Source organism: Dromiciops gliroides, chromosome 3 (genome assembly GCF_019393635.1).
Source record: "Dromiciops gliroides isolate mDroGli1 chromosome 3, mDroGli1.pri, whole genome shotgun sequence".
NCBI lineage: Eukaryota > Metazoa > Chordata > Mammalia > Microbiotheria > Microbiotheriidae > Dromiciops > Dromiciops gliroides.
In genome coordinates this window covers 594,546,382-594,618,026 of record NC_057863.1, presented here as the reverse complement: position 1 = coordinate 594,618,026, position 71,645 = coordinate 594,546,382, and the positions used below count along the sequence as shown (strand labels likewise).

The 71,645-nt window shown below is 45.5% G+C and overlaps 1 protein-coding gene across 2 annotated transcripts; it reads right to left on the bottom strand.

The window, feature by feature from the left end:
* Window positions 1–38,069: 38,069 nt before the first annotated feature.
* Window positions 38,070–62,741, bottom strand: MFSD2A (major facilitator superfamily domain containing 2A). 2 transcript variants are annotated; one of them, XM_043992570.1, is made up of 14 exons: window positions 62,424–62,735; window positions 59,099–59,224; window positions 52,335–52,459; window positions 48,067–48,190; window positions 46,346–46,424; window positions 45,947–46,095; window positions 44,418–44,508; window positions 43,435–43,553; window positions 43,183–43,266; window positions 41,979–42,062; window positions 41,643–41,755; window positions 40,759–40,902; window positions 40,430–40,606; window positions 38,070–38,624 (listed from the first exon to the last, which is right to left on the bottom strand). In XM_043992570.1, the coding sequence occupies exons 1-14, from the start codon at window positions 62,511–62,513 to the stop codon at window positions 38,561–38,563; spliced, it is 1,569 nt and encodes a 522-aa protein (XP_043848505.1). In that variant the 5' UTR covers window positions 62,514–62,735; the 3' UTR covers window positions 38,070–38,560. The 2 variants fall into 2 exon arrangements, with proteins under 2 accessions (XP_043848505.1, XP_043848506.1); XM_043992571.1 differs by lacking the exon at window positions 38,070–38,624 and having other exon boundaries at window positions 40,470–40,606; window positions 40,755–40,902; window positions 62,424–62,741.
* Between the last annotated feature and the right edge of the window lie 8,904 nt (window positions 62,742–71,645).

The window sequence follows — 71,645 nt, the reverse complement described above, 5'->3', positions numbered from 1 at the left end:
AAGATGAATTTGAGAAGGGAGAGACAGGAGGCTGGGAGATTCATTTGGAAACTATGGCAATAATCAAGGTGAGTGGGCCTGACCTAGGGAGGTGGCCATGTAAATAGAGATATGAGAACAGATACAAGAAATGTTGTGTAGCCAGAAATGACAATATTTGGCAGCTGATTAAATATAAAGGATGAGGAAGAAAAAAGGAAGAGTCAAAAATGGCAAACGTGGCTGACTGGAAGGATAACAGTGCCAATGACAGAAATAGAGAAGTCTGGAGGAAGGGGTGGGCATTAGGCAGAAGGATAAAGATAAGCAATTTTTGGTTATACTGAGTATGAAATGCCTACTAGCTGCCCAAGTGAAGATATCCAGCAAACAATTGATGTGGGACTGGAGAACAGGAGAGGGAGAGAAAGGCTAGATATATAGATTTGGTATTCAGAACCTTTGGGGACTGATGAGAACACCAAGAGAGATGATGTAGAGAAAGAAGAGGCAAGGGGTCCAGAATGTCACCTAGGGGTATTCTTTTTTTTTAATTAATAAAGTATTTTATTTTTTTCCCGTTACATGTAAAGATAGTTCTCAACTTTTGTTTATACAGGCTTTCCAATTTCAGATTTTTCTCCCTCCCTCCCCTCTCTCCCCCCTCCCCTAGACAGCAGGTAATCTGATATAGGATATATATATATATATATATATATATATATATATATATATATATATATATATGTGTGTGTGTGTGTGTGTGTGTGTGTGTATGCACATAATAACATTAATCCTATTTTTGCATTAGTCATGTTATAAGAGAGAAATCAGAGCAATGATGAAAAACCTCAAAATAGAAAAAACAACAGCACCAAAACCAAAAGAAATAGTATGGTTCATTCAGCATCTATACTCCACGGTTCTTTTTTTTTTCTTGGATTTGGAGACCCTCTTCTATCATGAGTTCCCTGGAACTCTTCTGTACCATTGCATTGGTGAGAAGAATATAGTCCATCACAGTAGATCAACACTCAATGTTGATGATACTGTGTACAATGTTCTTCTGGTTCTGCTCATCTCACTCATCATCATCCCACGCAAGATCCTCCAGGTTCCTCTGAACTCCTCCTGCTCATCATTTCTTACAGCACAATAGTATTCCATTGTATTCATATACCACAACTTGTCCAGCCATTCCCCAATTGATGGGCATCCCCTCAACTTCCAATTCCTTGCCACCACGTAAAGAGCAGCTATAAATATTTTTGTACATGTGGTTCCCTTTCCCCTTTCCATGATTTTTTTGGGGAAAAGACCCAAAAGTGGTATTGCTGGGTCAAAGGGTATGGATAGCTTTATCGCCCTTTGGGCATAATTCCAAATTGCTCTCCAGAATGGTTGGATCAGTTCACAGCTCCACCAACAATGAATTAGTGTTCCAATTTTCCCACAGCTTCTCCAACATTTATTATTTTCCTTTTTTGTCATTTTAGCCAATCTGATAGGTGTCAGGTGGTACCTCAGAGTTGTTTTAATTTGCATCTCTCTAATCATTAGAGATTTAGAGCATTTTTTCATATGGGAATAGATAGCTTTGGTTTCTTCATCAGAAAACTGCCTGTTCATATCCTTTGACCATTTCTCAATTGGGGAATGACTTGGATTCTTATAAATTTGATTTAGTTCCCTATCTATTTTAGAGATGAGGCCTTTATCAGAATTACTGGCCTCAAAAATTGTTTCCCAGCTTTCTGCCTCACCTAGGGGTATTCTTACAGGAAGAGGGAAGGGCAAGGATGATGTTCCTGTAAAGAAGACTAGGAAATAATGGTCAGACTGGAAGGAGGAGAATTAGTAGAGCTCTCTCCCTCCCCTAGTAACCCAAGAGCTCTTTGCCTGAATCCTTCCTTTGCCCCCATTACCTCCTACCTTGTGTCATACTTATGTTTGGAAATGTTCTAGTAGAATCTTTTGGTAAAATGTAAACTCATTGGAGGCAAAGATTATGTTCTTTTTCACCTCATTTCTTCAGCACCCAGAATAGTGCTCCACACATTATGGGTGGTACATAATTACTTTGTTCATTGACAATTTATAAAAAAAGAGACAAAGGGACTTTAGGCAGTCAGAGGAAAACCCAGCTCAAACACTATTTTTGTCTGTCTGTTAATTATTTTGATTCTACTTTCCTATAATGAGTTTAATGTTTTATATGTGGTTGTATGACTCATTTAAAATTATTTGATGGTTACTGTTTATAATAAAAACTTTTATTAAAAAATCAACATTCGTTTGCCTGGAATAATGTCAAGCCTTCATAAGTACTTGTTGGCTGATCGAATGACTGATCGAATGGTTTTTGTAGAAGTCACATCTTCAATGGGAAGGAATTTGCAGTAGGTGATCTCCAAGGTGGATGTGAAGTCAGATGGCCCAGTCACAGACTCAAAGACTCTCTGAATGAGAGGGGAGCTAAGGCATCACCTAGTTCTAGCCACATCATGTAGGAATTTTCTCTACAGTCTACCTGTCTATACTTGAAACCTTTATGGATAATTGATGGGATCACAGACTCTCAGTGGGAGCTGACCCAAGTATAACAGGACTATTACCTACAAACTCCTGGAAGCTCCCTCTAAATGTCCAAGTTTATTACACCATTGACTCACATTGAGCTTGCAGTCCACTAAAACCCATAGATCTTTCTCAGATAAAGTGCTGTCTAGTGACATGTTCCCCATCATGTGGTTGGGAAGCTAATTTGGAGGGGTCAAAGTGTTTTATTTTATATGCATCCCTTATTAGGCTTGGCCCAATGTTCTAAGCTGTTGAAATCCTCTTGAATCCCAATGTTGTTGCCCAGTGTGTTAGCTAGTGCGGGAGGTGAACCTCTAAGATCAATATTCTCTTGGTTGAGGTTGGATCTGGGGATAAAATGAGGCACTCTCAAGTCATTGAGCATTTAACAGAGAAAGTTTACTTTATCCTGACACAACAAAATTATTCAACAAGATTGCAGCCAGCAGCACTTAGATTCTTTGCACATGGGCCCTTTGTCTTCATCTGGAAATGTGTCTGGTCAGTAAGTCATCAGTGAATGGAGAGGCATTTGGCTTTAGGTACCCACCAAGTCTGAGACACAGGCTCTGTGTTTGGGACTTTTTATGCCCCTAGATGATCAGAAAGTTGCAATAGGGAAGTCAGGGCCAATCAGGGTCCTGAGGGCAGTTTTGTCTTTCATGGAGCCCATCTTGACTGCATGGAGAATTGGCAAGGGGGAGGTGGGGGGAGAAGAAACCTGAATCAGGGAAGCTGAGGCCAGTTAGGTCCTGGGACTTCTTCTTCTTCTTCTTCTTCTTCTTCTTCTTCTTCTTCTTCTTCTTCTGGGGCAATGGGGGTTAAGTGACTTGCTCAGGGTCACACAACTAGTAAGTGTCAAGTGTCTAAGGCCAGATTTGAACTCAGGTCATCCTGAATCCAGGGCTGGTGCTCTATCCACTGCACCACCTAGCCGCCCCTCCCAATAAACTTTTATAAGCACCCTACTATGTGCCAGGCACTGTGCTAAGTCCTGGGATACAAAAAGAGGCAAAAAACCCAAACACCCAGTCCCGGTCCTCAAGGAGCTTACAATCTAATGCGGGGCAGCTAGGTGGTGCAGCAGATAGAGTACCGGCCCTGGATTCAGGAGTACCTGAGTTCAAATCTGGCTTCAGACACTTGACACTTACTAGCTGTGTGACCTTGGGCAAGTCACTTAACCCCAATTGCCTCACCAAAAAAAAAAAAGTACAATCTAATGGGGAAGACAACAAACAAATATATATGAAGCAAGTTATGCAACAGATAAATAGGAAGTGATTAATAGAGGGGAAGGTACTAGGATTCAGAGGGGTTGGGAAAGGTGTCCTGTGGAAGGTGGGAGTTTAGTTGGGACTTGAAGGAAGCCAGGAAGATCAGTAGTCAGAGCAGAGGAGGAAATGCATTCAGGGTGTGGGGTACAGTCAAAGAAAATGACCAGAGTCAAGAGATGGAATGTCCTATTTGTGGGACAGCCCACAGTGTCACCGGCTGGAAGAGTATGTGTTGGGGAGTAAGATGTAAGAAGACTGAAGAGGTAGGAAGGGCTGGGTCATCTACTCTTATTTTGGTTTGTTTTTGTTTTTGTTTTTTGGTGAGGCAATTGGGGTTAAGTGACTTGCCCAGGGTCATACAGCTAGTAAGTGTCAAGAGACTGAGGCCGGATTTGAACTCAGGTCCTCCTAAATCCAGGGCTGGTGCTCTATCCACTACACCACCTAGCTGCCCCTGGTCATCTACTCTTACCTGACCTTGCTTCCAACTTCTTTATTCACCTTTCTAAAAATCCAAGTTGAGTTCCCTGTAAATTCACATCAGCCTCTAAATATTTCCTTCTTTTCCTCCTCATTGGAATTGTGATGGGGAGCTCACTACCTGCCAAGGCTGGGTGTTTCCATTGGATAGCACCACCTAGAAGGGAGCTTTTCTTTATCTTGAGTCTCTTTATGACTTCCATCTGTTCCTCTTAGCTCTGTCTTCTGGGGTCAAGCCCATAAAGGCAAATTCCTGGTCCACAGGAAGGCCCTTCAAATGTGTGGAGATAGTGATAATGCTCCTCTCAACCCTCAAGTCTTCTTTTCTCCAGGTAAAACATTCTATTGCTTAGCCCGGTGCCTGCCACTTATTAAATATTTTTGGGGCCATCTAGGTGGGGCTATCTAGATAGACACCCAGCTTGGACTCCAGTCTCAGATACTTACTGGCTTAATCCTGTTTGCCCTCAGCGTCCCTTTATGTAAAATTAGCCAAGAAGAAAATGGCAAACCACTCCAGTGTCTCTGCCAAGACGACCCCAAATGGGGTCACAGAGAGTTGGACATGACTGAAATGACGAAACAACAACAAAAATGTTTATTGATTGATTGGATTCTTTAAAACTGGGATTTGGATACTGAGATCTGTGATTTCATTCTCATGATATCCATGCCTGCCCATCCTGTCTGGGTTCCTGGCCACATGCTTCTGCAAAAATACACTATGGGAAGGGGGGCAGCTAGGTGGCGCAGTGGATAGAGCACCGGCCCTGGAGTCAGGAGGACCTGAGTTCAAATCTGGCCTTAGACACTTAACACTTACTAGCTGTGTGACCCTCGACAAATCACTTAACCCCAATTGCCTCGCAAAACAAAAACGAAACAAAACAAAAAATACACCGGGCGGGGGCAGCTAGGTGGCACAGTGGATAAAGCACTGGCCCTGGATTCAGGAGGACCTGAGTTCAAATCTGGCCTCAGACACTTGACACTTATTAGCTGTGTGACCCTGGGCAAGTCACTTAACCCTCATTGCCCCATAAAAAAACATTTAAAAAAATACACTATGGTGGGGCCTACCCATTGTGCTGAGGTCCTTTTAGCCATCAGTCAGTCAGTCAGCATTTATTAAGCACCTAGTATGTGCTAAGCACTTGTACTAGGTGTTAGCAGTGTAAATACAAAGAAAGAAATAATCTCTACTCTCAAGTAGGTTTTATTCTATCAGGAGAGATAAGCACCTGCATCTGCAAAATTAATATGAAGAGAATTTTGTTGTTGTTCAGTTATTTCAGTGGCGTCTGATCCTTCATGACCCCATTTGGGGTTTTCTTGGCAGATACTGGAGTGGTTTGCAATTTCCTTCTCCAGCTCATTTTACAGATGAGAAAACTGAGGCAGAGAGGGTGAAGTGACTTGCCCAGGCTCACACAGCTAGTAAGTATCTGAGGTCAGATTTGAACTCAGGTCTTCCTGACTCCAGGACCTGCCCTTTATCCATTATGCTACCTAGTTGCCCTCATGAAGAGAATAAATAAGGCAGTGGCTGTATTGGAATAGACAAGATTTGGATGCAAAAGATGTTGTAAAAGTAGAAACACCTGGCTTTGTAAACTGCTTCGGTACACGAGGTGTTCATTACTCAGTTTATGAACCAGGAGAGTAGAAGAAAGCAGTAACTTCAATAGAAATAGGAAAGTCTGAAGGAGAGGTGGCTTGAAGGGAAATGATCATTAGTTCTGTTTTGGGCACTGAGCTTGAGATGTTTCTGGGACAACCAGTTTAAAATGTCTGATGTCTGCTAAGAAATTTGTGATGGTGATGATGACTGGATGAAGAACTGAAGCTTGAGGGAGACTGACTGGGAGATCGAAGACTCATATAAATATAAACACATATACATACATGTGTGTATATAGAAGTCTGTGCCAGTAAATTTGCAGCATTTTGCATTATTTGGGGGTTGTCCTTTCCACTGACATTCTTGTGGTCATTGTGAATATTGTTCTCCTGGTTCTTCTTCTTTTTTTTTTTTTTGGTGAGGTAATTGGGGTTAAGTGACTTGCCCAGGGTCACACAGCTAGTAAGTGTCAAGTGTCTGAGGCTGGATTTGAACTCAGGTCCTCCTGACTCCGGGGCTGGTGCTCTATTCACTGTGCCATCTAGCTGCCCCTCTCCTGGTTCTTCTAACGTTGCTTTTGCCTCAGTTCAAGTAACTCATTCCTGACTTCTCTCTATTTATCATATCCATCATTTCTTTACAACACAATAATATTTCATTATACCTACCTGGTGGTGGTGAGATCCAGGGTATGCTCATGCCTGTGTGTGGCTAAGGCAGTCTTAGAGGAGCAGGTCATGGGATTTCAGGAATCTGAGGGACTGGGAAATTAGAGAGTTTGAGGGAACGATCCACAAGGCTATCTTGAGATTACACGGATACCAACTGGGCAGTTGGAAAGCTTTCCATTGGTTATCCTTTAATGTGGCTACAGGCCTGGCCCATTTCCACACTGCCCCGCCCCCCCCACACACGTCAGACATTTCTCTGATGCCAACCTCAATAGCAGTTCACATTGAAATAGTTGGCTAACACTTATTAAACACCTACTATGGGTGGCAACTAGATGGTGCAGTGGATAAAGCACCGGCCCTGGATTCAGGAGTACCCGAGTTCAAATCTGGCCTCAGACACTTGACATTTACTAGCTGTGTGACCTTGGGCAAGTCCCTTAGCCCCCATTGCCCCACAAATTAAAAAAAACACCTACTATGTGCTGAGCACTGTGCTAAGCAATGGAGATACAAGAAATAACAACAGCAGCAACAAAAGCCAGTCCTCCCACTCTCTAAGGTCACTGTCTAATGGGGGACACCACATAAACAATTCTATACAAACAAGATAAAGGCAGGGTTGACTGGAGATAATCTCAGAGGGAAGGCCAGGACTTCAGCTGAGACTACCCTGGAGTCCTTGGAACCTTAGGAGGCAGAGATGAAGGAGACCTTTCCAGACATGGGGGACAGACAGTGAAATCACTTGTAGTCAGGAGATAGAGTGTCAGTGGATGGAGATGGGGGTAAAGTGTAATGTAGGAATTGTGGGAACTGGGGGAATCACACCGACTCCATCTTGTGACTCAAGTCTGGAGTTAGCTCAGTTTCCTTTCTATTCAGTTACAGGTCTTATCCAATTTCTGTCTTGTGAGAAAACTTTATTCAATTATGGGAATTGTGAGAAAATTCTATTTTATCGTTTGAACCTGGCGCTACATGGCTGGGGAATTTTGGCCCACCTCTAGCTGCCGCTTAGGGACCCTTAAGTAAGGACCTAGCTTATGCTGACCAGAAACTCAGTTACATCTGAAGACAGATGCAAGGAGTTTACTCACAATTTTACATCTCAAGCAGCCTATATGTCTTCTCTGAAAGCTGGTCCAGTACTGGTCAATCAGTTCTGTTTCCTTTTTCCTTATTGAATGCAGACATTTGTCTGGGAGGGCAATGGGACACCTCTTTTTCCAATTTCAGGGAATTACAGGGAAATTTAGGGAATTTCAGGGAACCTCTTCACTCTCCCCCTCCCAACTCGGAAAGTCCTTAATCTTTCCTCTAATGAGAAAGCAGATTGCCTAATTGTATATCCTGGCTTATAGCCTGTGAATTATTATTATTATTTATTTATTATTATTTATTTTTGGTGAGGCAATTGGGGTTAAGTGACTTGCCCAGGGTCACACAGCTAGTAAGTGTCAAGTGTCTGAGACTGGATTTGAACTCAGGTCCTCCTGACTCCAGGGCCGGTGCTCTATCCACTGCACCACCTAGCTGCCCCTCTGTTAATTATTTTTTAATGCATAAAATTCTGTTTCCCCCTTATTCGGGGTCCAGTGCCAAACTGAGAAGGCCTGGTTCCAATCTGTTGTACAATTGTCATGCATTGCTTAATAAGTCAATGGGCTCAGTAGCTCGAACCTTTGTTTTCTTAGTCATTTCTGATTTCCCTTGTCACAGTAAGAAGATTAGAAAGCTAGAAAGGGGCCAGGTTTTGACAAGCTTTAAAAGCCAAGCAGTATTTTATATTTGCTCCTGAAGTGATCAGGAGCCACTAGAGTTTATTGGATGGGGTGGAGGAAAGATAATATAGTTGCACTTGTGTTTTAGGAAGATCAGCTTGACAGTTAAGTGAAGGATGGCCTGGAACAGGGAAAGACTTGAAGCAGAGAGGCTGACCAGCAGGCCACTGCAATAATCCAGGCATGAGGTGATGGGGACTTGCACTAGGATGGTGACTGAGTCAGGGGAGAGAAGGGTGTGTGAGGAGACTTGCTACAAAAGTAGAATTGAGGGGACTTTGATGACTGATTGGATATAGCAGGGCAAGAGAAAATTAGGAGTCCAGGATGACACCCATTATGAAATTATGGGTTCAGGCCTCCCAAGCCAGTCCATGGACTTTGATGCTCTGCAGCCCTCTATAAAATTTTTATAGATTTCTTTTATTTACTTTTTTTTTTTTTGGCAGGGCAATGAGGGTTAAGTGACTTGCCCAGGGTCACACAACTAGTAAATGTCAAGTGTCTGAGGCTGGATTTGAACTCAGATCCTCGTGAATCCGGGGCCAGTGCTTTATCCACTGTGCCATCTAGCTGCTCCCTCTCTTATTTACTATTAACCTTAACCCAAAAGGTGTGTATATTAACTTCATTTTAAAAATAAATTTCCTATGTTTAATGTGATTGTACATATATAACCTATATCAGATTGTTTTCTGTCTTGGGGAGGGAGAGAAGAGAGGGAGGGAGAAGAATTTGGAACTCAATATGTTATAAAAAACATGTTGAAAACTATCTTTACATGTAACTGGAAAATAATAAAATACTTTTATGATTAAAAAATAAATTTCATTGATATCTTTTGTGTTTTTAACATCACATCTCATCTCCCAACATATCCCTATTCATTTCAGTAAGCTATTCCTTTTTTTTTTTTTTTTGGTGAGGCAATTGGGGTTAAGTAACTTGCCCAGGGTCACACAACTAGTAAGTGTTAAGTGTCTGAGGCTGGATTTGAACTCAGGTCCTCCTAAGTGGAGGGCCAGTGTTCTCTCCACTGTGCCACCTAGCTGCTCCAAGCTATTCCTTTTTTTTTTCCGGGGCAATTGGGGTTAAGTGACTTGCCCAGGGTCACACAACTAGTAAGTGTTAAGTGTCTGAGGTCAGATTTGAACTCAGGTACTCCTGAATCCAGGGTGATCTATCCATTGCACCACCTAGCTGCCCCCAAGCTATTTCTTTTGATGAAGAATAAAAATAAAAAAGAGGTGGGAGTTCACTCAAACTAATCAACATACTGAAAAAGTCTGATGTTATATACAGTGTCCTACCCCCTGCAAAGAAATATGAGCTAGATGCCTTTTCCTATCTCTTCTATGGGGCCATATATACTGACTTTAACCTGGTATTACCCACATCGTTCTTGTTTCTGTGATCTTCTTTGGTCTGACTTTCTGTCTCCACAAAGTTAAATGTTAGGTGAATGACACAAGCAAGAAAGCCTGAAGAGAAGTGAATGTCATCACCTTTTTAAAAGGTGGATTCAAGAAACCGCCAAGCAGTTAGCAAAATATTGATAGTAATTCTTCAGTAGCATCAGATTTAGAATCCAAGGGTCTGGATTCAAATTGTTGCTCTTCCATTCAACCCTGTGTGACCGTGTCATTTTTTGTTTCTAGGTTCGAGATTCCTCATTTGTAAAAATGAAGGGATTGTTCTAGATGACCCCAGAAGTCCCTTCTATGATCTTTTAACCCTGGGAGGATTCTTGATTTCATTGATGTGAATCGTTTCTTGAAACCTCCGTGATACTGTAGCATTTTTTTGGGGGGGGAGGGTGTGTGTGTGTGTGTGTGTTGCAGGGGTAGTTGTTGGGCCTGAAAAATCCATCACTCTTAAAAGAATGTGAAGAGTCAGGTTTCAAAAGAAGAAAATGCAAGCTACCAACAACCATATGAAAGAGTTTGCTCTAAGTCATTTAATTAGATAAATACAAATTTAAAAATAACTCTCACACCCAATAGATAAGCAAAAATAAAAAGAGATGAAGGGCTTTTGAAAATATTATCTCAGTTGCTCCTCACAACAACCCTTGGATTTGGGTGCTATTATTATCCCCATTTTACCCATGAGGAAATTTAGGCAGACAGAGGTGAAATGACTTGCCCAGGGTCATACAGCTAGTGAGTATCCGAGGCTGGATTTGAACTCACGGCTAGTCTGACATAGCCACCATCTCACTCAAAAAGTGCTGGGGAAGAGACTGAGAGCTCATCCAATCTGAACTTTTTGTATTCATATTTAGTTTCAGTTCAACAATTCTTGAGTCATTGTCTCCTGAGGCACTGCATTCAACCAGAAGATTGCTTATCATCACACAGCAAAGCCTCCAGCCACTTGTGGTCAGAAATAGGAGTGCCAAGCCTTCCTACATGGTTGGATTGAAAATGGGCCAAGAAATACCTGCATTCATATTCTGCAATAACTGAACCCTCACTGCCAATATTCCCGTTATTCTCTAACACGATCTACTACTCAAATTTCCTTGCACCTACCCATGGCTGGCTTCCTAGCCCCACCCCTCACAAACACCAGCCAAGAGAACACCTCAATGCTTCTTAATTAGTCTAGGGACTTATTTGATTTGGGGCAGGTTCCCGTGCCCACAGCTTGGACCCCCTTTGTCGATAGGAAGACTGATTTGTAAGCTAGAATATCATTTCTTAATTTACAATGGAGCAAAGTGTAAATGCTATATGCCAGTGACCAGAATGTTTTTGATCAGAAATGTCACAAAGGAATTCCAGTGCTGGGGGAAAATTAATTTGTGGGGGGAAGCAGAGGACAGACCTCTGACCCCGTGATCCTTTTATCTTGCTTGGACTTGTAGAGTTGGTGGGAATCTGGAAAAAGGAAAGCTGGAGGAAAATAAGAAGCTGTCCTACAGATAATGTGTGAGTACATGCCCTCTGCCCTCGATGGACATTTTTAAAAACAGAATCAAATAAAGATTCCTCTCTTAAAACACACACACACACACACACACACACACACACACACACACACACACCCTTAGGAGAGAGGTCATCTTCTCTCAGAAATCCAGTGCACCCAAATTCTTGATGCCTTCCCATTTCCCAAGCTTTGGGAAGAGACTAGTGGGAAAGCACACTGCTAGAAAAAGGTGGGATCACCTTCATTGGATAGGAGCCGAGGGCTAAGTGCAGGACCAGGATAGTGCATAGTAGAGGGCTGCAGAGAACAGCAGAGCTCTGCATAGAAACCTCTTCTAGGGCTCTTGGCTTGCCCTGGGAAGAAGGCAGGAGCCCAGACTCTCCTTCCTGGTTCTTGCCTAGAGGCACTCTCCCTGCTTTGGCCCTCTGGCCTGTGGGTTGCTAAGGGAGGTCTCCACACTCCTCATCTCTTCCCAGACCAGAATCTTGCAATCTCAATCTCTAAAACCAGAGCAGAAAAGGACCAGGAGAGTTTCCAGGTTCCTGCTCCCTTCTCAGGGTTAAATTCTGCATACCAGAACTAGAATTTGCCTAGATTGTCCTCACCACCTATGTTTGCCAGGTGAATTCTTATTTATTCTATAAACGTCAATTCAAATACTATGCCCTCCAGGAGGCCTCCCCTTTTTACCCTAGCCCTTCAGACTTCATATAGCACCGTATTCTATGTCTTTTTTTTTTCTTGAGGGGCAATGAAGGTTAAGTGACTTGCCCAGGGTCACACAGCTAGTAAGTGTCAAGTGTCTGAGGCCAGATTTGAACTCAGGTCCTCCTGAATCCAGGGCCAGTGCTTTATCCACTGTATCACCTAGCTTCGCCCGATAAGTCTCAAGTACAACTATAACATAGTGCATTGTCATCACCTCTAAAGAAAGCTGCACTCAAAACAAGCCTAATAAATTTTTGTTGCATTTTATATGTATTTAGCCACTGCACCATCCTGTCTTTCCAGTCAAGCACTGGGGTAATTTGCATGGCCTTGGTTCTAGCAGTCATGCACACGATGGGATCTGAAAGGAATTTACTAACCCCAAACTAGATAACAAGCTGGGTTTCTCGGCCAGAAGAAGTTTTCAAAAAGAAAAAAACTGATCTGAGAGACTATTGGTTTGTGTTGGCTCTCTGAGCCATGGGCCTGACTAACAAAAGAACTGAAAAAGCCCCTAGGCATTGCTCCCACATAAAAGAGTGATAAACATTCCTTTTGAAGATTGAAAAAACCAAAACCGGTCTAGGAGCTGAGGCAGCTCCAGTAGATGGCAGCAGCTCATTGGAAAAGAAACCCGACAGCAGACAATGAACCTGTCTGAGCTTGGGCAGTAAGCAGGAGCTTTGGAAGAGAAGGGTTGCTAGGAGCCCAGAAGATGAAACTGTGGGAAGTCTTCCTACAGTGATGCAATCCTAGTATCATGAGTCGTCTGAGAAGCAGCCCCTCTCTCACTGGCGGCATCAGACTCAGTGAACAATTTGGCTCCTTTGCATGTGGAAGGATTCTTCAATATTATTTATCATTCTCTTCTGTTTAATCGTTTTGTTTTGAATCATGTGAAATATGTCATCTGACTTAGTCATGTATCAGACAATACATGGGAGAGGGAAGGGGGACAGACAGCTGTGACTTGAAGCGTGCTGGTAAATGTTTAATGAGCAGCTCTCCATGGAGGAAAAAGTATGCATGATGTACTCATAATAATTTTAGCATTTTCATCATCATGTTCTTAAGTCCACACAATCAACAAAATAATATATCAAGTGGTGATATGTAGTGTTTGCCAATTTCCAAGGTATAAATGCTCACCACGAAAATTTAACAATCAGCTCTAGCAACTCCTTGTGACTCCCCCAATGATACCACAAACCTAGGAGTAACTAAGAGAGAAACCACACTGAGGGAGACTCTGGGCTAGAGACTGTTGTTTTATTGTATTATCTGTGTTGGCGATGTCTTGTTATTCAGTCGTTTTTCAGTTGTGTCCAACTCTTCATGATCCCATGTGGGATTTTCTTGGCAGAGATACTGGACTAGTTTGCCATTTCCTCCTCCAGCTCATTTTACAGATAAGGAAACTGAGGCAAACAGGGTTAAATGACTTGTCCAGGGTCACACAGCTACTAAGTGTCTGAGGCTAGATTTGAACTCAGGAAACTAAGTCTTGTCTCCAGGCCAGGTGCTATATCATGCGTCAGCTAGATGGTATTTCATCCCTCTACTAAACTGTGTCTCATCTCAACTTTGTATTAGTGGACAACACAATGCTCTGCATATGTTACACACTTAATGGATGCTTGCTCTATGCATATATTATCAGTCTACGAAGAATGAATCAGGTTCTGAGGGACCAATTCATATTGACCAAACACAAAATTACTAGAAAACTAGCCTTCAACCTCTGATTCTGCATTGAGAAAATAGAGCTAGAACAGCTCTGCAAGTTCTTGCCCCGAAATCATGAAGGCTATGGAAGGGCCCAAAGCAGGTGCTTTTCTGCTGGAAAGTAGATTGGCTCATTCCACAAACATTTATTAGGGACCTACTATGTGCAATGCATTTCTCTGGAAGGAAAAAAAGTTATCAACTAATTGATCATCAATAATTTTTGGACACAACTGAACAATTTCCAATTTCTAAGGCAGAAAGGTTGACAACCAGCCACATTCTATCACCAGCCCCGCTAGCATTTTATCATAGGAACCTGTTGCTTTTTTAGTGATATGGCATGTTAAGGCCAGTTATTCTGTGTTATTGTATGGATTTTGGTAACCCTAGAAGGCACCTGTCTGTCACCACTAAGCCAGGAAAGAACAATGTGGGTGGGGACCATCTAGATGAATTCAGAGGAAGCTGGGACAGGCCACAAATAACCAAGCTCATAAATACATTAGCCTAGCAATTCTTAAAGTATGGTTGGGAAATTCCTGGGGTTCTCCATGGTCAAAACTCTTTTGATAATAATACTAAAAAATATTTGCCTATTAAAATGTTTCTCCCTTTTCCAACTATACATCTGTGTAAAGCCAGATTTTCTTTATATGCTTCAACCACAGCAACACATTGTAACAGATTGAATGTAGAAGAAACTATGAGATGCCAGCTGTTTTCTATTAAGCTAGGCATTAAAGAGATTTGCAAAAATATGTAGGACAATGCCACTGCTCGCTAATTTTTGTTTTGTTTTGGAAAACAGTCGTTTGAATAAGACTGTATCATTAATATGTAATTAGTGTTACTTAAAAATTAATCAATACATTAAAAAATTATATAAGTTTAAATTTCTAATATAGTAATATTGATGGCTGTATTGATATAATCGATAGATAGATATAATCCACATAAACAAAAACTCCTCAGGGACAAGCCAAGCCAGTACAAGACAAGACAAGCCAAGACAAAAGAAAAGAAGACAAGACAAGACAAGACAAGAAACAATGCTTGCCCTCAAGGAGCTTATATTCTACAGGGGTGACTTAACGTGTAGACCTGTGTTTTGTTGTCCGTAATTGGATTTACTTTAATTATTTGTGGGTCCATGATCTTGTTATTGGCTATGGTCCCCTCAATACTGCAGACTGCAACCGCCCCCTCCTTCTACATCACGCTTATCCTTGTTTTTTTTGTTTTTTGTTTTTGTTTTGTTTTTGTTTTTTGTGAGGCAATTAGGGTTAAGTGACTTGCCCAGGATCACACAATTAGTAAGTGTCAAGTGTCTGAGGCTGGATTTGAACTCAGATCATCCTGAATCCAGGGCCAGTGCTCTATCCACTGCATAACCTAGCCGCCCCTATCCCTGTTCTTTTATAAAGCTTTCAGATCATGTTCAGCCAGTGTACTGGAGGAGAGCTCCTTGAGAGCAAGGGAAACAAGGGGAAAAGCATTTATTAGGTGCCTACTATGCACCAGGCACTGTGCTAAGCACTTTACAAATATCTCATTTTGTCCTCACAACAACTTTTTCCAGTAAAAAATCAGTCCATGCCCTTTCTGACAGCCTTTTGCCCCAATTTCTGCGCATAAGCCATAACCGGACCTGCAATTGTAATTCATAGATTTAGAGCTGGAAGGAACCTTAGAAGTTATCTAGTTGAACCCTCTCATTTTTTTTTTTTTTGGTATTTTTTTTTCTGGGGCAATGGGGGTTAAGCGACTTGCCCAGGGTCACATAGCTGGTGTCAAGTGTCTGAGGCTGGACTTGAACTCAGGTTCTCCTAAATCCAGGGCCGGTACTTTATCCACTGTGCCACCCAGCTGCCCCCGAACCCTCTCATTTTACAGAGTAGAAAACAAACCCAGAGAAGTTGTGATTTATCCAAGATCACACAGCGACCTTGCAAGTGGGAGATCCTTCCGTTAGATACAGCATGCTGTCTCCTCTCCCAGAATCATCAGGCCCATTCATCATGAATACTTTCTTTGAGAAAAGGATCAGAAGGAGCTGGAGATGGCAAGCACCAAATACAATTTTCAAAAATGAACTTGATTATATTTGAACAGGCAGGAAATGATTTAGTGCTGATGTTGGAGGCATTCCTCAATCAGCTGTATGTGAACAGTCAGACTTGTTAGAGCAAAGAGAAATATTAATATGATAATATGATGCAGTCTATTTACGCCCACCAAACATTTTGCCAATGATTTCCTTCAATAGAACCAAGCTGCTCCCTTAAAGAAAAGCTGGTGTGTGTGTGTTTTTAAAAAGCAACAACTCAGATTATCTTGTAAATGCATATAACTATGAATCATTAAATGCCATAACTTCCAAAGATGAATCAAAAGACAATAGAGAGATGTGTGGTGGGTATAAATAATTTCATTCATTAGTAATAAATCAGTTGTTGTTCAGTCATGTCTAACACTTCATGATCTCATTTAGGGTTTACGTGGCAAAGATATTTGAGTGGTTTGCTATTTCCTTCTCCATCTCATTTGACAGATGAGGAAATTGAGGCAAATAGGGTTAAGTGTGCCCACAATCACACAGCAAGTAAGTGTCTGAAGCTGGATTTGTACTCAGGAAGATGATTCTTTCTGATTTCAGGTCTGGTGCTCTACCATTGCACCACCTAGCTGCCCTAATAATAAATGAATGAGTGAATGAATGAATAATGCATTAATTAATTGATAAATCAGTATGACATTATAATTCCTAATAATATGTGAGTGGGTATATTCTCCTTTTGTTTGTTTTTGTATATATTCTCCAAATTAATTTAGAACCAACAATAATTCAGAATCGATCTCAAGGCTGTGTCTTTGTAGGTTGGTCATATGTGGAAAAATCCAGAAAAAGTGCTTGGAGCTTACTTTCTCCTCATCGTGACCTGGTGAGATCTTTTGAATACCAGTTCTATAATGTGACATGTTAACTTTGTCTCACAGCTTTGTGTCTTCCATGGATTTGATAAGCTAGGGTTTATGCCTTTATGCATTCCACTTATAAAATTGTAGATTCTTGTGGTTGTCGTGTAAGGTCCTTGAGGGCAAGGACCCTAGCTTATTATCTTTGTACAGTATCATCCTCAGAGTCTTGTACAATTTAGGGACTTTTAAAATGTTCGATGAATCAATGATTGAAATAAAATACTTATTCAATAAATTACTGAAACCAAATCAAATTTTGTGTACATGTTGGAAACATCCATTTTCATGTAGATCTTTGTATTTTCAACCCTATGCTGTCTATAGCTCTCTTGGAAAAATAAATTGATCCAATTGGGGAGCTAGGTGGCTCAGTGGATAGAGCACCAGTCCTGGATTCAGGAGGACCTAAATTTAAATCCAGCCTCAGAAACTTGACACTTACTAGCTGTGTGACCCTCGGCAAGTCACTTAACCCCAATTGCCTCACACACAAAAAAAATTTGATCCAATTGGTCACAGATGACGAAAGACAAAAAAAAAGTCTTTGAAGGATTATGGGAAATTCAGTGCTGGGTTGGAGGAGAGAGGGAAGCTTATAATTGACTAGGACAGGTCTCCAGATAAGTATAAGACAGAATAAAATGCATAATGGCAAGATCTAGATATGATATTCCAGAAAATTTTGAGGAAGGAGAACTTCTTAATCTTAAATCCAAAGGCCCTTTTCTGTCCTTTCCTTTGACTTCTCTACACCATGGAATACAGTGGACAGCTACCTTTTTCTGGATGCCTTTTCCTCCCTGGGTTTATGTGACACCAACCTTGGCTAGTTTCACCCTCACCATTCTAATGACTCATTCTGTCCCCTTTGATGGCTCAGTATTCTCTAACCCTTTAAAAGTGGGTGTTCTCAGGGGCAGCTAGGTGGCGCAGTGGATAAAGCACTGGCCTTGGATTCAGGAGGACCTGAGTTCAAATCCAGCCTCAGACACTTGACACTTGCTGTGTGACCCTGGGCAAGTCACTTAACCCTCATTGCCCCACAAAACAAAAAAACAAAAGTGGGTGTTCTCTAATGTTTTTTTTCCCTAACCCATTTTCCCCTCTATACTCTCTCCCTTGAGATCTCATCAATTGTCTTATCTTCAATAATTATCTCTATGAAGATGATCTGCATAACCTCAGTGTCAAAAGAGGTGGACTCAATTTCAGGATTCCCAGACACCTAGACACCTGGATATTCATACTACTTGCTTTCTTGACCTTTGGAAACGTACATAGTCATAGCCTCCAGATTAATGTCCTTCACTTAAAACAAAAGAACAATGAGGCAGGCAAAGAACCAAGACTTTTACTCATGGGGCCACATGTTGGCTTTGAGGGAAAGGGTCCAAAGTTTATGCCCTTATAGTATTGTCTCTAACCAGCTGATGAGGGAGTTAAGCCAAGATCAAAACAATCAAGAGCAAGAAAGAGGCCAGAGCTGACTAAAGTATTTTGAAGGTGCCCCAATTCTGGTTATGCAACTGTAGGTAATCAAAGAAGCTACTGTCTACTAACCATCTGGTTAGCAGACTGGAACCAGTTATAGAATGTCTATGCACTTCTAGTACAGGTCATCACAACTCTCCTATCACATATATGCAAAGTAACTTCAGTAGGGAGGGAGCACTAATAATTAGTGGAATTGGGAAAAGTTTCACAGAATATTGATAGCAGCTTTTTTGTGGTGGTGGCAAAGAATGGGAATACAAGAGGGTATCCATCTATTGGAGAATGACTGAACAAGTTATGGTATATGAATATAATGGAATATGATTGTGCTGTAAGAAAGGATGAAGGGGATGCTATTAGAGAAACTTGAGAAGATTGGGATGAACTGATACAGAGTGAAGTGAATAGACCTAGACAAATTTACATAATAGCAGCAATATTGTAAAGACAAACAATTTTTAAAGTTTGGATCAATTCAATGGCCAATCACAATTCCAGAGTACTTGAGATGTAACATGATACCCACCTCTTGATAGAGTGGTCATGAACTCAGAATACTAATTTAGACATTTGGCGGGGTGGGGTGGGGAGACATGGCCAATGTGGGAAATTGTTTTACTTGACTATGTTGTCATTCAGTTGTTGTCAGTTGTGTTCCACTCTTCGTGACCCCACTTGGGGTTTTCTTGGCAAAGGTACTGGAGTGGCTTGACTGAGATGTTTGAATTTTATCCAAGAAGCAGTAGGGAGCATCTGGAGACTTGAATGGGAAAGTAATCATGGTTAACTTTGTGTCTTAAGAATATTAAATTGGGGGCAGCTAGGTGGCACAGTGGATAAAGCATGGGCCCTGGATTCAGGAGGACCTGAGTTCAAATCCGACCTCAGACACTTAACAATTACTAGCCGTGTGACCCTGGGCAAGTCACTTAACCCCAACTGCCTCACAAAAAAAAAAGAATATTAATTTTTGTTTTTTGTCTGTGATTTCTTTCACAAAGTGGCTATATGGAAATGTGTTGGGGCAGCTAGATGGCGCAGTGGATAAAGCACCAGCCCTGGATTCAGGAAGACCTGAGTTCAAATATGAACTCAGATACTTGACACTTACTAGTTGTGTGATGCTAGGCAAGTCACTTAACCATCACTGCCCCACAAAAAAAAAACCCCAAACAAAACCAAACAAAAAACCCTACAAACAGAACAAAACCAAACCAAAAAGAATATTAATTTGGAAGGTAGATAGAAGATGAGAAGGAAGTGAGGCAAAGTGGAAAGTGAGGGGGCCTATTGCATGAGTCCAAGTAAAGAGAGCCTGAACCAGGACAGTGACTGTGGAAGTAAAGAGAAAGGGTAAATAAAAGAGGTAATGGACATAGAACCAGGGTGTGTTGGTTAAGTGTTTAACAACAGACTCTGGAGAAAAAAAAATGTACGTATGCTACATTTTAAAGTTTAATCAGCATTATTAAAATGGTTTTTCTCTATCATTTTCACAACAAAACAATAAATCAAGCCCAGATTTGTAGCAGTTGTTGATTTCCAAGGTCTAAAGGGTCACACTGAAAATTTAACAATTGCCTCTTTCTCTTAAGAGTCTATTGGAGCTCCAGGACACCCCTAGATAGAATTAACTCAGTTTTTTTCCTTTTGTTTTTGTTTTGCATGGCAATGAGGGTTAAGTGACTTGCCCAGGGTCACACAGCTAGTAAGAGTCAAGTGTCTGAGGCCAGATTTGAACTCAGGTCCTCCTGAATCCAGGGCTGGTGCTTTATCCACTGCACCACTTAGCTGTCCCGCCCGCCCCCCCCCACGCGATAGAATTAAAAAGGACACTCAGTAATTGATTGGCCATGGGGAATGAGGAAGAAGGAAGAGGGAAAGATGCCTCTATAGTGATGAATCTGGTTGATTGGAAAGATGGAAGTTCCATCAATAAAAGTAAGGAAGTTTGGTAGAAGGATGAATCTTGGGAAATCCACAATGAATTCTGTTTTGGATACATTGAGCTTGAGATGACTAGTATTATCAATTCTACATCTACAATATCTCTCATATCCACCCCATTCTCTTTGCTCACAACCACCCTGGTTTAAATCCTCATTACCTCTCACTGGGACTGTAGCAATAGCCTAATATTGATCTCACTGCCTCAAGTCTCTCTCCTCTACCAATCCATTTTCTGCCAAACTGATATTACTAAAGTATAGGTGTGACCACTTCACTCCCTTACTCAAGAAGCTTTGAGGGCTCCCCATTACCTTTCAAATAACATATAAATTCCTTTGTTTGTCATTTAAAGTCCTACGCTGTCTTGTTCCAGCCTATCTTTATGGACTGATTTCACATTTCTTCTTTTTGTTCCCATTCACCTGCTACTGAAGGAAGATGGAGAAAACCATGAAACTGTTACCAGGGTCCACTAAAATTTGTGTTACATAATCTCAACAAGGCAAGGCTCTCCTTTTACACTTCCCTAATCAATTCAATATTCCACTCCCCACAGAAGGTCTTCTAAACCTTTTTCTCACTCCTCAAATTTCCCAAGGCTCCCTCTCCCCCAGCCCTCCAAGCTGAGAATCTTGTCTCATATTTCACTGAAACACTCAAGCCATTTGCCAAGAGTTCTCTCTTCTCCCCTTTTCTTCATCTCATATTACTCTGATGCTTTCCATTTATATCTCCTCTTTCATCCCCTCACCTGAAGAGGCGGTCCTTCTCCTTGCCAAGGCAAACCCCTCTGCACATACAAGTGAGTCCGTCCTATCCTGTCTTTTCCAGCAGATTGTCCCTTCTATCATCCCTTCTCTCTCACTTATCTTCAATCTCTCCCCATCTTCTGGCTGCTTCCCTACTACCTACAAACCCACCCCAGGCCCCTCCATCTTCAAAAACCCCTCACTGGATGCATTTATCTCTGCTAGCCATCATCCTATATCTTTCTTTCCTTTTGTGACTAATCTTGAGAAAGTCAACTACAATCAGTGCATCCACTCTCTCTCCTCCTTTCACTCTTTTAACTCTGCAGCCTGGCTTCTGACCTCATCATTCAATTGAAAATGCTCTCTTGGGGCAGCTAGATAGCACAGTGGATAAAGCACTGGCCCTGAATTCAGGAGTACCTGAGTTCAAATCCGGCCTCGGACACTTGACACTTACTAGCTGTGTGACCCTGGGCAAGTCACTTAACCCCCATTGCCCCACAAAAAAAAAATAATAATTAAAAAAAAAAAAAAGAAAATGCTCTCTCCAAAGTTTCCAATGATGTTTTACTTTTTTTCCTTTTTTGGTGGGACAATGAGGGTTAAGTGACTTGCCCAGGGTCGCACAGCTAGTAAAGTGTCAAGTTCTGAGGCTGTATTTGAACTCAGGTCCTCCTGAATCCAGGGCCAGTGCTCTGTCCACTGCGCCACCTAGTTGCCCCCCAGTGGTGTTTTAAATGACCACATCCTTCCTGACTTTCCTGCAGTCTTTGATATTTTTCATTATGCTCTTCTCCTGGATACTGTCTTAAGACTCTAGGTTTTTGTGACACCCCTCTCTCCTTGTCCTTCACTGTCTGATGGATCCTTCTGTCTCTTTTGTTGAATCATCATATAGATTATGCCCATAGACTTTGTTCTGGCCCCTCTCCTCTTCTCCCTCTATGCTATTTCACTTGGTAATGTCAGCTCCCATGAATTCAGTTCTCATCTCTATGCTGATGATGTTTTGGTATTTTGTTTTATTTTTTAAATAATAATAAGCATTTTTATTTATAGTTTTGAGTTCCAATTTTTATCCCTCCTTCCCCTTCCCCAAGGTGGCAAACAATCCTATATGGGTTATACATGTATGATTATGTAAAACATTTCCATGTTTGTCATTTTGTGCAAGAAAACTTGATTTAAAAAAAATTAAAGAAAGTGAAAAATAGCATGCTTCAGTCTGTTCCATCAATATCAGTTCTTTTTTTGGAGGTGGATAGTATGTTTCATCAGTAGTCCTTTGGGATTGTCTTGGATCATTTGTATTGTTGAGAATAGTTAAGTCATTCACAGTTCTTCATCAAACAATATTGCTGTCTCTGTGTACAATGTTCGCTCGGTTCTGCTCACTTCACAATTCATCATTCCATACATGTCTTTCCAGGCCTTTCTGAAATCATCCTCCTTGTCATTTCTTTCTTTCTTTCTTTCTTTCTTTCTTTCTTTCTTTCTTTCTTTCTTTCTTTCTTTCTTTCTTTTTTTTGGCAGGGCAGTGAGGGTTAAGTGATTTGGCCAGGGTCACAGAGCTAGTAAGTGTCAAGTGTCTCTTGTCATTTCTTATAGCACAATAATATTCCATCACCATCATATACCACAGTTTGTTTAGCCATTTCCCAATTGATGGGCATTCCTTTGATTTTCAATTCTTATATGCTGATGATTCTTACATTGATTTATCCAGCCCTAGCCTCTTTCCTGATCTCCAGGTTCACATCTCCAACTGCCTACTAGACATCTCAAACTGGATGTCCTGAGAACATCTTAAACTCAACATGTCCAAAACTGAGTTCATTATCTTTTCCTGAAAAACTTTCCCTCTTTCTAACTTTCCTTTTACTGTGTTTCATCACTCTGTGTTCCTTGAAGAAACAAAGGGGGGAAATGTGGTAAAATAATGGAATTGGCAGATGCCATGGGGTCCAACCCAATTGATTTAGTAGTGTTTGAATTGGGTGTGAATGAGAAACTACTAAGTAACCACTTAAAGATGATTAGATTTTAGCCACACCTGGCCAGCACTGTTAAACCTAGTTTAAACTTGGCCAACCCTGAGAAGGCATGTTCTCAGAGGCTGTGGGCTGTGTCATCAACAGGGAACCAGTCTCAACCACATAACTTGAGGGACCTCCCCTTTGGGGGAGGGAGAAAAAGGTAGAAAAAGGGACCCCCAACAGGAAGTAGTGAGCCCTTTCTCTTGCCTTTGAGGAGTTTTCTGAGTGGACTGGAGACTAGCTGCACAACTGACTCCCATAGAAATTATGGACCCATGGTGGTGAGTTAATAAAACGCAGCTCTTTGAATTAGCTGAGCTGAAGAAAGTTTGGGTTTTGAGACAGTCTTTGCTGGAGCCAGGGAGATTATCCATTTTCCTCTTTCCCTATTCCCTTGTCATTGGCTTAATTAATTTCACCTTTGCTGTGTATTATTTTCCCATTAATAAAACCTTATTTATTTGTGGAAAAGAGGCTGTCTATCCCCTTTCTTATTGGCCTGGGAGAAATAACTAAAAGAGGCAGTTCAGAGGGGAAGAAACTTTGGACCTAGAGGTCCCTCATTATTTTCTGAACCCCAATATTTGGCAAGCCAGCCAATTAACTCGCCTCATATTAAATTTTTTTTTTGTGGGGCAATGGGGGTTAAGTGACTTGCCCAGGGTCACACAGCTAGTAAGTGTCAAGTGTCTGAGGCCGGATTTGAAGTCAGGTTCTTCTGAATCCAGGGCCAGTGCTTTATCCACTGCACCACCTAGCTGCCCCGCCCCATATTAAATTTACCACCAACAACTGTTGAGGAGAGTGAATGCTATTCTCCCAATCACTCCAGTTCACAACCAAGGTTTCATTCTCAATTCCTCACCCTCTTACCTCCTATATCCAATCAGTTGTCAACTCCTATCATTTCTACCTTCAGAACATCTCTTGTAAATGCTTGCTTCTCTGCTCTGACAGTACTACCAAACTGGTGGGGACCCTCATCACAGGAACTATCAAAATAGATTTCTGGTTGGTTTCCCTGCCTCAAGTCTCTGTCCACTCTAGTCCATCTCCCACTCGGCTATCAAACAAATCTTCCTAAAGTGCCAATCTGACCATGTCATCCTCCTATTCAATAAACTCCAGGGATTTCTCATTAACTCTAGGTTAAAATATAAAATCCTCTATCTGGCTTTTAAAGACATTCATAGGGGGCAGCTAGGTGGCACAGTGGATTCAGGAGGACCTGAGTTCAAATCTGGCCTCAGACATTTGACACTTGCTAGCTGTGTGACTCTGGGCAAGTCACTTAACCCTCATTGCCCCACCAAGAAGACAAAAAACAAAACAAAACAAAAAACCATTAATAACTTGCTTCCCTATTACCTTTACAGTTTTCTTATACCTAATTCTCCTCCACGTACTCTACTACACAATGACAATGGCCTCTTGGCTGTTCCTTGAACACAAAACTCCATCTCCTAACTCTGTGTTTTGTCATTGATTGTCCCCCATGCCTGGAACACTCTCCCTCTTTGTGCTGCCTGACTTCCTTCAAGTCTCAGGGAAAATTCTATCTTCTACATGAAGCCATTCCCTAGCATCCTTAGTGCTATTGCCTTCCTTTTCTTTCTTTCTTTCTTTTTTTTTTTTGTAGGGCAATGGGGGTTAAGTGACTTGGCCAGGGTCACACAGCTAGTAAGTGTCAAGTGTCTGAGGCTGGATTTGAACTCAGGTACTCCTGAATCCAGGGCTGGTGCTTTATCTACTGCGCCACCTAGCTGCCCCTATTGCCTTCCTTTTGAGATTAACTCTACTTTATCCTATATTTATCTTTTAAAAAAATTTTTAATAAAGTATTTTTTCCCAGTTACATGTAAAGATAGTTCTCAACTTTTGTTTATACAAGCTTTCCAATTTCAGATTTTTCTCCCCCCTCCCTCCCCCCTCCCCTAGACAGCAGGTAATCTGATATAGGTTTTATATATATATATATATATATATAATAACATTAAACATATTTCTGCATTAGTCATATTATAAGAGAAAAATCAGAGGAATGAGAAAAAACCTCAAAATAGAAAAACAACAGCACCAAAAACAAAAGAAATAGTATGGTTCAATCAGCATCTATACTCCACAGTTCTTTTTTTTTCCTGGATTTGGAGATCCTCTTCCATCATGAGTCCCCTGGAACTCTTCTGTACCATTGCATTGGTGAGAAGAATATAGTCCATCACAGTAGATCAACACACAATGTTGATGATACTGTGTACAATGTATTTATTTTATTTACATATAGTTACTTGCATGTTGTCTCCCCTATTAGACTGCCATCTTTTTGAGAGCAAGGATTGAATTTCAGTGCTTAGCACTGGGACAGGCACATAGCAAGCAGTTAATAGATGTCTATTAACTTAATTTGACTTCATGCTCTTTTTTCCAGTCAAATTAGCTTATCTGCTGTTCCCTAAATATGGCCTTTAATATCCCACCTCCATGCCTTTGTACAGGTTCTCTGCTATTCATACAACTCTTTGTCACCTCATCTCCATTTCTTGCAACCCCACACTCCCTTCAAGGCTCAGCTCAAGTACTCCTGCCTCAATTCCCCCCCAAATCACTTTTTTTTGAGGGGGCAATGAGGGTTAAGTGACTTGCCCAGGGTCACACAGCTAGTAAGTGTCAAGTGGCTGAGGCCAGATTTGAACTCAGGTCCTCCTGAATCCAGGGCCAGTGCTTTATCCACTGTGCCACCTAGCTTTCTCCCAAATCACTTTGTACTTATTTTATATATATTCTTTATTTACTTGTCTCTCCCAATAGAACATAGGCTTCTTAAGAGCAGGGACAATTTCTTTTTTTTTTTTTGTCTTTCTCCAGTAATTAGCCCAGAGTCTTATACATATTAGGAACTTGATATATATTCTTATTGAATTGAATTGACATGCAGGTGGAGATGTCCAGAAGGTAATGTGAACTGGAGTTCAAGAGAGAGCTTAGAGCTGGATATGTACATTCAGTAGTCGTTCATTTAGAGATGATTATTTGCCCATTGGAGCTGATGAAATTACTAAGAGAAAAAGTATAGAGAATGGAAGAGGAGCTAGGACCAGGGCATTGCTCTGGGGATAGGCCTACAAATAGGGGTCAGGACATGACTGATGATTCAGCACCAGACAAATAGGAGGAGAACCACCATAGAGATCCATCATGGAAGCCAAAGAGGGAAGAGAGTATCCAGGAGCAGAAGATGATCGGTAGTGTCAAAAGTTTCAGAGGGGTCAAAGAGGATGAAGACTGCAGATAGTTTGTTAGAATGAGTATTTAAGAAATCAATGATAGCCTTAGAGAGAAGAGTTTTGGACAAGGGTTGGTGTCAGAAGCCATGTTACAAAGGATCAAGAAGCGAATGGGAGCTGAGGAAGTGGAGGCAGCAAGTAGAGTTTGATCATGAATGACAGAAGACATAGAATGATAACTTAGAGTGATGGCAGGGTCAAATGAAAGGTTTTAAAAATAGGGGAGGAGGGGCAGCTAGGTGGTACAGTGGATAAAGCACCAGCCCTGGATTCAGGAGGCCCCAAGTTCAAATCTGGCCTCAGACACTTGACACTTACTAGCTATGTGACCCTGGGCAAGTCACTTAACCCTCATTGCCCTGCAAAAAATAAAATAGGGAAGGAATGTTTGCTGGTGGTGAGTAAGGAGTCAGTGGATAAGAGGTTGAAAATGAGATAAAGAGAGGGGATGTCAGGAAGCGGTGTTCCTAAAGGAGATGAGAGGAGGAGGAAGGAGAAAAGTAGAGAACTTGGTCTTGGCAAGAAGAGCTACTTCTGGGGCAGCTAGGTGGTGCAGTGGATAGAGCACCAGCCCTGGATTCAGGAGGACCTGAGTTCAAATCTAGCCTCAGACACTTGACACTAGCTATGTGATCCTGGGGAAGTCACTTAACCCCAGTTGCTTCACCAAAAAAAAAAAAAAAAGAGCTACTTCTTCCTTAAAGTCAGAAGCAAAGCAAGAAAGGAAAGGGGATGATGTAGAGGAACTTTCTGTTGTGGAATAGAAGAGAAGAGGGAGCTCATTGTGGATGGCCTCTTTTTTTTTCAAATATAGCACCAGATTCAACCTTCTCTCCTAAAGAGACAACTGGTACTGTTGCTGAATTTTTAAGAAGTTTCAGAATCTTCAATAGTGACATTTTAACTATCATTCCTTGAAGATTAAGTGGGCAAGATGTTTTTACTTTGATCTATGAGTAATCTGTGAGGATATGAAGAGTTTTAATTCATATGTAAAGAGTATGAGTTTTAACTGTCTGTGACTGTGTTGTCAATGATGTTTTAACTTTCATTCTGGAGAGACTGTTAGCTGTCATGTCTGGAGAGAGAATGTGAGAAGACACAGAGAAACCTTGCTCCCTAAAAAAACTAAATTTAACTCATATTGTGATTAGATAGGAAGAGGATTCTTGAGGGACTTTGACTGCAATCTCAAGAGCTGAATGGTGAGACTGTTGCAGAAGTGAGAAGTCAAATGTAACACTGATGTTTGGAGATGACCGGTTGTGATCTTTTTCAGAGCTAAAGTATTGTAAATAATAATTTATGTTTCTGTTATTATTAGTTACATCATGAATAAATTATATAGACACTAACTCTGGGATTTTGATATATAGAAAGATGTAAGGAATTATGATTTGGGGTTTCTGTGACCCCGTCTTTGGCTGGGATTAGAAACCCCAGCGAGCACCCCTCTCTGCACTGACACCCTCCCCCTCCACTGTCGAGCACCTGCATGGGCCTGGCCAAATTATAATGAGGGAAGCCCCGCCATGACGGGAAGCCCATTGAGGACAAGTCAGGTGGTCTTCGGCATCCGGAACTCATCTCTGTAGAGAGGCTTGTTAGTTCTGTCAATCAGGGCCAACCACAACACAGCCCCAAGCTAATTGGCTTGCAGCCCTAGCACAAAATAAAAATGATTGAATGTAATAAAATAATAACTTCTTGAACACCTACTACGTGTTCAGGATTGTGCTAGGTACTGTAGGGCTAAAAAAGGAGTATAAAATGTAATTTATCTCCTTATAATATTTATGTTTTCATTGAAATGATAAGAACTATATACATATATACATATATATATATGGGTAACAATACAGAATCATAGAGAACAAAATCAAGGTCACCAATAACACTTGCTGGTGGATATAGGAAAGGGAGGGATCATTGTGGATCAGAGGATGAGATACAAAAGTACTTAATTAATGCTTGTTGACTGACTAACTGATTTGGCCTGCTGTACCATGTATCTGATTTAAAGAGGATAACCCATGGGGCAGCTAGGTGGCACAGTGGATAAAGCACTGGCCCTGGATGCAGGAGGACCTGAGTTCAAATCCGGCCTCAGACACTTGACACTTACTAGCTGTGTGACCCTGAGCAAGTCACTTAACCCTCATTGCCCTGCAAAAAAAAAAAAAAAATTAACAGGGTGACCCATTCCATTATCATTTTGTTTCCTTGGTAGCTTCTGGAGATGAGGACTACTTTGTGAAGTTCCCAGGATTAGATTAAGGGAAGGAAAACCCTCTCTCCCTCTGGCTGTGGTGACTGTAAGTATATGACTGTGTCTTTGTCTCCATATATATTCTTGTCTTGTCTTATGCAAATGAGTATTCTGACATAAAAGTGTCCAAATACCTTGTGAGGTAAGGATGTTCAAAGGCCTCCTCAAAGATCACACTGATAACATGAGAACGTATCAATAGCCATGCAATAGCAATGGCCAATGGTAGTTGAAACATCTATGGATGAATGTGGAAAGACTATCATCCAAAGAGGGTAGGAGCTTTAGTGATGACAACCCTTCCTGAAAGAGAGATGTGGCAGCTTTGGGATTAAGAAAAGCACCAATTCTTTGAGACCAGCAGAGAGTTACATACAAGGGTAACTCCACGAAGATTCCATGAATGATAAAAAGTTAGGTACCTCTTTGCCACATGTATTCTCCATAAATGTACCTCACTACTAGTGTTCAAGGGACTAATATGTCCCTGGTTTGGATAGAGTATTTTGGGGGGGGGCAATGAGGATTAAGTGACTTGCTCAGGGTCACACAGCTAATAAGTGTCAAGTGTCTGAGGCTGGATTTGAACTCAGGTCCTCCTGAATCCATGGCCAGTGCTTTATCCACTGTACCACCTAGCTGCCCCCTGGATAGAGTATTTTTGTATAAATTAATCTTGTGATTCTTTCTTATCCAATCCCTTTTTGTGAATACATTAGTGTAGAATTGTGAATGATAGGACTAGAATCACTAGCCCCTAGGTTCCCCATAAGACCCAGAAAAATCAGTACTAGCAACTGTCCCTCTGGGAAACTCCAACCATGAGTGGGGGCTCTCAGCTGGGTGAGTGGGGCAGGTGCTACATATTCTTTTTCTTTCTAATAGTTCTTTTGTTTCCTCCTCAGTGGTCAACTTCTATTTCTCATTAAAGATATTCAGAGACTGTTTTCATCTTTGTTATTGATAGAACTGACACCACTAGATATTAGATATTTGTATATCTGAAAGCATGAAGTAAGACTTAGCGGAGGAGGACTCACTTTTCAAGATTCCTTCCTTTTCCTATCATGCTCTTTCATTTGGGGGTGTATGGGGTGTTCAGGGAGGACTAGCCGCTCTGGTATGAAGACTTGTTGAGCCCTTTTCAGGGCTGTTTATCTACCTTTGATGTCTACCTGGTACTCAACTCTCACCAATGGCTCCAAGAAGTTGAAGCATGCACAGCAGACACACCCCAGTGAACTGTCTCAGCAGACCGACTAAACAAGGTTGAGGATCGCCAATAGGCCCTCAAATCCCGAGCATGGGAATCATGTGGACAGATAAGAACAATTTGTGCCAATGGCCTTAAAGGCAACTAAAGCAGGCACTGTGGAGAGCTTAGAGCTCAGTCAGATGTCAAAGATGCCAAGGTCATCTGCTGCATCCTGGGCCATCTCTAGTCATCTTGGCTTTGTCTTGCTACTGGACTTCTCATGACTCTGGAAGAGAGAGTGAGAATGACCACTTTGTGCAGCTGTGCTTCAATTCAATTCAAATCATGCACAAGTCAAGATATCATAGTGTGATGTCATTGGGCCTCTTTGAAAACAAAGGACATGGGGCAGCTAGGTGGCACAGTGGATAGAGCACCGACCCTGGAGTCAGGAGGACCTGAGTTCAAATCCGGACTCAGACACTTGACACGTACTAGCTGTGTGACCCTGAGCAAGTCACTTAACCCCAATGCCTAGAAAAACCCAAAACAAAACAAAAGTTAGATTGAACCTGAAAACCATATCCCCTACACTGATAATATTTAAGGGAGTGGGTAGATGTAATTCTAGCCTGGTACCTCCGCTTTCTGAAGAGAGCAGAGTAGTCCAGTATCTGGCATTAACCTCCTGCCTCCCCTCCTGGCAGGAATTAAAGGCTCCTTTGGAGAAGGGACATGGGGTGGAAAAGAGACTAGAGATGACCTTTTGCCTCCCTTTGAGCCACACAACATTCTCATGTCCTTATACAGTTATGAATTATGGGGAGTATCTCAGCTATAAAGGATGATGAGATCAAAGGGATGATCATCCCTGTGGATCACTATGGTAGTACCAAGATGCAGGTCATGGGAGACAAGAAATTTGATGAACTGGGGAGCAGAGGTACTTAAGGTATTCGAGGGGTCCCCAACGTGTCCATTGAAGTCTCTGAATCTGAGGACAGGTGTTAGGATGGAGAGAAAGACTGACCTTGAGAAAGGAAAAATAACCTGGAGGTTGGTAAGTCATTATAATCAAGATCTGTGATCGACAGTGATCTAGATGGATGAAGTCAGGGGGGGTGCTGGTAAATGTTTACCTAAAAAAAAGTAACCAAAAACCACTTTTAAGCTTAATCTACATTATTAATACCTTCATTATCGCTTCCTTAAGACTAAATAATCAACAAAACAATAAATCAAGCCCAATTTATACATTTCTGAGGTGCAATTGCTCACACTAAAAATTCAGGCATTCCTTGGAAGTGACAATGAAGGACAAAAGCATGTCTCCATCTCCGTCTCCATCTCCGTCTCCGTCTCCTCCTCCTCCAAACAGCTCTCTCTTCTGGAGATTTCTAGACAGGCCAGCGGTAGGAAGGTGATGCAAGTGTATTTTCTATATAAAGACAGCAAAACTTGCCCATGGTCACCTTCGTAGCAATAATAATAACTTACATGTCTATAACACTTTAAAGAGTGCTTTCCTTATAATAACTCTATGAGGTGGGTAGGTATTGGATTCAAATCCGTCCTAGGATACGTACCACCTGTGCGACCTTGGGCAAATCACCTAACTTCCCTAGGCCTCATTGTCTATCAGATGAAGGGGTTGGACTAAATGGCTTCTGATGTCCTTCCTGGCCACATCTATATCCTGTGACAATTTTCCAAAAGAAAGAACCGAATTCAGCGCTCATTCTATTACCTCCCCACCTCATCCCACCACTTCCTCATGCATTATTTCCCTTTGTACTCATCACTCCTATAAAAGGAAAGTGAGGCAGGAGTTAGGGTCCCTTGCTTCAGATTAGGTAACAGTGTCATAGAGAGATGACATGATTTACTCAGCCTCATACAGCGAGGAATGGGGTGACCTGACAACAGTCTCTAGCAAGCCCAGTCGGCTTTCCTGGGGAAGGCATGCAGAGTCTCGATTGGTTCCAGCAGGTGGCGCTGCGCTCCTGCCTGCCTGTGAGTCACCAGCTTTTTCTTCTCCTTTTGGGATGGCCCTATTGGATTCTCAGAACTCGGGAGGCTGCTTCTGCCTCCCTGCATTGTCCCCCTAAGAAGTCCAGCCTAGAAGGCGGCTGCTAGGTCCCACTGGGTGACGAGACTCATGGTTTCATAGATTCATAGAATGTCTGAGCTTATCCCCAAACCTCAAAGAGCTGCCTTTTCATTGTGTGGGCGACCCCTCCACCGGTGCAGATCTCAGCTCCTCCATAACTTAGGAGATGATCTCTGGGCCAAGAATGCCATCCCCCTACAGCCAGCCTGGGGAGGTCAGAATTTACCTGGGCAGGCCATGGGAACAACAGTCTCAATCTTTCTCCAGGGTCATACTCACAGCCTTTCCACCTTTGTGGCATCTCCCAGGGTCTGGACTCTGCCTGAATATCCTTTGAGAGTTGAGGAAATGCCCCTTCTCTCCTCTCTGAGAAGGTGCAAGACTATGAGTGTGAAACACAGCACATACTGTCAGGAAGTAGATGTATTGATTGGTTTCTCTAAGCCTCTACCCCCTTTCTTTTGTTGTTGGTCAGTCATTTTCAGTCATATCTGCCTCTTTGTGACCTGTTTTGGAAGTTTCTTGGCAAAGGTACTTGACCGGTTGGCCATTTCCTTCTCTAGCTCATTTTATAGATGAGGAAACTGAGGCAAATAGGGTGATGTGACTTGCCCAGGGTCACACGGCTAGTAAGTGTTTGAGGCTAAATTTGAACTTGGATCTCCCTGACTTGAGATACAGAACCCTCTCTGCTTCACCACCTGGGTACCTTAGTAAAAATATTTTTAAAAACAGAATACCCTTCAAGAATTCATGATCACATTAATACACTGTTAGTGGAATTGTGAACTGATACAACCAGTCTTTAGAGAAATTTGGAACTATGCCCAAAGGGCTATAAAACCATGCATACCCTTTGATTTAGCAATGCCATTACTAGGACTGTATCCAAAAAGAATTTATTTTTAAAAAAGGAAAAAAAGGAAAAGGACCTATATTCACTAAAATATTTATAGCAGACCAGCTAGGTGGTGCAGTGGATAAAGCACCAGCCATAGATTCAGGAGGACCTGAATTCAAATCCAGCCTCAGACACTTGATGCTTACTAGCTGTGTGACCCTGGGCAAGTCACTTAACCCTCATTGTCCTGCAAAATAAATAAATGAAAATTTTATGGCAGCTCTTTCCTGGTGGCAAAGAATTGGAAATTGAGGGATGCCCATCAACTGGGGAATAGTTGAACAAACTGTGGTATGTGATTGTGATGAAATACTATTGTGCTATAAGAAATGATGAGCATGTATATTTGATTGCTTACCACCTCAGGGAGATGAGAGGGAAGAGAGGGATAGAATTTGGAATTCAAAATTTTAAATAAAAATATTTATTAAAAAAAATTATGAGTAGGATGCTCTCAGAGAACCCTGGAAAGACTTACATGAGCTGATGCAAAGTGAAATGTACTGTGTACAAAGTAATAGCAATATTGTAAGATGATGAGCTGTGTATGACTTAGCTATTCTCAACAATATAATGATCCAAGACAACTCTAATGGACTTATTATTTTTTCTTTCTTTCTTTCTTTTTTCAAGCAAAGGGTGTTAAGTGACTTGCTCAGGGTCACACAGCTAGTAAGTGTCAAGTGTCTGAGGCTGGATTTGAACTCAGGTCCTTCTGAATCCAGGGCCAGTGCTCTATCCACTGAGCCACTTAGCTGCCCCCTCTAATGGACTTATGATGAAAAATGCTGTCCATCCCCAGAGAAAGAACTGATGGTTTCTGAATGCAGATTGAAGTGTACTTAAAAAAAAAAAAAAAACAACTTTCTTTTTCTTGAGGGTTTTTTTTTGGGGGGGTCTATTTTTTCTTTCACAACATGACTGATATGGAAATGTTTTGCATAACTACATATGTATAACCTATATCAAACTGGTTGCCTTCTCAATGAGGGATGAGGGGAGTTGCAGGCGGGGAGGAAGTGAGAAAATTTGGAACTCAAAGTTTTGAAAATAAATGTTAAAATTATTTTTAGATATAATTGCAGGAGGAATACAATACCAAATAATGCTTCTTAAAAAGGATGAAGAACCCTCCCCCCCCCAAAAAAAAAGAATTCATGGTCACCTTTATTCCAAGAAGAGGCATTAGAAGAGGATATTGGTGAAGGCTTCTACTCTATCTCCTTCATTTTACAAATGAAGAAACTAAAACCTGGAGAATTTGGGAGTTGCCCAAGGTCACAAGGGTTTATGTGAGTGTGTGCTGTCTGTCGCTTTTTGAAGGATGGGTTGGCATGTCCTGAAGCAGCAGAGAATCAATCAATGAATCAATCAGTAAACATTTATTAAACACCTCCAATGTGCCAGGTAGAGCAGCTAGGTAGAACAGTGGATAGAGGACCTGATCTGAATTCAAATCCAGCCTCAGACACTTATTAGCTTATATGACCCAGGGCAAGTCCCTTAACCCCTATTTGCCTTGATTCCTCATCTGTAAAATGGGGCCACATTGGAGAAGAAAAGGCCCTCAAGGAGCACACATTCTAATGGGGGAGACAACATTGCAAAGAAATATATACAAAGTAAGGTATGCAAGGGATAAATAGGCAATAATTAACAGAGGAAAGGCACTAGAGTTAAGAGGAGTTAGGAAAGGCTTCCTGTCAAAGGCAGGTTTTTAGTTTTGACTTAAAAGAAGCCCGGGGAGGGGGGCGGGACGCAGCTAGTTAGCGCAATGGATAAAGCACCGACCCTGGATTCAGGAGGACTTGAGTTCAAATCCAACCTCAGACACTTGACACTTACTAGCTGTGTGACCCTGGGCAAGTCATTTAACCCTCATTGCCCCGCCCCCCCCCAAAAAGGGAATGAATGAGAAATTAACAGGAGGACATTCCATGCCTGGTTTGAGCAAAGGCAAGGAGGTTGAAGGGTATAGGATGTTTTCAGGGAGATCTGTAGCACAGTTTGGATAGAGGACAGAGAATTCAGAAGGGGATAGAATCTCAGGATCATAAGATTTATAGCTGGAAGGGACCATAGAGATAGCTCATTTCAACCTCTTAATTTTATACATAGGGAAACTGAGGCTCCAAGAGTGTTAGTGACTTTCCCAAGATCAAACAATTAGTAAGTGGCAAAGCCAGAATTTGAACCCAGGTCCTCTGCACACAAATCCACTACACTAAGCTGAGTTGAAGCTGAAAAGGTAGTGAGTAAGCAGATGCAAACCAGCTTGTGGAGAGCACTGAATGCCAGGCAGAAGAATTTGAATGTTACATCTTGGGAATAGGGAGCCACGGAAGTTTTTGAGCAAAGGAATGATAGGAGAATTATTGTGGCAGCTTAGGAAGGATGGATTTGAGGAGAAAGAAAGTATAGTCAGGAAGACCCTACCTGTCAGGAGACTGTTGCAATGATTAAGTAAGGCAGGCCTGATGAACAAGGATGGTGGCCCAAGGAACAAAGTGGGGGTGGGGGCTGATGGAAGAGATGTTGCTGAGAAGGGAGGCATGGGTCAAAGCATGATCTGCAACCCAAGAGCCAAGGTGAGTTGAGCGGGGCATCCTGGAAGGCAGGCTCACCTGGTACAACTTTGGTTTATATTCACCTTGGCAAACATTTATTCATCATCTCCTATACGCGAGGCACTGCAAGGTCTCTTGAGAGACACATGCCATAGAACCAGCAGGACCATCAGGCCCTCCTGGAATCCTGCTGGCACCAAAAGGAACCGAATTCTCCAAAGCAGCTTGGCCGCATTGCAGTCTGGAGTCCCAGGCTCTAGGTCCTGATCTGGGTCTCTTTCTTGTAAAGTTTCCCAACAACTCTTCCCAGTCCTGGCAGTAACTGGAGTTTCTCTCCAGAAGAAGCAGGCATCTTACTTAAAAACTGTCGTTCTTCATTTTCTCACACTGGGTTTCCCAGCCTCCCTGACTCAGCTGCGCACTGTGCCCTGGGCACTGTGCAGGGCCCTGGGTGGGTGGGTGGGGCTCTCTGACTTACCCAGAGAGATTGATTCCAAGGTCAGATTGTGGCTCCTCTATTATAGCACCAAGGGCTGGGAAATATACTCCAAGGACTGATTCCATCACCCTGATGCAGCCAACCCATACCTGGGCAAAACTCTCCTCAATATCTCTGACAAGTAGTCATCCAGCGGCCACTTAAACCCCGCCAGTGACAGGGAGTTCACTACCTGCTCAACTTTGCACCTTCCACTACCCCACCTCTTTCCTCACTGATCCGCCACTACCTGCGTCTTGGAGACTTAAGTACCCAGAAGTCTCTCTGGGGAACTACATGATGGTAGACATTCCAGCTTCATGGGAATGAGAGCCCAGATGAAATTCGAAGATGAACCCATCTGCACGAACAGGTCCATACAGGTTCTAGATGAGAGAAGCCTACAAGCATGGGCCTGTAGGGATGACAGCATGACCTCGAGAGGTTTGTTGCCTTCTCATTTACCATCTGGTCCTTTTAGACTCTAGCATTCTGTTCTGAGGGCCCTCCCAGCTCTGACATTCCATGTTTTAAGAACTCTTGCAGCTAACATTCCAGGTTCTAAAGCCAGCCCTCCCCCCAGCTCTAACATTCTGTGTTCTAAGACATCTCCCAGCTCTGACATTCCATGTTTTTTTTTGTTTTTTGTTTTTTCAGGGCAATGGGGGTTAAGTGACTTGCCCGGGGTCACACAGCTAGTGAGTGTCTGAGACTGGGTTTGAACTCAGGTCCTCCTGAATCCAAGGCTGGTGCCTTATCCACTGCGCCACCTAGCTGCCCCCTGACATTCCATGTTTTAAGGCCTCCTGCAGCTCTAACACTATGGACCATCATAATGTGAAGAAAAACAACACTGAAGCTCTTCGGGACTCATCACCTCAGGGACATTGCAATTGTGACTTCAAAGGACTGCAGGGGACACAGGCTTCCCTCCTCTTGGCAAAGAGGTGGTGAACCATAGGTGTGAAATGAGGCCTATGGTGTTCATACAGGGCTGATGGGTTGACTTGTTTTCCTTCACTTGGCAGATTCTCGAGGATGGGGGACAGGGTGAGGGTAGAGAGGGGAAGTCACTGGGAAGTAACTCAGAGAGAGGGGGCAGGGGAAAGCACTTGAATAAGACATTTAAAAAGGAAAAAAAAAGTTTGCCCCAGCAGTCCCCTGGCAAACTACTACCAAGAAGCACCAGGACTGCAGATCTCACTCTCATTAAACTTGAAGAGTGGGGACAATTCATAATTTGGCAGTGACATGAGACACTGAATGCCATGTTTTGTATTTTTGTCACAGCCGAACCCCTGTGTAAACTGGTCTCCTTCTAGCAGAGAAGATAAAAAAGTCTTCAGGGAGGCCTTACCATACTCCAGGTGATCAGGAAGAATGAAGCTGTTCTTAAAAAAAACATCGACAAAGGACCTTAAGGTGGAAACTAGATAGAAGGGCAATGTCACCTCTGGAGAGGAAGAAGCTACTCGTCCTCCAGGGAGGGAGGTCCAGGAGCCCTGGGGCTCATCAGCTCTGACCATTCAGTAAGGATGAGAAGAGGAGATGAGCAGGGCTGCTCATTAGGGGCTTGGAGGGAGCAGCGTGGAGAGCCGGTAACAACCAGAGACGTCTGCCGGTCTTCTCAGGACGTGGTTCTGAGATGTGATCAAGGATCTTCCAAGTCTTGTCAAAGACTTGGTCACATACACACAGAAGTCCCAGACCAAAGCTGTTTCGTACAGTGTCACAGATTAAAGTGTTCTCTCTGTGTCTCTCTCCCTTCCTTCCTCCTCCTTTTACCTTCTCCCCCTCTCTCTCTTTCTGCCTCTTTTTCTCTCCCTCCCTCTCTCTCTCTCTCTCTGGTTCTTTCTCTTTTTTTTTTTTTTTGCGGGGAAATGGGGGTTAAGTGACTTGCCCAGGGTCACACAGCTATTAAGTGTTAAGTGTCTGAAGCCAGACTTGAACTCAGGTCCTCCTGAATCCAGGGCCAGTGCTTTATCCACTGCACCACCTAGCTGCCCCTCTCTCCCCTTCTTTCTTTCCTTCTCTCCCTCTTTTACCTTCTCTCTTTCTCCTGTTTTTTTCTCTCATCTTTCTCTTCCACCTCCCTCTCTCCTGTCTTTCCTTTTTCTTTACCTCTCTTTCTCCTTCCCTCTCTCCTTCCTCCTTCTTCTGTGTGAGACAGAGACAAACACACGCGTGCATGTGCGTGTGCACACACACACACACACACACACACATACACACCAGGATCCAGACTCTGTTATACAGTAAAAGAACAGTAAAAGAAACAAGTCTGAAAATCTGTTACCATTTATCCAACTTTTTTATGTAAATTAATAATATTAATAGCACCGAGGCAGCTAGTTTTTCAAACAGACATATACAAACAGGCGAACGTCTCATATGTACACAGTCATTAAGTTATTAATTAGGTTCTTTATAAACTTCTCTCTACATTAGTGTCTGGGGTCCCAGGGCAGGATCAGCCTCTGGGTAGTTGCAGTCACAGCCTCGCTGGGGCTGGTCAGTCTGGCTGGGGGCCTCTTTCCTTTGGAGAGAGGGTCCAGCTTTGGGAGTGCCGGTGAGCACCAAGTGCATTCAGTAGTCTCTGCAGTGTTTACTCCATGTCTTTTAGAGGCCCCTGGGGACCTAGAGACCACATGACCCCCAGGGTGGCCTGGTTACAGTTGGGCCCGATTTTCGGCCCTGAGGTCACGCTCTTGGCTCGGGCCAGTAGGGCTCTTCAGTGAACCCTCAGGAGCAGGATGTGGGCCTCCGGGCGGCATCATGGGCTCCTAAAGGATGCTGGCCAGTTCTGTGGAGTCCGTGTCAGAGCAGCCCAAGCTTCCTGCTTCTTCCCTGTATGGCCAGGAGAGGACAATGAGGTGAGGAATCATAGAAAACGTCACCAGTGCCCCTGGCCCCACCTCTCCTTCCAAGAATAGGACTGGCCACCTACTAGCCAGGCCAGCCCCAGATGGATGAGGCCAAATCCCAGTCCCCAGGAGCCTGAGACCCAGCAAGTGTCTATGTGTGAGTGTTGGGGGGAGGGCATGTGTGCCCTTGTCTGGCTGGGGCGGTCCTTTACAATCACAGTCTGATGCTGCTCTCCCTATCCACACTCCGCTCCAGCCAGACCCAGCTCCTTTTTATCCCTTCAATGCCCAGCATTCTAAGCCCTCTGCACTCTTCTTGGTCCACTCGGTTCTCTGTGCCTAGAATATCCTCCTACTTCTCTCTATCAGTTGGTTTCCAGACATTCCTTTGAGCCCAGTTCAAGTGCTACCTCCTCCAGGAAGACTGCCTGGATTTCCCTTGGTACCTCAGGACTGTCCCCTTCACATCTCACATATCCCTCGGTACCTCGCTAAATTTAGTATGCTATCATGGAACGCTGTGCAATTAGCATACTGGTGTCTTATCTGCACAGCAGGGCTATAATCTCCCCGAGGCCCAGGGCCATGTACCTAAACTTGGTACTTCTCTAGTGCTCAGCAAAAGGTCAATCTGTATTAGCTTTTGTTGAGCGTGGGAAGACTCTAACTGATACAAACTAAAACCTGCAGAAACAGGAAAACAACGCATACATAAATGACTATAGCAAGTGGATGGAGATGACAACAACAAGAATAAAACCTCCCCACACGTGTGTAATCATTATGAACAAGCTTGGTCCTGAAGAAGAAAGATGAAACTGCATCCCCCCCATCTCCTTTCTTCGCAGAGGCGGTAGGACTATGGATATGTAATAATGCGTATATTGTCAGAGTCACTTGATGTGTCAGTTAGTTTTTCTAAACTGCTTTTTATTTCCCACTCTTTTTTTATTCTTTGTAACGAGGCTTCTAGGGCAGCGAGGGGGTATAGTGGATAGAGCATCAGGCCTAGAGTCAGGAAGACCTGAATTCAAATTTGGCCTCAGGCACTTACTAGTTGTGTGACCCTGGGCAAGTCCCTTAACTCTGTTTGCCTTAGTTTCCTCACCTATAAAATGAACTGGAGAAGGAAATGGAAAACCACTCCAGTATCTTTGCCAGGAAAACCCCAAATGGGGTCGCCACAAGAGTCGGACATTATTAAACAACAACAACAAAGTTTCTCTCTCTGATGAGGGATGTATTATTAAAGACATGGAGGTGGTATAAAAAAACAAGAGACAAAAATTAAAAATAAATAGTTGAATGATTGATGTGAATGGCGAAACAGAATGGTTTAGCAGAAAGGGCTTTAGAATCAAGAGAACTAGGTTTGAACTCTGGTTCTGGCTCTTAAAAGCTGTGTAGCCAGGAACAAGTCATTTTCCCTTTTTTGAACCTCAATGTTTTCATCTGGAAAATGGGGATAAGAATTCTTACAGCTATTAACCTCATAGGGATTTTTTTCTTTTTGGCGGGGCAATGAGGGCTAAATGACTTGCCCAGGGTCACACAGCTAGTAAGTGTCAAGTGTCTGAGGTCAGATTTGAACTCAGGTCCTCCTGAATTCAGATCAGGTGCTTTATCTACTGCGCCGCCTAGCTGCCCCCCTCATTGGAAAATTTAAAATGCTAAAACAATGGCTGTCGTTCTTCTCTAGATTTGTCCTCTAGCCACATCCAACGGTCCAGTCCCTGCTCTCCCGGCTGCCTGTGGCTACCCACTTGCCAGCCCAACCCTGGCTCTTACCTGATGGCTTGCAGGGCTTTCTTGTTCTCCTGACGTTTTTCCTCATTAATGGGATACAGCTTGAAGAGAAATAGCCCCAGAAGGATGAGGCCAATGGGGACAACAGCCACTAGGATCTTCAGAGTGAACTTGACGGCCTCCGGCTGAGAGCAACCCCTGGTCAAATAGCCTGCCAAGCTGCAGAAAGAAGGGCAGAGGTGGGAGAAGGGTAAATGGGGAGAGCTCTTCCAGCCTCAGTTCCACCTCCAAACCAACCCCCCTCCCCAAGAAGGGACACCACCCGGGGCAGGGAGAGAGCCTCAAGCCAGTGACCCCAGGGACTCACTCACTCAAGGCTGAGAGTGGAAATGCCCAGGGAGACGCCGGAGGCGAATTTGGTGAAAAAAACGTAGAAGGAGAAGAAAATGGGCTCATGTCCCCTCGCCGTGGGATGCTTTAAATGGAAGTCATCGATCACGTCGGGCAGCATGGACCTACAAAGATGACAACAATGGTGAGAACAGTGACTCCCCTGTCCACATCAGTGAGGCTCACAAATGACCTTTCCAGCAACAACTCTGCCAAATCAAGCTGGCATGGCCACTTCCTGAACTCGGGTCTCCAGAGTCCAGTCATTTTTTCACTGTATCGAGTGCAGACCTTTTATTTTACAGAAAAGGAAAATGAGGCCCACAGAAGGAAAAAGGGGGGGGCAGTGGGAGGTACAGATTCCTACATACTTCACCCTAACATTCAACTCAACATCACCCCCCACCTTCGCAAGCCCCTCATTTTATCCATGAGGCAAGTGAGACTTAAGGGATCATAAAGGGCCATAAGGGGACAGCTAGGTGGCACAGTGGATAAAGCACTGGCCCTGGATTCAGGAGGACCTGAGTTCAAATCCGACCTCAGACACTTGACACTTACTAGCTGTGTGACCCTGGGCAAGTCACTTAACCCTTATTGTCCCACTAAAAAATAAAAAAATAAAGGGCCATAAGTTTAGAGTTGGAAGTGACCTCAGAGGATTATGAGCTATGACTCCATTCCACAGATAAGGAAGCAAAGGCTGATGGGGATGGATAGACCAATCACTGATATATAGATTTAGAACTGGAAGGATCCTTAGAAAGCATCTAATCTAAACTCCCATTTTACTGAGGTAGAAACTGACCCAGAAAGGTTCATTGATTTGCTGAAGGCCACACCAGGTACCCCGGCATTGACTCACCAAGGCAGGAGGAAGGCAGCAGCCACACTGACACCAGCAGCCACGGCCACCACGTAGGTGACAATCAGGTTACTCTCCATCAGGGCAACCAAGATGAGGAAGGGAACGGCTGACTGTGGGGTGAAGATGAGTCCGGGGTCAGTAAGTACCCCTATGCCCAGCAGCCACCCACCTCCTCCCCGCTTTGGCACATTCCGCTCCCCAGGCCGGAAATGTCCTCTCTTCTGCCTCCTCCCCAGCCTTTAAAGCCCAACTCAACTGCCCCCCTCCCCCAGGTAAGCTGCTCTGCTCCCCTTTAGACATCCAGGCCTTTGATCACTTGCTCCTCTCACTTACAGAGATCCCCAGGTACACGGCCGTCTTCTTCCCAAACTGAGTTAGGAACCATTGCCAGATGGGGATGGTGAGGGTGGCTGAGAGCTGGGGCAAGGAGGGGAAAGACAAGTGAGTGGAGGGTTAGCCAAGAAGCCTGCAGATCCCACAGGCATACATGCACTCTTGGGGAAGGAAGGAAGACCAGAGAGAGGTGGGACCTCTATTGATCTGGGAGGGGAGGGAGAGGGACTGGGTCCAGGCTAATAGCAATCCCAGCTCACTTTCCTATGGTACTTTATAGTTCAGAATCCCTTGTGTGAGGTAGGTATTGCAGGTCCCATTTTACAGATAAGAAAACTGAGGCCCATATCCGTGGCCTAAAGCCACAGAGCCAGAACTCAAACCCAGGTCTCTCCTGACTGAGTCCAGTACCCAGATCTGCCTATAAACTCCTTCAAAAACCTGAATTTTATAAATGAAACAGACTGGGGGTACAGGACACAAATCAAGTCACCCACCATCACTGTATAATCTAGTACATTAAGCCAAGGATATGTATTTGTCCTATGAACTCAGATATATTTGCCTAGAAGCTCCCTCCTCACCCCCCACCAAGGAGATCCATCTCCATACCCCTCAAGAGTGTTGGGACCTAGTGCATGAGGATATGTGCCTGGGGACATGGCCCTGGGATGGTGAGACCTGGGCACTCATTAGCTGGGTGACCCCCTCCTTAGCCTCGATTTCTCTGGTCATAAAATGGGTTAACACTAACTATACACATGGCCTCACAGGGATATCAAGAGGAAAATGAAAATAAAACACGTCATAAAGTACTATAGGAACAAGAGTAATTATTTAGATACATCTGGGTGCCTATGCTTGAGTCTCCTCTACTCCTCCCAAATCCCCGTCCCTAGAACAAACACACACACACACACACACACACACACACACACACACACACACACACACACACACACACACACACACACACACACACACACACACACGGTTTTCTCATTCCTACCTCTGCCTGCCTGCTAGAAGCAGGAATAAAGAATTCCCTGTTCTCTCCTCCTCTGGGCCCCTGGCCCCCTCCCACCTCGTGCCTGCCCACCAGTCACAGCCCGATCTCCTCCTCCCCGCCTCCCTTCCCTCTCCTTCCCCCCCTCCCCAGTCCTGGCCCAGCTTGCCCTGGAGCACCCCTGTGTGTGGGACCCACCATGATGGCCAGGAGCAGATTCTGAAACTCATTCCGGAAGCCCAGGGTATAAGTACAGAACAAGGCAAAGTTTCCTTCTACCAGCTGGTATGGGAGAAAAAGACATCCTGAGCAGCCAGCCCCTCCTCGACCAATGGCTCCCCGCCCCCACATAGGCCTCCCCTCCTCCCCTGACAGAATCTCAGGCTTCTTATCCCTCCTAGAGTGAACCCCCCCTTCTCCCTCCCTCCCTCCCTCCTCCCGTGGTCTTACCATGAAGGCTAGAGAGGTGAATAAGAAGCCTGCAATGAGTTTGAGATAGGGGCCATGGTTCATGACCAGCCGGAGTCCTCGGAAAAAGGAAGGGGGCTGCTCCTGCTCCTTACAGGGCTCTGGGGGCCAAACAGGGGAATGGACGTCAGCGGTGAAAAGGGGGGGCCTTGGCCCAGATGGCCCCCAGCCAAAGGGGCTGCCCAGTACCTGCCCTCCTGCTCTCCTGGCTGAGGGGGAAGGAAGGAGGCCAGCCAACCCCCCTTTTCTCTCTACTCCCGCCTCAGCAGCACAGATCCACACCTCCAGCAAAAAGCTTCCTGGGTCAAGCCCTGGACAGAGGGAGGACCTCGGGGAGCCACGCCTAAAGCTCTGGTCTCCCCAGATTTGGGGAGCCTAGAAGCCATGGCCAGATGAGATACTCTTGGGAAAGGGATAGGGGTAAGAATCTCTGCTGGGGCAAGTGAGGAAAGGGGTGTGTGTGAAGGCCGCCATGCCCTACGATTCTAGAACTTAGGGGCTAAAAAGATTCCGAGCTAAACATGATCTTAGATCCTAGATCAAGTTCATTGAAAAGCTGGGCCTGGATCTTAGACACCATCTGATCCAACTCTATCTACATGTGGTGAGGCCAAGAGAAGGGAGAAGGCTAACCCAAGGTCACAAAAGAATTAATGGGGGGGCGGTTAGCAGCTAGGTGGCGCAGTACATAGAGCACGGGCCCTGGAGTAAGGAGGACCTGAGTTCAAATCCAGTCTCAGACACTTGACACTTACTAGCTGTGTGACCCTGGGCAAGTCACTTAACCCCAATTGCCTCACCAAAAAAAAAAAAAAAATTAATGGCGGGGCTGGGACTGAGTCATTGATCTCATCCAGGTTCAATCCCCAGGCTTCCAGTGATCAAGGGGCCCCAGGCTCCACATTTTCATGCCCTCACCCCAACTCAGTGCCTCCTCCCCTCTCTCCCCAGCCCAACCCGCTCACCTCTGTGCTCCTGCACACCCAGGGACAAGATGACGGCACAGAGAACGTAGATGCCAGCGATGACCCCAGCGGCCAGCATGTAGGCGTTCTTCTGCAGAGGAGAGGAAACATGGGAGGTGAGACAAGCCCCTGAGCAAAGCAGCACCCCCCCCAGCCCCCTCCAAGCCATGCAAAAGATGTTAAATTCTGGAGGCAGAGGATGGAGAAAGAGTGAAGGGGGAAGGTTCTACAGAGGGGCTGGTGGACCAGGGAATGATGGTAGCATAGAAAATGAAAGATGGAGGGCAAGAGAGAGAGGGAGGAGAAGGAAAGGGGGAGTGAGGGAGAGGAGGAGAGGAAGAAAGAAGGAGGGGAGAGGGAGGGAGAGAGGAAGAGGGACGGAGAGGAGGGGAAGAGGCTAAGTGAAGGGAAGAGGAAGGAGAGGGATGGGTGAGGGGGAGAGGGAAAGTGAGGGGGGGATGAATGAAGGAGGAGATGAAGAGGGAGGGAAAGGCGGAGGGAAGGAGAAGGAAGAAGAGAGAAAGGGAAAGGGAAAAAAAGGAAGGGGAAAGAGAGAAGGGGGTGAGGGGAAAGGGAGAGGAGGAATGGGAAGGATTGGGACAATGGTTTGAACAATGGGCAGCCACTTCGGCAGAACCCTAATGCTCTAGAGCTAGAAAGAAATCAAAGAATGGAAAGAAACTGCAGCAACCCCCAAGACCAATTTGATGAGGAAGCCCCTGTCATTCAGAATAAGAGGCCGTCCTAGTCTCACTCCAGGCTCTGATCAAAGCCCTCAGCCTAGAGCATCCCGGGTGGTGCTGACCTGCCATTGGGGAGCTCCTCCAGAATGGGGGTCTCTGGGTCAGGGAGGGGCTGAAGCCACTGAAATCCTCCCTCCTGACTCCTCATTCTCGGACTTGACCACCATGTGACTGCCTCCCAAGGACTTCCCAACTCTCCCCTGCATCTTTCCCCTTAGAATGCAGTAAGTTCTCTGCTGGCAGGGAATGTCTTTGAGATAAGCTTTCCCTTCTTTCTAGCTGGCAGCAGGGTAGTGTAGGAGAATGAGCACCACATCTGGAGTCAGAAGCCCTGGGTTCAAATTCCAACTCTGTTGGTTTTTTTTTTTTTTTTGAAGAATCACAGTTGGAAGGTTATTTAATCTAATGTATAACTGTGAGACCTTGGACAAGTCATTTAATCTCACTTGGCCCTTCTGAAGGATGAAGGGGTTGGACTAGATGGATGGTCTCTGAGGTCCTTTTTGGCTCTAAAATTCATGATCCTATTTTCCCAGCTGTGTTATCTTGGGCAGGTAGAAGTTCACTACTCTAGGACTCAGTTTCTTTATCTGTAAAATTAACTACTTTTTGCCAAGGAAAACCCCAAATGGGGTCATGAAGAGTTGGATGTGACTGGAACAACTCAATAACGCAGGTGAGCTCTGATTATGGTCAGTTCCACAGAGACCTCTGATACCTGGGGTCTCAAGCTAAGCCTTAGATCCTGGGAGAGCCAGGGGGATGGGAAGTGCGGGGGAATCTCACCGTATCACTCAGGGAGCTGGTAGCATGTGTCTGATTCACCTCCTCCATGAGTATGTTGGGATCTTGAATACAGGGAGTGTTCACTTTGCCCACAATTTGTCCCTGAATGGCAGTGCCCAGCACTGTGCCAAGTACTTCCACGGTCATCCCTGGTGGTTAAAAAAAGAGCAGAGCTGGTAATTGAAACCCGACCTGGAAAAGGGAACCCCACAGGACAAAGTGCAAGGTTAAGTCTTTCCCTAGAACTCACCCTACCCTAGGGAAAGGCAGGGAGCCTACTTGGGAGAGGCAGCTCTGCTGGGGCAGTCCTGGCTCCTTTGGGGGAAGGAGCACTGAATTGCATCAAGGAACCCTTGGGCTTAGGGATATGAGATGTGGAAGGGAGGGGAAAGGACTTACGGTATGCTGTGGCCGAATCTCGTTCACTCTGTTCTGTGCTGATAAACATGGTGAGGGCAGAGTATGGGACATGGAAACACTGAAAGAGAAAAATCTGAGGTCAGTCAATTTCCACTGGGCATGGCAGCGCCCACTGACCCCAAGGAGAGTAACTCCAGCCCCTCTTCCATGTAAGAACGTGCCTCCTTTGGCTTTCTCTCTCTTTCCTTTTTTAATAAATATTTTTATTTAAAGTTTTGAGTTCCAAATTCCATCCCTCCTCCCCTCCCTCCCTGAGAGGGTAAGCATATAGATTGTACATGTGCAATTACGTAAAATGTTACCATATTGGTCATTTTTTATAAGAAAACTAGAATAAAATGGAAAAAAGGAAGAAAGTGAAAAATAGTGTTTCAGAGTTTGTGTCCCATCAATATTAGTTCTTCCTTTTGCAGGTGGAGAGTATGTTTGCTTCATCATTAGTCCTTAGGCCTTCTCTCACACAGGCTAAATATCTCCAGTCGCCTCGACTGGTCTCTGTATGGTACAGTTATCAAGCGCTCTCCTCTTGCCGCTTCTCCTCCCAGCTTGTCTGTTTTGGGGGATTTTTTGTGAGGCAAATGTGGTTAAGTGACTTGCCCAGGGTCACACAGCTAGTAAGTGTCAAGTGTCTGAGGCCAGGTTTGAACTCAGGTCCTCCTGGCTCCAGGGCCAGTGCTCTGTCCACTGTGCCACCTAGCTGCCCCCTCCTCCTAGCTTATCAATACCCTTCCTAATATGTGGCTCCAAGAACCAGTCCCAGTACTCCTGATATGGTCCAACCTCCGAGCCAGATGTGGCCTAACTGGGGGACCGGGAGGGCAGCAGCACCGGAGGAGGCAGACCTCCATGGCTTCTCTCCAGAGCTCCCTCATGCCAACATCAGAGGGAGTTTCTCAAAACAGGTTGATTGAAGATAGCTCAGGTAGCAGAAAGAGTTCAGGGTTTGGAACCCCAACAGCTGGGTTCCAATCTCACTTCTGCTACTGGCTAATCTCCTTCTCTCTGGGCCTCAGTTTCCTCTTCTGCAAAATGGAGACTTTGGACCAGATGATCTTTAAGAGATCATTCTGGTGAGCAGGCAGATTTCAGAGAAACCTGGAAGGACTTGCATGAACTGATGCTGAATGAGATGAGCAGAACCAGGAGAACATTGTGCACAGTATCAACAACATTGTGTGTTGATCAACTGTGATAGACTTGATTCTTCTCAGAAATAGAATGGTACAAGATCCAAAGGATTCATGATGGAAAAGACTCTCCAGATCCAGAAAAAAAAAACAAAAAAACTTTGGAATATGGATGCAGAATGAACCATACTATTTCTTTTGTTTCTGGTGCTGTTGTTTTTCTTTTTTGAGGTTTTTCCTTTTTGCTCTGATTCTTCTCTTACAATATGACTAATGCAGAAATATATTTAATGTGATTGTATATATATAACCTATGTCAGATTATTTGCTGTCTTGGGGAGGGGGAGAGGGAGGGGAGGGAGGGAGAAAAATTGAAACTAGAAATCTTATAAAAACAAATGTTGAAAACTATCTCTACATGTAACTGGAAAATAATAAAATACTTTTATAATTAAAAAAAAAAAGAAGAGAGAGACCATTCTGGCTCTGACACCCTGAGCCCACCTAAGAGAGAATTCCAGGGGGAGGGGCTGTGGTAGGGTGGTGTCTGGGATTAGGGTCACTTTGACTTACCGTCACCAGTGTCTCAAAAAGGCAATAGAAGACCAGATACCACAAAGCCTGGTTCCTGGGAAAGTCAGGTACGAACCATATGAGAAAATAGGCGATCACAGCCAGTGGAGTAGAAAAGATTATCCTTGGGGGAAGAAGCAAGGGAAGTCAGTAAGGGGAGTGAGTGAGGGCAGAGAAAAGTTCCATATCTCCTATTCCATCCTCCTCCCTCACCACCCCGTAAACTCTGTACCATAGATCCCCATCCCTTCCTCTGTCCCTAGAGAAAAGTCAGAAGAGCAGAAGTCCCTCCCTCACTCCCCCTGTGCCAGGGGTGGAAGGGGACATTTTTTTCTCTAAAGTCCTACATCCCAGGTTCCAAGCTTAGGAAATTCAGTTTAACCAGCCTGTGCCTCAGTTTCCCTAGCTGTAAAAAATGAGAGGGTTGAATTAGACAGCCTCTAAAGTTCTTTCCAGCTCTAAATCCTATTATGCACTTGGCTGGAGTATGGAATGGGGTTTAAGGCTAGATCGTAATCCTGGGGGGTGGAGAAGAATTTGGGTGTTAGAAAAAAACAAGCAGCTGTATTTATATAGTACTTGTAGGTTCTGAGACCACTTTCCTCACAACCACCCTGGGAAACAGCATGGATTAGGGGAAAGAGCCCCAGATTTGGTGTTGGGAGACTTACCCCACTTCTTTCCTTCTTTCTCTGCAGAATCACCTAACTGTGATATACCAGGATGACTGCTCTCCTAGAACCCCGGGGAACCCCAGGTTCCTTAGGCCAGAAGGCCTGGAGAGTCTGGACTGGGAGAGAGATGCCATCTAGCAAAGGTGCAGATAGGGAAGATGTCTTCCAAGTTGGGTCGTTTCCATATGAATAAAAATGCTCTCTCCTGCAAAGAGCTGGAAGGATGGGAGGGTAGCCAGCCTAGACCTCCTGGAGCAGGGAGACTGAGATGCAGCAGGTTTGTCCCACAGGTGGTCCCTGCCTTTCCTACAGTTCTCAAGAATGTTAACCCTGCCCTTCTAGGGAAAGTTGGGTGGTATAGGTTAGCTCCTCACCACAGGGAAACCCCAACCCATAGAGGTAGGAAGACAAACAAGGTTGGGCGTGGGCTAGGAGAAGGGCAGGTTATGGGACTGCTGTCTTCTCAGCCCGCCTGCCTGCCAACCAAGGAAATGCAGCAGTAGACAGAAACCCCAGGGAACTTATGGGGTCCCCAAAAACAGGCTCGTTGGCCATCAGCCTTCCAAGGATTTCAATGGCCTAGGGTCAGGGTCTCAGGAGGACTCTCCTGCTCTAGAACTGTAACCCTCTGATGATAAATCACTTCTCTCTGAGCCTGTTTTCCCACCTGTCAAATCCTTGACTTTAAAGATGGTAGATAAGTGTTCTCATTCTAGAGAGAACTCCTCCCTGTGGCTCCCACTCCTGATTGGTGAGAGCCTAGCATGGGCCAGCATTTCATGTGGGGCCCCCAGGCATGCTCACTTCACTCCTGGCTCACTTCACTGTCTTTCCCTCCCACTCTCCAGCTTTTCTTTAGGTGTTGGCTTCCCCCATTAGAATATAAGCTTCTGGAAGGCAGGAACTTCTGTTTGCTCGTATTTGTATTTCCAGTGCTTGGCACATACCAAGCAATTAAATCCTGATTTATATATCTCTTCCCTCATTTTACTGATGAGGGAGCCCTGAGTGGAGAAGGGTATGGAGCCAAGGTCACACAGGTGAAAAATAGCAGAGCCAGAATTCAAATGGACTCCAAACCTGGTGCTCTTTCCACAATCTCCACCAGAGGACTGATCAATCAATCAAGTGCATAAGAAGCACCTACTATGTGCTTTTATTATGATTAAATTATTACTGCTGCTCCCACCTGCACCACCACCACCATTACTGTGGCTGCTGCTATGTACTGTGCCAGGGGCTGAGGATACAGGGACAAAAAGGAAACAGTTCCTGCCCACAGTGGGCTTATGTTCCAAAGGCACCACGTACACAACATCCACACAAGATAGTTCAGGGGAAGCTGTGCGAGGTGCAGAGAAGGAAAGCCCTATAGATCATCTTCATGTGGGGAGTAGTGGAGAGCGTCACGTGTGCCCAGGGAAGCGTCCAGAAAGGACCCAGCTTGCAGTCTAGGGAAGAAACAGCCTATCTTGAGGTTTCCAGAAGCTAGAGGACCAAGGAGCGCTACTTCTCAGAGAGCTGGCAAAGACAGAGCCCTGCAGGGCAGTCCCCAGGCTTCTTCCGGGACATGGGCTGAGGCTGGGACTCTCCCCCTACACACTTTGACCCCCACCCGGCCTCCTTCCAGGGATATGGAGACAGCCTGGAGCAAGCAAGAGCCTCTGGCTGGTTGGCACAGCTTCCCACCCCTGCCACAGAAGCAGAGGAGTTTGACTGGGAGTAACCCCTGACCTCGCCCAGCTTGGGGACCAGCCCCTGACACACCCTGTCTCACCATTGGCTGGCCTGGGTGGGGAGATGCCTAAGGGCCGAACCACACCTCCTTCTTACCGGCCCATCCTGAATCATGGCCAACCCGGCTCTAAGCTGGCTTCCCAATCTCTCTCCACCAGTGCCCCCTCCCCAGCTGCAGCCCAGGCTGGGCCCTGGCCCTGGCTCAGAACCAGCCAGGCCAAATCACGGGATCACTGAATTTCTTGAGCTAGAAGGGACAAGATCACTGAGTCCAACCCTTTCCTCATAGAGAGAAGTAAAATAAGACTGACATAAAAGAAGTGACTTGTCTAAGGCCCCACAGCTAGGAGGTGGGGGGGTATTTCACCCCCAAATCAGACCTCCTGACTCCCCCTCCCAGCCCCAGGCCAGGCCAAAGCCGGGGAGGACATGAAGTCGAGGAGGAGGGGGCAGAGGAAGCAGGTGAAGAATGACCACTAAGAAAAATAAACGCCCCCAAACCGTGCTCATCCTGGGGGGGTCTGGATCAAAGGCTCTTGGTCTCAGGACCTGGCCCAGAGTTGGGGCAACTGCATGGGAAAGGAAGCCAGGCAAGGGGCGGGAAGGGCTGGCCAGACCTTTGAAGACACGAGGGCTAGGTGGGGGGTCCCAGGAGTGAGCAGGCCCAACCAAACAGGAGGCACACCCTGCCCCCCCAAGCTCCAGGCAGGATGTCCTGTAGGGAGCCATACCACCCCCCCCCCGCCCCATCCAGCAGTCTGTTCATTCAAGGATCATAGGATTTTAGAGCTTGAAAGGACTCAAATTTAACTTAGCCCAAACCCTTCTCTTTTAGAGAGAAGGAAACCAAGACCCAAGAGGGAAAGGGTTTTGTCCAAGGTCACAAAGGTGGGAAACATCAGAGACAAGATTTGAACCCAGGACCTCCATCTGGGCCATCCCAGAGTGCAGGATGCCCACATCCTATTCTTTGCCACCTCCCTCCTCCATTCCTCAAACAGACAATGGATTAAGGTTCTTTCAGAAGAATCCTGGGAGCTGGAGAAACCCTGAAGACTGCCTATGGGTCCCTCACCCCCTGGCACCAGCCCCAGCTGCCCAGGACTTTGTTCTATACTGGTCAAAAAGCAAAAAGGGCAGGTGGGGTCAGTGAGGAGGGGAAGAACCTGGACAGAAAGGGACCTCTTTCCCAAGACCAAAGCCCCCCTAAGCCTATGTTAGAGAGCTTAACAAAGTACGTCTCCCCCCTCCCCTCCCCTCCCCTCCTACACATTGCAGGAGGCCAGGGAACTCTGGGGAGAAATATAACAGGGCACTTGGAGTCCGGCTCTTATGGGGCTCAGGAATGCCCCAGGAAGAAGGTGGGTATAGACTTTGAATCTAAGCATTATTTGGGACAGAGGAGACTTCCCCATTTGATAGTGGGGGATATGCCTGGAGGGCAAGCCTTGGATAGCTAGCCAAGGAAGCCAGAAAAGGAAATCAGTGGGGCCTCAGCCCCAGGCGCTGTGCCCAGTCTGCTTGGAAGAGGACATCGTGGCTGGGCTCCTATGCCAGCCACAGGGGAATGACCAGCCACTCCCGGTGAACAAGCAGAGGGAGGGCCAGAGATCGGTCGTAAAGGTCCTAGACCTGGGTTACAACACCCCTGCCGGCTTACATCAAGCCCGGGTCAGCCCCGGGTCCAGCTCCTGCATCATGCTTCCCCTCACTGGGACATTTGGAACCTTGGAGCTTGGCTCATCAGCACAGGTAACAGGCACATAGACTGACAGGCAAGGCTAGAGCCGGAAAGGGGAAGGGCGTCAGCTTGGGGGGGGGGGTGGGGGAAGGGCTCTCTAGCCTGTCTCTTCTTACCAGGGCATCAGGCGTCCCAAGCGACTCCAGGAAGATTTGCTGATGAAGAATCCTACCAAGGGGTCCGTGATGGCATCCCAGGCACGGCCCACAAACAGAATGATGGAAGCAGAGAACGGGTCCACCTGACACAAGGTTGGGGGAGAAATGATGAGAAAGGCAAGAGTCCAAGTGAGAAGCCTCTCTAAGACCCTTTTCAGGTTTCTGTGATTGCCTCCAGGCTGGACTCCAGGCTGCACTCCAGACAGTATGCTTTTCACTAACCTCTAACTGCAATTTAGCAACAAGCATTTTTTTTTTTTTGGTGGGGCAATGAGGGTTAAGTGACTTGCCCAGGGTCACACAGCTAGTAAGTGTCAAGTGTCTGAGGTCAGATTTGAACTCAGGTCCTCCTGAATCCAGAGCCGGTGCTCTATCCACTGTGCCACCTAGCTGCCCCCCAACAAGCATTTTTTTAAAGGGCCTACTATATGCCAGGCACTAGGTTAGGCACTGAGGACACAAAGTCAAAAAATGAAATAATCTCTGCCCTGGAAAAGATTATTCAAGGGAAATCTATCCTCTCTAATACAAATCCTCACATTCAAGGATGTGCTGATAAATGTTAAACAACCATCTTGCAGGGGTGGGGCGGCTTCAATACATATGCTGTATGTATACCTTTTTTTTTTTTTTGCAGGGCAATGAGGGTTAAGTGACTTGCCCAGGGTCACACAGCTAGTAAGTGTCAAGTGTCTGAGGTCCTATTTTAACTCAGTTCCTCCTGACTCCAGGGCTGGTACTCTATCCACTGTGCCACCTAGCTGACCCAAGACATATAATTTTTTTTTTTTTTTTGGTGAGGCAATTGGAGTTAAGTAACCTGCCCAAGGTCACACATCTAGTAAGTGTCAAGTGTCTGAGTCCGGATTTGAACTCAGGTCCTCCTGACTCCAGGGCCAGTGCTCTATCCACTGCATCACCTAGCTGCCCCCAGGGGATATATACTTTTAAATTTAATTTGCTTTATAATGTTTTCTCCATCTTTCTTAAATCTAGACAGTCAACAAGCTAATAAATCAAGCCCTGGTTTGTGGCATTTACCAATTTCCAACGGATAAAAAGGTTCACCTTGGAAATTTAACAATTGGCTCTCAGAGACAGTTTGAGCTGCCTCCAGCACACCAGTGCTGGCTTGCACTGATACAGAACTTTATAGTTGGAAACCTCCACAGACCTAAATTCTCATGTGATCCAAGCATCCTCATGTTAGGGCAGTAGAAGGAATGGACCAGGCGTTCAGCTGGTTCAGGAAATTCCCACTGAAGAAACTCCCTATACCAGTTGGTGCACACAGGCTGGGGCTCTGCAACTGACAATCCTAGGAAGGGCCTTAGATTTGCCCAGCCTTAAGGGATCCAGCATGGCTCCCATTCTCTGCCCCGCCACGATGCACCCACACTAAAGAAAGCAGGCAAAACAAACATTTTCCCCATTTTACAGAGCAGAAAACTAAAGCTCCCGAGTGTCAGAGACACCCTTAAGGACGCACAGTCATTAAGGGAGGCTAGATAGCACATAGCGGGCAAAGTGTTGGATTTGCTGAGTTCAAAACCTGGTTCTGCCATTGACTAACTTGTGTGACCCTAGGCAAGTCATTTCTGGACCTCAGATGTTCATCTATAAAATTAGGAGGCTGGCCTCTGAGATTCCTTCCAGCACTAAATCTAGGCTCCTCTGATCGGTCCACACATGAACCTAATGTAGCTTTCTGACTCTCCTAACACCTTCCATAACATTACTAGAATGACTTTGGAATTTTACAGTTTGCAAAGCATTTCACCTCACCAGCCAGGAGAGGTGGTTGGCATGAGAGGTAGGTATTTCTTCAGAGAGCTAGGGGAAGTGGAAGCGAAGGGAAGAAACATTTATGTGGTGCCTTCTATGTACTAAGCACCTTACAAATATCTTATTTGAGGCTCACAACAACCCTGGGAAGTAGGTGCTATTAACAGTTAAGGGAACTGAGGCAGATCGAGGTTAAGTGACTCATTCACTGTTACACAGCTAGTGTCTCATTTGAACTAATCTTCCTGACTCCAGGCATGATGCACCACTTCGATGACTAGAAAGGCTTAGCGATCTTTCCATTATACGGCAGCACCTTCTTATTGGTTTCTCTACTCCAAAGCAGCACAGCCTAAGAACTAGTATAACCATTCCTAAAGAAGCTGGAACTCATCAACTCCTCTACTAAAAAGCCTTCCATAGCTCCCCACTGCCTGGTGCTCAAGGTTTTCTATGACCTGGTGCCATCTTAGGTGTCTTTCCAAGGCGGATACAATGCACCTAGCCCATAGAACTGCTTGAGAAAAGCTTATCAACTCTTGGTTGAAAATACAAATGATCAAAACAAAATTTAAAAAAACATTAAAAAAAAAAAAGGAGGGGCAGCTAGGTGGCGCAGTGGATAGAGCACCGGCCCTGGATTCAGGAGGACCTGAGTTCAAATCCGACCTCAGACACTTAACACTAACTAGCTGTGTGACCTTGTTCAAGTCACTTAACCCCAATTGCCTCACCAAAAAAAAAAAAAAAAAAAGAAAGAAAGAAAAAGAAAAGAAAATACAAATGACACCTTGTTCTCCAGCCAGGCTGACTGTTTCTCATTTTTGTAGCACATACACCACACACACTCCCTGCTAACTCCAGGCATTGGCTCTCATACTTAATCCCATTCTTTATCATTCTCTAAGATCACACCTGCCCTTCAAAGCCAAAAGCAAGCCTCATCTTTTCCAGGAAGCCTTCTCAGGAAGCTCACAGTGATCTCTTCCTTCTCCGTCCTCTAGAGCCCTCACAGTCAGGGATGTAGAGGACAGAGTTCTAGCCTGGTCAGGTAGGAGTCCTGGTTTCAAGCCCTGGTTAGCTATGTGATTTTGGGTAAGTCACTTCCTTCTCTGAACATGAGTTTCTTTCTTCATCTGAAGAATGGACAAAAATAATACTTCCACCCACCCACCCCCTTCATCGCAAGGCTAAAAACCTTAAAAAAATGAATCCTTAAGAAAACCATATTGGAGAAATGAAAGCTTTTATGGGCTATAGCTAATTATAATTTGGTCTTTCTCTTTCCCACCTGGATTGTGCCTACATGGTGGTAACCATTTCTTACATTTCATTGACAGGAGAAAACTCCTGGTGTGGAGATTCTCTCCATGGGTGTAGGAATTCTCTCCATCGAAGGTGTGGGAAATACCTCCCCCTCCAAAAGCCACTCACCACTCTACTGACTGGGACAACAGAAGCCCATGAAGGAGGCACTTGGAGGTTAAGGGACCTGGCCTAGGATCACACAACTAGTTGAGGATGGGAGGTGTTGGGAGGGGGGGCTTGAAATCAGGCCTTTATAATTGCAAAGGATCCGTGATGAAAAAGGCTATCTACCTCCAGAGAGAGAGCTGATGAACTCTGAATGCAGACCAAAGCATATTTTTCCCATTTTCTTTATATTTCTTGGTTTTTTGTGTGTGTTTCTTTTTTGCAACATGGCTAATATAGAATTATGTTGAGGGCACCTAGGTGGCACTGTGGATAAAGCACCGGCCCTGGATTCAGGAGAACCCGTTCAAATCCAGCCTCAAACACTTGACACTTATTAGCTGTGTGACCCTGGGCAAGTCACTTAACCCTCATTGTTCCGCCCCCCCCCATTACATACATATATATATATATGTGTGTGTGTGTGTGTGTGTGTGTGTGTGTGTGTGTGTATACATATATATATATTTACATCTCACTATATATATAAAACTGTGTTTTACATGACTTCCTATCATATTGCTTGCCTTCATAGAGGATGAGGGAGGGAGTGCTACCCTATTCCTTCTAGCCTTCTTTAGTTTTAGCTCAAGGTATCACAATGGGGGCCGCTAGGTGGCGCCACAGTGCACAGAACACCAGGCCTGAAGTCAGGATGACTTTTCTTCCTGAGTTCAAATCCAACCTCAGACAGTTACTAGCTATGTGGTCCTGGGCAAGTCACTTAACCCTGTTTGTCTCAGTTCCTCATCTGTAAAATGACCTGGAAAAGGAAATGGTAAACTGCTCCAGTATCTCTGCCAAGAGTTGGACACGACTGAACAAGATAGCACAATGGATAGAGTGCTGAACCTGGAATTTAAAAGACCTGAGTTCAAATGCTGCTTCACATACTTATTAGCTGTGTGATCCAAAGCAATCCCAACCTCTTCAGCCTCAGTTTCCTCCTCTGTAAAATGAGGATGAAAATAGCTCCTACTACTCAGGGCTGTTGTGAGGATCAAATGAAATTATATTTGTAAAATGCTTTGCAAACCCTGAAGCACTGTTAATGTTAGTTGTCGTTATCACTACTATTACCTTTCATTCTTCAAAAATTGGGGCAACATTCCAACCCAAACTCTGTCCTCTCTACAATCTCCCTGCTTTTTCATGTCAGTGTGTGCTCACACTGATGTTCCCCAGGCTTGGAATTCCTCCTCCCATCCTTCTTTGTCAAAGCCTTATCATTCTTTCTAAGCTTCCCTGAAGGAGATACAGTGAGACACAGTCCTCACTTTCCACCCTAAGAATCCTTTTGTTGTGGTTGTTCAGTCATCTCAGACTCTTCTTGGCAAAAATACTGGACTGGATTGCCATTTCTTTCTCCAGTTCATTTTACAGATGAGAAAACTAACAAACAGGGTGAAGTGACTTGCCCAGGGTCACACAGCTAGTAAGTGTCTGAGGCCAGATTTGAACTCAGGAAGAGGAGTCTTCCTGACTGAGTCCCAGTGCTCTATCCACTGCACCACCCAGATGCTCCCAAGAAGCCTTAGTTGCTTCCAAAGCTCATTTCCAATGCCACCTCCTACAGGAGGTCTTCCCTGCTCTCCCCACCTGCCTCTCCCTTAAATTAGCTTGTGCATATCTGGCATTTACTTTATATCAAACTGGTTGTCTCCCCAGATAGAATGGCGCTCCAAGAGATCAAAGACTGCTTCTGTTTTGCCTTGGTATACCCAGGGTTTAGCACCAGTGCCTGCCTTATAAGAAGGTACTTAAATGCTGGTTAAGTCATAGTAGAAAGAGCAGCAGAATGAGAGGGAGAAGTCCTGGGGGGGTGGGGGAGAGGGGTCATCCTGGATCTGCCAAGTATTTTTCCTCCTGGAATCTCCGCTTTGTTCACTTTTTAGAATGGGATTAATAATCTTATCCAAGGAGGGGAAAAAAAAACACTTTGTAAATGTTAAGTCACCCTACCCAATGGAGGTGGCACGACTCCCTCCCTCTCCTAGCGCTAGGTGTGAAGGTCTCTAGTAAAGAACCAGTCTTGTCTTTCTCAATATTGATTTAAATGTCTGATTGGCACCTGAAGTGTGAAATTGAATTACTGAGCTATGAACTCCCTGAGGGCAGGACGTAATCTTCCTGCTTGTTCTTCCCCTAGGGATTCAATAAATCTTCACTGAATCCCCTCTCCCCTCTCCCCTCTCCTTTCTCCTCTCTCCTCTCCTTTAGTTTCCCATCTGAAACACAGGCCCAAGAGTCACTGAGAAGAAAGAACTTTTTTTAAGCCTAAATTATCTGCTCCTTCAGCTGGGTTTCTGAAGAAAAAAGGTCCCTGTGGATTCCTCTGCTCAGGAAAAAGGGTCAGTGCTCCCCCAAGCAATGTCCCATCACCTTCTGGGGAAATCATTTCAACCTTACATGCTGCCTTTCCTCCGAAGAATAAGCAAAGTCTTCCCAGAAGAGGCAGTACCCCCTGCCAGAAGCATGGAGGATGGGAGAGGTTGGGCCTGGCACCAAATGCAGGCTGGATGGGCTCAGGCACCGCTGAAGTTTCAGTGCTCCAGTTCCCAGCCTCCTCCCGTCACTAGAGGTGGGGGGAAGGAATCAAACTCACCCCTCCCCATCAGCTAACAGCCACTCCCTGAAAACCCCATGCCAAGGCCCCTGCTTGCCCCTTAGCCAGGGACACAGTGTGCCCATCTCTTCTTGGAACAAATCAACCAACCACTACCAGCAGGCAGGTTTCCCTCTGCTGACCCCCTCCTCACCAGGCCCACACTTATCCCTATCTCCTTACACCCTATGCTTCCTTTCACCACTTGGGAGGGAGGAACCACTCAGTTCCCCTATCCTCTCCCTAATGCCATCCTCGTGTGTATCTGCCTCTGGAACAAGTATAACCCAGAGCCCAGGAAGCCCTCTATCACATTATTGAGGGGATAGGGTCTTCCAATTGCCAAGCAGCTAGGAGTGAGAAAGACCCGAGTTGAATCTCACCTCAGATACTAACTAGGCTTTGTGAACCTGGGCAAGTCACTTAAACCCCTCTCAACCTCAGTTTCCTTAAATGGAAATAGACCTAATAACAGCATCTACCTCCCAAGGTTGTTGTGAGAATCAAATGAGATAACATACATACAGTGCTTTGCAACCTTAAAGTGCTATATACATAATTTTAAAATCAGCAGTTGAAAGAAGGCTCTGTCTGACTAGCTTTATGACCATAGGCAACTAACTGACTTTAAGGTCTTTAGGCCTCAATTTCCCTATCTGTCAGTAGACCTGTAATATCTTAAATAATCTAGATACATAGTCTCTACTAACTCTTGACATTCTATATTCTAAAGCCTTTCTCTGTGCTCTCAGGCCAGCTCTATAACCTTCAGAGAAAGGAGTAGGGAAAGGGAGGGGGGCAGGCCCATTCCCTTGGTATACACAGTGCCCAGGACCCCCCTCGAGCCAGCAGCACTCACCTGAGCCACATCCAGCAGATAGATCTGGAGGAAGAAGCCAAGAGCACAGCCAGTGATCTGGTAGGGAGCGCCCCCCACAGCATAGCAGAGCTTACTGCAGATGGTCAATTTTTTGGTCCCATCCTTCTGTGGGGACAAGAGGCACTTCAGTGAGATTTGTCCACAGTTCCCCATCAGATCCCATGTTCTCTATCCCCCCCGACCCCCCCCCTCCCCGCAAGAGCCAGCAAGGGTTCCTGCCCCAGTCTAACAGGCTCCCTGGTTTTCCATCCCCTCCCTTCTTCCACTCACAGTCACACTCCTCACTTTAAGAGATAAGAAAAGAAATGTTCACTTCTAGAGACTGGGAGCAGGGAGAAGAGTGACAAATAAAAGGAGAAGAGGTAGGAAGGAAAGAGCTGTGACCTTTGCCTATCCCTATCCTGAAGCAGGGCCTTTAACTTTAGGGTTAACCTAAAGGTCCCCCCCCCATTCCCTACCCCCAGACCAAGGATGGCCTCTAGCCAGAGGAATACACTCTAGGGGATAAGGGAAACTGAGCAGGTTCCAGCAGCCCAACCAGTCCCTTGCCTAGCACCGCCACAACCTGAAAATCCTCTCCGAGGCATCTGGGACCTGGGCCCAACCCCAGCCCCACCCTCCCACCCAGGACCAGGTCCCACTCACCCTTCTCTTGAATAGACCTGTGAGGGGAAGCCTGACCCAGGGCCTTAGCTCTCTAAGCCCGGGCCTACAGCTGCTTCCTTCCATCTGGTCGGTCAAGGTCCCCACAGCCCCTAGCAAGGGGTGGGGGTTGGGCTGGTGCCCAAGAAGGCAAATCCACCCCTCCAGGAACCTCCAGGCCCCAAGGGACTTCACTGGGAGTGGGGGCAGGGGCGGGGAAGGGTTCTACTGAGCTGGAAGGAAAATGTTCTCTAGTCCATCCCAAGCGGTCATTAAGTACTGTCCCCAACGATAGGAGCCCTAGCTCAGCCCCACAAACTACCTCGAGATCTCCTGGTTGCCCTCAGAAAGATTAGGCTTCTCCGCTGGGAGTTGTATGAAGGCAAAGGCTTGTTCTCATCTGTCCACAGTGGGCACTTACTAAATACTTGTTGAACAGAATGACATCCGGCTCTTCCTACTTCGAGCCTCCCCAGGGCTCAAAGACTGGAAACCAAAAGCCCCGGATTCTGTAGGCAGCTCAGCCCCAAGCTTGCATTCTGGTCTGTGGCTAGGTCACTTCCTATCCTTGGGCTTCAGTTTCCTCCTCTGCAGATGCACTAAATGGTTTTAATTTGACTGCGTGAGGACAGGGATGCTGGCTAAGCTCTTTCCCAGGTCTTGCCACACAATGCTCAACTGCTTAAACTCAACTGCTCTTCTACAAGGTCGCTTCCAGCCTTGAGTTGGGGGCGGGGGGGGGGGGGAGGGGGGGTGTGGAATGGCATGTTGAGGCGAGACCACAGGGGCTGAAAACTAACATTACTCATCGTGGGCGGATTAATAGCTGAGGTAGGAGCCCCTTCAGAGGAGCAATTAATAAAATGAAAAGGTAAAGACAATCATCCCAGAATTCCAGGCCCAGCTTCCTAGCCAAACCTCCCAAGCTGTTGGGGGGGGGGGGGCGGAGAGATCCTGCCCAAGACCCCCTTCCCCAGCAAACCTAAGCTTCGAGCAGCTCCTAGAAGAGAGGGGGGAAGGGGCTGGAAAGGGCCGCAGGGGGCAGGCAAGAGACAGATGCCCGACCTAGCCCAACCCAACACACAGTAGTCTGCTTCTAAAATTAATTCGAGAGCCCCAGGAATGGGAGGGGATAGGGAGTGGTGGGGGCACCACCCAGCCCCAGCAGGAGAAGGGGGCAGGAGGCAGGAGGAGGCAATCTCGGGGTCTGAGTGAGCGGCTCTGGATTCTAAATGCTAGCCACCCGGACGGGACAGGATCGTGCATCCCAAAGGTCCGGATTCTGCAATCCCCCGACTTTCCAGGACACGGATATGAGCAGGCAGGAGCCAGAGCAGCCTCTGAACACCCCATCCCCTCCAGATGGGGCAGGGGAAGCGCGCAGAGCTAAGCCTTCCCCTCTATCTTCTCTCCATCCTTCTACTGTTCTGCTCCGCTTGCCACCACTCAGCCTCGTCCCCTTTAAGAAGGGCGCCTCTGTTCTTATGAATGAACTTGAGGGTAAAGCCGGGCGGGGGAGAGAAGGCCGGGTCTCGGTCTTGCAATCTCTACTGCGGGTCCCAGACGCCCAATTGGTGGCTACAGGGCTTTGGCAGCCGAGAAGCCGGGCCAGACGAGGTAGCGGAGTCACCACCACGTGGAGCTGGCAGCCGGCGGGCGACGCTACCCGAGAAGGGAGAGGAAGGGGGTAGGGTGAAGGTGCTCGCCTGCTCCAGCCCCCCTCCGAACCCCCTCCCCACCTCCGCCCTACCTGAGGGGGAGCTAAACCTGTGCCCCCAACCTGAAGCCATCGTAGCCGCACAACCCTGAGCCTCCAGAGAGTACACGTCCCCCGCCGGATCCTTCCACCAATCGTTCTTCCTTTTGGGTAGGACTCTACCCGCCCTCCCCCCAACCCTGCTCACTCTGCCTGCCCCGTGTCCCGGTTAAGAGTCTACTGGAACCAGCCGCGTCCGCCCCCCTCCCTAGTCAGTGCACCAAAAAGCTGAGGACTCTGGCATCTGTGGCCCCGAGATGGAACCTGCCCTCCTCCCCACCCTGGCCCTAAGCGGCCCGCTCTCGCCTTTCCGAGTCCGTGTCCCCAGCCCGAAACCTCCTCCTCCTCCTCCGGCCCTTTAACGTCCCAGAATTCTACCCCCACCCCCATTTCCTCCTCATCATTCTCTCTATGTCCACTAACCCTATGCTCTCCACCTGTGCTCCCCCCTTCCACAGTTCCCCCTCCACCTCAAGCTGATCCCCTGTCCCTAAATATTTCCCCTCCCCGTTCCCATCTACCCTAAATTTATTCCGCCCTGCGACATATACTCCACGACCACCACCTGCTCCCCTTTTTCTAACTAAACAAATCTCGGCCCCTTCCTCCCTCCCTGCGCTGCGGCTCTCCCCAGTTCTCTCAGCTCTGTGTCCCCCAAACCCGAGGCTCCCCATCCTCCAGCCTCGGGCCTCCAGGCGCCCCATGACTTGTGGCCCTTCTATCCTCTCGGTTCCTCGTATGTCCCCCCCCTTCTTGATACGTGCCCCCCGCAACTGCCCCGCATGCCGCTTTCCCCTCCAGCCGCTCGCCGTCCACCGGACCTGTGATCCTCCAACCCGGAGCCGTCGCCATCCTTGCCCCCGTCCCTCAACACCCTCCGGCTTCCCTACCGCGCGTCCTTCTCACCTGAGTCCGGCTGTTTTCTTCGCCACGGAGGATGCCCAGGGGCAGCAGCCCGGTGGCTGAGCCGCTCTCTGCGCCCTCGCCTTTGGCCATGGCCCGGATTGAAGCAGAGCTGGAGTGCCTGGGGCCGCACGCTGCTTTGAATGAAACGCCAGGGAAAGCAGAGCGCCAGGCGGCGGAGCCGGCAAAGAGCTGTCTGCCCGCCCGCTTTCTTTCTTTCCTTTTTTTTTTTTTTCCTCCCTGCTGGTCTGTGTGTGTGTGTGTGTGTGTGTGTGTGTGTGTGCGCGCGCGTGTGTGTGTGTGTGTGTGTGTGTGTGTGTGTGTGTGTGTGTGTGCGCGCTTCCCTACGCCGCCTCCCTTCGGTCTTTTCTGGACTTTCCCTTCTCCGCCTCCTCCAACCTTCTTAAGGACCTGCCTCGTAGGTCCGCCCCCTGCCAATCAACGAGTCCTGCCCCCGGCCCCGCCCCGGGCACTGGCCCGACCTTCGGCTATGCCCACGGCTCCTGGATCTCCAACGATGCCCACAGCTCCCGCGTGGACTCTTAGCACCCCTTCCACTTCCTGGGCTCTTTTGTCCTTTCTTCACCTGGTGCCTGGGGGCTTTTTCTCAAACTCCGCGGAGCCGTCCAGTGTCTAGAGCAAGAGAACAAGGCAGCTGGACCATAGTGCTATTCTTCGCCGGGAGAGAAAAAGACCCTGGTGTCCGAGTCCTGAGAATCCTATTCTCAGTCCTGGGGCCAGAGGAAGGAAGGGTCCTTAGAGCTGAGGCTGGGCCCTAGGGCAGCTGCTACGATCCTCGGGAATCTCCTAGAACAGTGGGCCAGCCCTCCTTTCTCCCCTCCATTTGAGCTTCCCAGTCCCGGTCTTCTCAGCCCCTCCCGGGCACTCTAATCCCAATGGCATTTACAATATTAAGTGTCTGCTAAACACCAATTTGGGCAGCTACGTGGTGCAGAGAATAGAGCACCGGGCCTGGTGTCAGGACTGAGTTCAAATTCTGCCTTAGACACTTGCTAGCAGTGTGATTCTGGGCAAATTCCTTCACCCCTATTTGCCTCATCTGTAAAATGGGGACACACTGGAGAAGAAAATGGCAAACCACTCTAGTATCTTTGCCAAAAACAAAACAAAAACAAACAAAGCAAAAACCCATGGACTTGTCCGTGGGGTCACGAAGAGTCAGACAAGACAGGAGAACAGAAGCCGAGTGCTAAGCGATACAGAGAACAAAGTGCTAAGATACAGAGAACAAAGGAAAACCAGCCCCTGCCTTCTAGTTTACTTTCCTTTAGAGGATACTATTTGTGTCCGGCATTGGGCTAAGCCAATGGTTCTTTTTGGTGAAGCAATTGGGGTTAAGTGACTTGCCCAGGGTCACACAGCTAGTAAGTGTCAAGTGTCTGAGGTCGCATTTGAACTCTGGTACTCCTGAATCCAGGGCCAGTGCTCTATCCACTCGCTACCTAGCTGCCCTGGAGGATACTATATGGAAATAGGTTTGTACATGATAATGTGAGGGGGAGTGAAAGGATCCCTGCCCCGAGGAGTTTAAATTCTGTAGAGGGATAGTATATGGAAATAAGAGATAATGGGAGGATTGAGAGGATAATTACAGCTCCAGAGAACTAGAAGCAGTGAACTTACTTATTAAAGAACTGGTGCAAAACCATCTTAATGACCATGTTTATAAAATCAAGTCCCTGGTCTGAAACAACTCCCCTCCCCCCCCCCCAAAAAAAAAAACAACCTAGAGATTTAGAGAGAGATCTGAAAGCTGAGCCCGAAGAGGCTTCTTTCGGGGTGTTTGCTGCCTCATCTAAGCAAATGTTAAAGCATACCGATAAGAACAATTCCATCTTTGTTGGAAAGAGGGGAGGGGGGATCTAGGCAATGGCAACACAAAAGATGTCAATAGAGATCTATTTTTGAGAAATTAATAACCTTGAGAATTTTTGCAGCGATTTTGTTTTTCAAAGAACTTTCAATAGATTGTCTCACTTGAGCCTCACTGACCACAGACTGAGAAGGTAAGGACAACTTTGCCACCCCCTAAATAAGCCAGCTTTGTACCGCCTGGGAGGGTTCCCAGGGGCACCCCTGAAGACTGGCCCAGCTGAGCTGAGGGAACCTTCTGCATTTTACTCTGCACAGATGACTCACACTCAGTTTGGCCAGTTTCTAGCCCCACTTAGACCCCTCTCATACTACAAAAGGAAACAGTTGCCGGTATGGCGGACTGTGTCCTTGGCCATCATTTCATAGGAATCGAGACACCTGGGAAGAGCAAGCTGGGGGTGGGGTGTGTGTGTGTGTGTGTGTGTGTGTGTGTGAAGAGACTTGAGTTTGAGTCCAAGTTTTGTCATTTATTAGTCTTGTGGAATTTGGCAATCCCTCCCCTATCGGAGCCTCAGTTTTCTGGTCTGTAAAGTAAAGGGGTGGTGGTGGGGTGCAACCATATCAACTAAGTCTCTTTCTGTTCTAAATCCTATGATTCTATGTCCATTTTGAGCTTTCCTAGTCTTCTCAAATGCAACATCCTCTGGGAAAACTCCAGGAAACACCCCCACCCCCCCTTAAGAACAACTTAACCCTTTCCACATACTTAGCACTTTGAGTCTTTCTGATTCCCTTACCAAGTAAGTAAAAGTGTACGTTAGTGACCTGTGTTTGTGTCTCATCTCCCTACTAAGCCCTGAGCTCCCTGATGACAAGGACCTTAGACAAATCTCCCCCTCACGAGTCCCTGCTTATAGTAAGTAGGTGCTTGATAAATATTTGTGGAATGTGTGAAGGTATGAAAAAATGAATGAGGGGATCTGTGAAATGGGAGTAATTCTCAAACTGTTTTCCATACAGATTCAAAGTGGGTTTTATCTGTTAAATACCATCAAAATAGAAACTAATGCTAAATATTAAGCCTTATTCCTTCTCCATCTCCTCTACAGCCAACATAGAAGCTTTTTGTTTTGTTTCTGTGGGGCAATGGGGGTTAAGTGACTTGCCCAGGGTCACACAGCTAGTAAGTATCAAGTATCTGAGGCCAGATTTGAACTGTGGTCCTCCTGAATCCAGGGCCAGTGCTTTATCCACTGTGCCACCTAGCTGCCCCTGAAGCTTTTTACTATTTATTGTGATATCTTAAGAAGAACTCAGAAAGGGGCGGGGGGGGGGGAGGAAAGAGATCAGGAGGCAAGAGTTCTAGTCCTGGCTTTGCCACTCACTGACTGGTAGCTATGTAATTAAATAACTTATTTCTCCTCTCTAGATCTGTTTCCTTATGTGTAAAATGAAAGGGTTGGACTAGATGGTATCAGAGGTCCCTTTCAGCACTGGCATGCTAATTCCCTAATGTTCTTGATTATTCTGACATTCTATCGCCTAAAGTCTTCCCTAACACCAGCTCTGGCTTGCTCTATTCTAAGCTCCCTCCCAGGTCTAACATTCTGGGTTCTAAGGTTTCTTTATTTTCTAATATTCTGCATTCTAAGGCCCTTGTGGCACTGAGATTCTATGTAATAAGATCCCTCTCAGCTCTGACGTTCAGTTTCTTAAAGGCCCTTCCAACTCCACCATTCTTTGTGTTCTGTTCTCCAGAACTCATTCAGCTCCCAGTACCAATTTACTGCCCCAAGAGGAGGGAACGTGGAAGCCCTTAAGTTTCCTGAGGCCAGCCTTCTCCCGTTCCTCTTCTCTCCCTGATACTCGACAGCAGTGCCCACCTTAGTTTGAATACCCAGAACAGTGGCTCCATTTCCTATAATTGTCCCAGCTTTGAAGGGCAGAGTGATTTGGAGATTTGGGTCCATTCCTCCTCACCTAATCCCTATGCCCACCCATTAGAATACTGGAAGAAACATTGACTCTGAGGATAGTACTTTATTTTGGTCCTGCGCGTTCAACCAAGGAGAATCTATTATATTGAAGCTATGCACCTCTATGTACCATGCATGATGCTAGGCCCCGGGCATACAGAAACAAGAGTGAAACTAAGTAAACATAGGTATATACAAGATAAATACAAAGTGATTGGGGGAAGGGTTTTGAAAAAAGTTCTTTGAAGAGAGTGGCATTTGAGTGGAGCTTTTAAAGGATCAAGGGCTTCTATGAGGTAAGGAGGAACATTCCAGGAATGTAGGACAGCCTATGTGCCGACACAGAGACAGGAGTCAGGCCGTCAGAAAGGATTTATTAAGCATCTACTATGTGCTAAGTGCCAGTGATACAATCAGAAGCCAAAGACGGTTCCTGCCCTCAAGGAACCTGCAATCTTTTGGGGAGGGGGGGGAGAGACAACATGTAGACAATTATATAGAAAGCAAACTATATAGAGTATAAATAGGAAATAATTAACAGAGGGAGGGCTTTGGAATTAAGAGAGGTTGAGGAAATCTTCCTTTAGAAGATGGAATTTTAATTGGGACTTAAAGGAAGCCAGAGAGGTCAGTAGGTGCAGTGGAATATTCCAGGCCCAGGGTCTGGGGGACTGACAACGAAAATGCCTTCAGTGGAAAGACGGAGAGTCCCATTTGTGAATCACTGAGGAGGCCAGTGTCACTGTATCAGAGAGTATGTTAGTCATGTGTTGGGGAGTACGGTGTAAGGAGACTGGAAAAGTAGGAGGGACTAGGTTATGAATGCCAAACAGAACATTTTGTATTTGCTATTGGAGGCAATAGGAGTCAAAATCAGACTGTGCTTTCGGAAAATAATTTTGGTGGTTGAGTAGGGGCATGGGTGACATGATCAGACCTGTGCTTTAGGAAAATCACTTTGGTGGCTGAATGGAGAATGGACTGAAGTGGGGAGAAACTTGCGTCCGGCCAACCCAGGAGCAGGTTATTGCGGTAATCCAGGCATGAGGTGATGAGAGTCTGCTCTAGAATGGTGGTGGTGTCAGAGGAGATAAGGGAACATAGAAGACAGATGTTGTAAAGGTGAAATTGGCAGGCCTCAGCGAAAGCTTGGATTTGGGAAGAGGGGGTTGAGACATAGCGAAGGAAGAGTCCAGGAGGACTCCTAGGTTGGTAGCCTGAGGGATTGAAGGATGGTGTTGCTTTCTATAGTCATACAGGAGTTGGGAGGGGGAATTTTGGCGGGGGGGGGGGGGAGGGGGGAGATAAAGTCCATTTTAGACATCCAGTTTTTGGTGTCTGAAAGGGAGTCAGAGATATAAAATTGGAGGTCAGCTGATAGGTTGGGGTGGGATGGATAGATTTGAAAATCATCAGCATAGAGATGGTCATTAAATCCATGGGAGCTGATGAGATCTCCGAGTGAAGTAGGATTGACAGAGAAGAGAAGAGGGCCCAGACAAAATCCTCAGGTTAGAGGCTGTGATCTACTGGAGGATAGAGAAGGAACGGTCAGATGGGCAGGAGAACCAGGAGAGGGTGAGTGTCCTGAAAACCTGGAGAGGAGGGAGTACCAAAGAGAGCGGGATCGACGGTGTCCAAGGCTGCAGAGAGGTCAAGGAAAATGAAGATTGAGAAAGCTCTATGGGAGAGGCAACATGCAAACCACTATATACAAACAAGATATAGGCAGAATAAATTGGAGATAATCCTTAGAGGGAAGATACTAACATTAAGGGGGATCAGAAAGGGCTCCTTGATATGGGTGGACCTTAAGCTGAGACTTAAAGGAAGCCAAGGAAAGGGGGGGGAAGGGGGGCAGAGATGAGGAGGGAGAGTATTCCAGGCCTGGAAGAAAGCCAGGAAAACACTTAAGAGTCAGGAGATGAGGAGCAGCTAGGTGGCTCAATGGATAGAGCACCAGCCCTGGATTCAGGAGGACCTAAATTCAAATCTGGCCTCAGACACTTAACTAGCTGTGTGATCCTGGGCAAGTCACTTAACCCCAACTGCCTCACCAAAAAAAAAAAAAAAAAAAAGAGTCAGGAGATGGAGTTTTATGTGCACAGACCAGCGAGGAGGCCAGTAGCACTGAATCATAGACTATGTGTGTGATGGGAACTGGGGGGGGGGGGAAGTAAGGTATAAGAAGACTTGGAGAATATTACACCTATGTTGAGAGCCTAGGAGGATGGTAGTACCCTCAACAGCAACAGGGAACTTAGGAAGAGATGAGGTTATGGGGGAAAGATAATGAGTTCAGTATTAAACATGTTGAATTTAAAATGTCTACCCAAAAAACTGTCTAATAAACAGTTGGAGATTGTCGTTGTTTGCCCTTCACAGTTGGAGATTAGAGTCTGGAGGTCAGCAAAGAGGTTAGGGCTGGATGAATAGATCTGAGAATCATCAGCTTAGAAATGACAGTTGAATCCATGGGAACTGATAAGGTTACCAAGTGAAATAGTATAGAAGCAGATGAGAAGGCCAGTAAAGTGGACGGAAGAATCAGACAGTCAGGAGGAGGACCAGGAGGGAACAGTGTCACCAAAACCTAGAGAAATGAGAGTAACAAAGAGAAGAGGGTGATCAACAGTGTCAAAGGTAGCAGAGTTCCAGAAGGGTGAGGATTGAGAAAAGGTCAACATAGAACGGTTATTAAGAGGTCGTTGGTAACTTTGGAGAGAACAGTTTCAGGTGAACGATGAGATCAGAAGCTAGACTGCAGAGGATCTCACTAGAGGCATGGAAGTGGAAGCATCCATTAGGAAAAACTTTCTAGTTTATCTTAGAGGAATGAGGGAACTGCTTCTTGGATCAGGAGGAACTTTTTGAGCAGGAAAGAGTGACTTATCATACTTGTGCTTTAGTAATATCAATTTGAAAGCTGTGTGGAGGGTGGATTGGAAAAGCAGGGAAACCAGCTAGGAGGTTATTGCAATAATTCAGGCTGGAGTTGAAGAGGTCCTGGACTGACGTACTTGTGGTATGTTGTTTGTCCTTTGTTCTTGAAGAGGACTATGCCATGGCTTTCAGTGAATTGGATTTAAGTGAGGGAGGACTGTGCAAGGTCACCAACCTCATTCTCTCCTCCAGAGCCATCTGGGTCCAGTGGCAAGATATACATCAGGATGACGAGATAGCCCCGGATGTTTAAGACAGTTGGGGTTAAGTGACTTGCCCGGGGTCACACAGCTAGTAAGTGTTTGAGGTGAGATTTGAACTCAGGTCCTTCTGACTTCCAGGCCAGTGCTCTATCCACTGCACCACCTAGTTGCCCTGGTTGTAGTATGAAAAGTAGAGAAAAGGCTGCAAAAGTTGTAGAGAATCAACAAGGTTCATCAATTGATCAGATATGTGGGGTAGAGGAAGGGAGGGAGAGGAAAGAGTTGAGGGTGAGGGAGATTGTAAATCTGGGTGACTTGAAAGATGGTGGTGCCCTCAACAAAAATGGAGGAGGGTATTAAAAATAAAATACCCATGGGAGGCCAGATAGAGATATCCAGGAAGCAGAAATGGGGAACTGGGGGTTCAAGGAAGAGTGCTGGATATGCAGGTTTAGGAGCCATCTTGCATAGAGATGCTAATTGAATTGATAGAAACTGATGAGATCCCCCAAGAAGGAGAGGAGAGTGAGAGGAGAGGACCCCTATTTTTGTTGAGTTGTTTCAGTCATGTCCAACTCTTTGTTCTTTGTGACCCCTTTGGGATTTTCTTAGCAAAGATACTGGAGTGGTTTGTCATTTCCTTCTCCAGCTCATTTTACAGATGAGGACACTGAAGCAAACAGGGTTAAGTGACTTGTCCAGGATCATACAACTAAGCATCTAAGTCTAGATTTGAACTCATGACAAAGAATCTTCCTGACTCTAAGCCCAGTGCTCTATCCACTGCACCAGCTAGCTGCCTGTGTGTATGTGTATAAACACACACACACATATCTACCTCATAGATATATCCATTCATCCATTCATCTATATACCTATCTATCTACCTCATATCATGCTAATTCCCTTGCTGTGAGACTGAAGAGAATATATGCAAAGTGTTCTGTAAACATTAAAGAGATATAAATGTCATTTTTATTAAGTTGTTTGGTTGATAATGAAGGAAGCAGGGGCAGCTGGGTGGCGCAGTGGATAAAACACTGACCCTGGATTCAGTAGGACCTGAGTTCAAATCCCACCTCAGACACTTGACACTTACTAGCTGTGTGACCCTGGGCAAGTCACTTAACCCTCATTGCTCCCCCCCCAAAAAAAAGATAATGAAGGAAGCTAGGTAGCACAGTGGATAGAGTACTCAACCTGACCTGGAGTCCAGCCTCAGACAGCTATGTGACCCTGGGCAAGACATTTAACTTGCCTGTCTCAGTTTTAAAATGAGGATAATAAAAGCACCTACCTCCCAGGGTTGTTGTGAGGATAAAGTAAGCTATATTTGTAATGCACTTTGCACATCTTAAAGAGCTACACTTATTAATGTGTAAATCACATAGGCATACTCCCTCATAGGAGAATGCTATAAGAAGTTATGCACATCTGCTCCACCACCAGCCTCCCGGAAACAACTGCACTTTTAACCGCTCCCAGAAGGTAAGCTATCTGTGAGACAGCGACGTGGTTTCATACTCAGTTTAGACAAAGCAAGTGGGGCCCTAATGCAACTGCATCAATCCTGAGTAGGTCAGTCGAGGCTAAACACAGAGGCTGGGAGAATTCCTTTGGCGTCACTGGCTGCAACTCATGGTTATTCATCAGTCAGACTGCTCTACCATCTACACGCACAGGTTCCAAAAGAGGGTTGGCCCCCTAGACTGCATCCTCAACTGGACAATGAGCCCTATAGGAGTATGAACCTGTTTTAGCTAAACTGTGTGTGCCAGTCTATGCTTCACACCCCAGCCAGCCAGCCATCCAGTTGGATGCTCACCAGGACTTGCTCAGCTCAGGCATTTCCTTCCCTCCGCCCCTTCTGCCTCTCACTCAAGAAACAATAATAAAATCTATACTTCCATTGCTCCTAGAAAGGCCATGACAACTAACTGCCTTGTAACTCTCCTCACAATCCGTGTGAGCCTGTGAATACCTAGACCAAAGCTCCTTTCCCTGGATACCACCCTATGTATATTGGATCTCCTTATTAGAATGTAAATTCCTGGGGGCAGCTAGGTGGCGCAGTGGATAAAGCACCGGCCCTAGAGTCAGGAGTACCTGGGTTCGGATCCGGCCTCAGACACTTAACACTTACTAGCTGTGTGACCCTGGGCAAGTCACTTGACCCCAATTGCCTCACTTAAAAAAAAAAAGAATGTAAATTCCTTGAGGGCTGGGATTATAGTTCACATTCCTATTTCTATCCTCAACGCCTTCCA

Excerpts from the sequence above, each read along its gene's own strand:
- MFSD2A (XM_043992570.1), bottom strand. The coding sequence starts at position 62,513 with ATGGCCAAAGGCGAGGGCGCAGAGAGCGGCTCAGCCACCGGGCTGCTG. Across the intron at positions 43,267-43,434 it reads TCACCTCTCTAGCCTTCATG|CTGGTAGAAGGAAACTTTGC; the intron begins GTAAGACCACGG and ends CTCCCATACCAG. Across the intron at positions 38,625-40,429 it reads AAAGCCCTGCAAGCCATCAG|GGAAGAAGCAGGAAGCTTGG; the intron begins GTAAGAGCCAGG and ends CTGGCCATACAG.